Source organism: Diadema antillarum, unplaced genomic scaffold (assembly GCF_040938485.1).
Source record: "Diadema antillarum isolate AM-2024a unplaced genomic scaffold, OU_Dant_1.0 seq00000205_RagTag, whole genome shotgun sequence".
Classification (NCBI taxonomy): domain Eukaryota; kingdom Metazoa; phylum Echinodermata; class Echinoidea; order Diadematoida; family Diadematidae; genus Diadema; species Diadema antillarum.
Genome location: NW_027271264.1, coordinates 1,750,556 through 1,822,644, shown reverse-complemented (window position 1 = coordinate 1,822,644; position 72,089 = coordinate 1,750,556). Strand labels below are relative to the sequence as shown.

Sequence of the window (72,089 nt, the reverse complement as noted above, 5' to 3'; positions counted from 1 at the left end):
TAGAACCCGATTTATAGCACTGTTCTGGTTCTCAGCCAACAATATGACTATGACAACTTAAACTGATAACATTCTATGTTGTTCAATATATATCAAACTAGATCTGTAAAACTGGGTGGGCCTAAATAGCATGTTGTCATGGAAAACTGGCTGCATGTCAATGGATTGTACAGTTTTCACATTCTCTACTAAATGACAAGTTTACCTTATTATGTGAATTGAAAGAAAGCAGCAATATTAGCAGAACACATCAGTGAATGTTTGAGGAAAATCAGACAATCCATTCAGAAGTTGTACATTTTTAAAGCTTCGGTGCTGTCATCACTGGATGAGAAGAACACTGCAGCTTGTTATATCATATACATAGATCGGTACAGAGAAAACAGTCAGAAATTTCAACACATATTCACTGTTCTCACATGACTACAGAAAACTTGACTTGCTTCTTTCAAAAGGCAGGGGAACAATATCACCCTTTATAGTATGATGTCAATGACAACTCCAGGGAATGTGTATTTTCGTCAAAGAAATTAAATTTTGTGGAATTCCCTTCAAAATTATCCTGTATCATTACATACAGTTACTAGTATGTGACATAATGATACACTTTATAAACAGTCTTCTCATCCAGCAGGACTGCACAGAAACTCTAAAAAAATTCATATACATTTGTATAACTTTTAAACGGCTTGTCTGATTTTCCTCAAACTTTCGATGTGTTCTATACTCATAGTGCTACATTTACTCAATCCATATGTATTATTGAGGTGGACCTGTCCTGTCCTAAAATAAATAAATAAATAAATGTGATTAAAAGTTTTAGGCATTGCATCAAAATTATGACTAGCAGGATCCCTCAGGATCCTTCTGGTTATAATTTTGATGCAACGCCTTTATAGGAATCACATTTTTTCTTTCTTTCTTTACAAATAAATAAATAAAACCCACCACCACAAAAAAAGACAACAACTAGAACTATCACTCAATGTGATTAATACCCCCACCTAACACTGAGGGAGTTACAATGTAGTTCAACCAGCATTTACTTTGTATACCATGGCAATGTATTGTTCAACATTAAACAAATGTCTATTTTGCTCACTGATAGTCACAAGTGCCATACTCAAGTCAAGTGCTCAAAACCTGCTCATGGAGTAAGATACATTTGTAAGTAAATTGGCAATTTATATGATTTTCAATAAAAAATTGTTGTTACCATGCCAACACAATGTTTGACGTTAAAAAAAAAAGAAGTTTGCACAACTACATATCACAGCTGTCACATGTGCCAAATTTCAAGTCAAATGCTCAATAAAGCTGAGGGAGTTAGCTGAATTCATATCATTGCATAATTTCCATTCAAAATATGCAGACTTTACCATGGCAACACATTTTTCAACAACGACGAAAGATAAATTTTGCACATCTTGGTTATACCGTGATCACATGTAGCAAATTTTAAGGTAAATACTCAAAAACTGAAGAGTTAGCTAAACCACAATTTTTGTATGATTTTCATTCAAAATATACTGTTGGAACAGCTTAGGGCATTTCCTCTGATCCGGAAATTTGAATGTTGCAAAGTTTGGAGTGGTGTTCCGTCAAAGTGGGGCAACGCAGATAATAGGCATCTTTAACGTAAACCAAGAGTCAATCAAGTTGTGATCGCCAAACACCAACTGGTTAATTATACCAGGTACATCATCCGGCGGGCGGGCCGGCCAGGGCGGGCTAGCGCTGCTACGATGCTGTCTAGTTCGGTACATGTCACAGGGGAGGATCCAGGGAGGACCACAACCGGCGCACGCCCCCCCCTTTATTTTTTGTTGAAACAAAAGAAATAAAAAGAAAAAATGGGGGGAGGGGTGCGTGCGCCCCCCCCCCCCTTTAATTTTGTAAACGCGCCCCCTCTTTACGGAATTCCTGGATCCGCCCCTGATGTCATGCTATATGGGCATTTAAAGGCACATTCGATAGACAGTATTCAATATACTGTGTGCAGACGGAGGCAAATGAAGGAAACGTGCACACACAAACGGTCGACGCGCGGCTACTATTTTCAGATTTGGTTACTAATGCAGCGCGCACTAGTGCATGCTGATATATTAAAATTAATGTTTCATAATTTTTTGGCATTTTTTGTGATGGGATATAATGTTATCTAGAGTCCTTAAGACATGCTCTCACACCTGTCAAAAAAAAAAAATTCTGGGTGCAGATACACTGTAAGATATTTCAGAGTATGGGAAATAGTATCTGTGCTCAAGGACCACAATAAATTCCACAAATCTATACATGGAGCTGTTGCTTTATGTGCTACATGATATGAAATTATGAAAATCATCTGGAATGCCCCTTTTACGTTATACTAATTTTTCCCCCCATGCCTTGCACATGTCAATACTGTGGCTGTGTCAAAGTGACAATGACAGTCAAATGTGGGGTATCAAAGTTGCCAGCAGTGCCACCAGTCAGTCCTACTACAAGGCAAAAACAGTTTTTGTATGGTTTTTTACTTGCATCATGACAATAACAGTTTAGTGACTATGGTGACTAAATTTTGTGATTGTGAGGGCCCTAAGCCGTTTATCAATAAAGGATGAAGATCAAACTAAGGCTCATCATAACTCAATCAATAAGAGCACCCAGTCAAGCAACCCAGAGGTATTGGGTTAGAATCCCAATTTGATGGAATCCCACTTTCTTCCTTGTTATCATTCATTGTATGTATACTATTCAGTTCCCTTATCTATTTGAATTTACATTTACATCATAGGCCTATATACACAAATCTGCATCACATTGGGATATATCTCTGACATTCACCCCCATATGATCTGACTCTTCACGACTTATGTCAGGTTTATGATAGCTTCTAACCACACAAGCAAATGAAAATTAAGTGGATTCAGGGACAATCGCCACACTAGGGCTTTCCATGTGCAGTAGTTCAGTTCTAGCAGAAAGCAAGAGGACCAATCTGGCAATCCACAGGTCTCAGATTCAAATTCTGATGGAATCCCACTTTCTGAGCCCATTTTCAGGGAAAATATTTTGTTCACAACAAAACATCAGTATCATCTAAATCAGCAAAGACAAACAAGGTCAAGTACTACCATTTAGTGAGAGATATGCCACACAAATTATTTACTATACAATTATGCATCATTTACTTCAAACTTTTGAAGTACTTTTGCAGTAAATGGTGGCATCAGACATGTTTTTTGTGATGTTCCTCTGACGGACAGTCATACATCAACAGTTATCAATGACTTGGTTTTTTTTTTAAAGTTATTTTCATGATGTGTTTTTGCCACAGCTCTTTTTGCCTAATTTTTCAACAACAACAACAATGAAACCTTGAAAGAAGCATACTATATTTGTCTATCATTTGATTTGCTCCCAAAGGTACTCTGTAGATGAGGTTGCCAATGACATCATCAGGCCAGGATTCAACTTGCTGAGGGGCAAAAACTGCATATATGTGCAGTGAGCGCCTAAGTGTTACATCCCACATCCCACCATCGCGTGTGATTTTATCAGGCCAGCCAGGAAGAGTAGTATGCAGTACGCGTACCACACGCGAGAGCTATGCGCTTTATACACTGTCGTGTGAATTTTTTTTTTTTTTTTGCCCCTCAGGCAACAGATTTGCTCTTTACATTTTTTATTTTTTATTTCTTTCTTTTTTTAACATCACGGAACCTTGTCTGTACTGTATACATGATGCCATACATTTTATAACAGCCTTCCATTTGTGAATTTGTGAGTCAATAAATCCTTGTGAACGGAAAACAAGTTAAAAGCCTGTTCTTTGTAAGAAAAATGCAATGTGTGTCATCTCCAAGGGTGGGAAATTGCTACAAAATTGTGAAAAGGAATAATACGAATTCTTTACTCTGTCACTGTGAACCTATAATTGCTGGAAAAAAGACTTTACAATGTGAAATATATATTGTTTTAACAAATATTTCAAATTCTATGCAAATATCCATTAAATAATCCACAATGTGTTTATGTATATATACCATGCATGACAACATATTGCATTTTCATGGCATAAGTGATTATTATGCATTCATATCTACAATCTTGGTTCAATAAATTTCACCGAATCATGTTCCATTATACAAATAATGAATGTCTATGAGTGCGATTGACAGAACATTTCATGAGGTGAAAAATGAAGCGATCCATTCAACTTGGCTGCGCCTTGTTGAATGGATCAATAATTTCATCTTTCACCGAATGAAATATTCTGTCCATTGCACAAATGAAAAACATTTATTATTTGTTTTATACAACGCCTAAAATAGATCCTTGTCATTTGATGTTTCATGAATTTAGAAACAAGAGAGAATGTGTGGGATATGAGATCGAGAGAGTGCTCACTGAGCGCTTTACGCCAGCGCACCGTCGCATACACACTGCAAACTCTAGTGTTTTACATGCGTAGTGTGCCAGGTTCTCGGAGTGCGTGCAATGGAGCAAATCGTATGGATCCAAAATTGAACGGTAAATGGAGCCACAATTGCACGGATGATGATGTCATAGCGAAATGGGTCGAATGATCAATGTCAAACAACTACTCAAATGACAAGGATCTATTTAGCCCTTATATAATATAGAACATACAATGCATTTCTAAGAATTCTCCTAATCTTTTTCCAGTTTCCAATTTGCACTTACTTACTACTTGTATAAGCTCTTATTTTTGCAAGGGTATAATTTTACAAACGTCCTGAATCACTGTTGGACCGAGACTTTAACAACATGCGAAAATGTCACCAAGCGCTGAGGTAATATTACACTTTCAACAGCATCGGTGCCCATTTGCAAAAAACTGCATCTTGCAAAAAGGTGTGGGATCCATGTTATAATTCAAAAGAATATTTGTATACAAAAATTACACGGTATCACTTCAGTTTTCCAATGCATTACATCATGTTTGATACTTCTGGTTTTTTTTTTCATTCCTTTACAAACAAAGATTACGCCACACAACAAACAGTTATGACAGAATAAATTATCATTAGAAATTTATGGGATTGATTTTTGGGGGGAAATCAATGCTTTTGTCAACAGGCAACACATTGATCAAATGTGTAATGTGCCCATTGATCAAATGTGTAATGTGCCCATTTTGACAGACATTCAATCAGTAATTGTGACTGGTGACAACGGTTTCAGGCATAAGTCAGGAATTTTGAAAAATCATTCTTTTGTTGAATCACATCACTCATTTCCTAAGCTTTGCATTGATATAAAACACTTGTATTCTCCAGCACCATAAGGGGACGTATAAAGCAAAATATAACTCACTTTTTCATTTGTTAGCCTGACAAAATTGTGAGAAAACGGGCTTTGAAGATTCACCTCTTGCTTGAAGGCAATGTCCGAGCGGTGATGCGAGGTGAGAATCAACCATCCGTACGATGGTGCTAATCGAGATTAAGCTCTGCCTCTTGTAACCACAGCGCCTTCTGATTGGCTCACCGAGACAGTCAAATTTCCAGGCACCTTTCTTGGAACTCGGCATATGGAGCCGAAATACAAAATGCGTTTCGCTCCGGTTTGTTTACCAGTACGTCTTTCAAGATGGCAGATACGATGATTGCAAGCTTGCTGGTTACGCGTGTATGGGCACATATTACCCAATGGCATCCACATGCCATGCCTTTGTGTACATGTAACAGGAGCAGGTGGCGCTTTCGTATCCACATCTTTACAAATCACGTTTTCATTGTGGATGATATGTCTTTTCATCATTTGGGACTCTTTCGAAAGTAGAAAGAATGGTAGGGCTGGCAAGGGTCATGCTTCCTGTTGTTTTGTTTTGTTGCTTAAGCCGTGCATGTGTTGCACTGAGTAGTGGTATTTTTTGTATCAATAAAACAAACAAACAAACACATTCACTACTTAGTTTGGTGCAATTTGATGTGCAGTATTTGAATATTGGTCATTTATGACTGCTCCTTTCCTCTCCTCTCCTGTCTTTTGAGTCAACCTGCTGTGATATTTACTATTATAAAATGGGTTCAAGAATGTAGCCAATAGGAAGCGCTGAAATGAGTCACATGTGCTTTGGTTACTCAGTCCCATTGCACTGCGTGTTAAATCCTATTGCCGATCGTCTGTGCACGCGGCGGCTCCTTTGAATTGCATGCATACGCGCTGTCAATCCTGTAAACAACTTCTAGTTCGGACTGCCGGCCGGCCGGCCGGCCTTTCTTTCTTCCCTTGTGCATAACATGTGTACGTGGCGTACGTATCATACGTACAGTGTACAGTAGACCAAGCGTTGTGGGACCGGACGCGTACATGGAGTCACTATGAAGGGCAAATCCAACTATTTAGCAGGTTAATTCTCACGCCGTTTTCAGAGTATGTTGTCTAGTAGGCCTATATGAGGAGTCTATATCAAGTCTTTAAGGTAAAGGGTGCATATTCTAAGTAAAATAAGTAAGTTTTCCTGCGGGAACTTAGTGTCCGGAAACCCAACCCCCCATCATACTTATATGTGCGGGATTTCCGAGTGCGACGTGCGTAAATGTTTGGGACGAACATCTTCGGATGTCTTGACCCACAAAGGTACGTGAAAAATGCTGAAAAATGCTGTTAGTTTTCGAATTTTCGACCCATTTTATAAAACAAATGATGCACAGGATTATTTCGTGGCGTAAATGGAGGCGTATAGCTCACTCTCGGGTATTTACAATGTAGTGCAACATGCACTCGGCTTCGCCTCGTGCATGTTTCACGATTGTAAATACCCTCGAGTGCACTATACGCCTCCACTAACGCACTCTATCCTGTGCATCATTTGTATACAAGCACAGTTTTGAGAATATTGTAAGTTTTCTTTTAACACAATTATGTCATTTTGCAACAATTTGCAAGTGAGTTTACGATCGCATGTTGCATGATTTGTGTGGCGATTTGCTATTCTGATCCATTCAAACCATGTTCCCGATTGTATCTGTTTTCACGTTTGAAGTTATTGCTGCCTCATGCTGCCATTCACTTTTTGTTTCACTTCCGTTGTCGAACACTGCGATAGAAAATCTCGGATAGAAAGCCAAACAAGGAGCACACCCTAAACTACAGAGCGAGCATATCCATTGTAGCAACGACAATGGATCATGCAAGCTTGGACAAAACATTCCCGAAACGATGTGAGACATGTCTCCGAAAGCCAAAATATGTAAATGTGTGTGTGACGCACTAGCCCATCGCATGTGAAATGCCGTGCTGTAGCAACACCAGGCATTTTGGCGTGGCGTTTGAAAGAAGATCAAAAGTGACAAGTGCGATCCAACATAGGGTGTTTCAAATTCCATTTTCGATAGGAAAAACTAAGTCTTGTGCACTGAAATATGTAGAACACGCATCAAAGATGGCATTTCTGCAAAAAACCCAAATCGACATATATAATGGTCAAAATCGGTGTACCCATCTAGGAGGAAATTTGCTTTTGCGACTTTTGCCTGAAACCATTGTCGCGGGTCCCAATTGTAATCTGATAACAAGAAAGTGTTCCTAAGGTAGATTTGGTGACCAAACACATGGAAAACGGATAGCAACATCATGAAGGATGAATGTGAATATCTCTACCAGTTGCAAGGCAGATCAACAAGTTTGTGAGGGGACCACCTGCCCCTCCCCCCGCGTAAGAATAGAACTTGTTAACATAGCTCATATTCTACAGAGCAGCTACCTTGCAGCTGTATGTGAATATGAGAGGGTGTCAAAACTCTCCGCGGAGGAACAGTAGGCGCATAGTTATTGTGTTTATACTACTGTCTGCTGCTGAAGTCGTTAGCGGCTCCTTGTATCATCTCATATTTCCATTACGTAATCATCCTTTCGGTCATCCTTTTTGCGGTCTCTTTGTTTCCGATTTCCGACACTCCTTTCTTTCCATCCACACTCTGGAAAAGTCATTACTGGTCATATGGTCATCCCATTTCCTCTACCACCTATACCACACTCATCTCATACCAATCATGTAATGATTGTATATAAAGCATACTGAGACTTGGAAATAAACACTTGCATTTTGCACTGACTATCCGTTCACAACACTTGACTCCTCGAGTCATTTATCACCGTGTGTAGAACACAACTAGAAATGTCGCTACGGCGACTGGTGTATGCCTCCGCCATAATGCAAGGTTCTCCTAATAGGTCCATAGTACAATGTCTTGACAATGTGAGATGAAAGTTTCACACAATTGGCAAAATATTAAAATGACAGGTTTGCCACAAATGTGTTGAATGTTCACTTTCCTAGAACTAGGTTCAAGTGGATGAATGATTAAAACGTCAGAGTGCAGGTATTTGGGGGAACTGATGATTTTTACTTGAATTTTGACCCTTTTATAAGTTTATGCATTGAGTAATTTTCAAGGTATTGAGAAAAAGTATAATTTCAGTATCAAATGGTAAAATAGTATTATCTAAACCTGGCCTTTGACCTCACAGTTACAAAGAGAATCACTGTTAGGTAGAACATGCATAAATATGTAAGTTTCATGATATTACCTTGAGTTACTTTTGAAATATGGAGGAAGAAGTGCAATTTAGCACTTTCACTTGACCTTTGACCTTTTGACCTTTGACCTTTTGGCAAGAAACTTCCCACAGAATATATATTGGGTTATACATGCATACATCAAGTTAAAAAAAAATCCTTCAGGCATTGCATAAATATAAGGAAAGCAGTGATATTTTGAGGAGTTGACCTTGACCTTTGACCCTGACCTTTGACCCATGACCCCAACTTCCCTAGATAATCACTGCCCATCGGTACATGCATATAGACTAAGTTCCATGAAGATACCTTGAACCATTTGCGAGATATGGAGAAAAACATGAAATTTCAACCTTTTTTTCATAAAATAACCTGTGACCTTTGACCTTTGACCCCGTGACCCAAAATCCAAACAAAGTATTATCCCCCCAGGATATGCCCTCATACCAAGTTTGATGCAAAACCACCTCACTGTTCTTGAGATATCGACAAACACAAAACGGGACGGACGTATGGACGTACAAACGTACGTACGGACGGACGGACGACCTGAAAACATAATGCCTCCGGCCACTTCGTTGACGGAGGCATAAAAATAGTAAATGCAAAAACTACTCTGTGTTATTTTCAGCTTTTGAAGTTGATAGCTCCATGACTTCGAGTGACGCACAATAAAACTAGAAATGTCGCGACGGCGACTGATGCCTCCGCCATAATGCATGATTCTCCCAATAGGTGTATAGTACAATGTCTTCACAATGTGTGATGACAGTTTCACATAACTGGCAAAATATCGAAATAACAGGCTTGTCAGAAATATCTTGAATATTCACTTTCCACGAACTGGGTTTGCTATAATTGTCTATTAAAGAGTGCAGGTACACATATTAGGGGAATTGAAAATTTTTACTTGACTTCTGACCGACCTTATTATAAGTTTATGCATTGAGTATAATTTTCAAGGTATGAAGAAAGAGTGTAATTACAGTACAAAATATATCTTTTTTTTTTCATATAAACCTGACCTTTGACCCTTAACCTTTGACCTTTGACCTTCTGGCTGGAAATTTCCAGAGAATCTCTATTAAGTAATACATGTACATACAAATTTTAAAACTAATAATGCTATCATTGCATATACTAGTATATGAGGGAAATAGTAACATTTTAAGGAGTTGACCTTGACCTTTGACCCCCCTGACTATTGACCCATGACCCCTAAATTCCCTAGATAATCCCTGCCAATCAGTACATGCATATCCACCAAGTTCCATGAAGATACATTGAACCATTTGCGAGAAAAGTGATATTGCAACATTTTTACCTTAACCTTTGACCTTTTGACCTTTTGACCTTTGACCTTGTGACATGAAACTCTCTCTGGAGAATCTTTACGCAGTAGTTCATGTCTACATTAAGTTTCAAGAAAATAACTGCGGGAATTGCATAGATATGGGGAAATAGCAACATTTTTAGCATTTGACCTTGACCTTTTGACCTTTGACCTCTTGTCAATGTCACTAAATTCTACTCAACTAATTGTCCCATCATACATCATCCTTGGACCAAGTTTGGTGAAAGCTGCTTCATCCAGTTTTGAGTTATCACGTAAACGGATAAATTTTAGGATTTGACCTTGATCTTTGACCTTTGACCTCTGTCCGATTTCACTGAAAAACTAATCAAGTAATTTTCTTATCATACATCATCCTCCAACAAAGTTTGGTGAAATTTGCTCCATCCAGTCTTGAGTTATCGCGTAAACGGATACAATTTCATGATTTGACCTTGACCTTTGACCTTTGACCTTCAGCCGATTTAACCCAAAATCTAATCAAATCATTGCCCCATCATACTTCATACTTGGACCAAGTTTGGTAAAATTCCAGTAAATATTACTCAAGTTATCGCGTAAACGAAAGCGGACGGACGTACGTACGGACATACGTACGTACGGACGTACGGACGTACGGACGGACGGACGGACAACCCGAAAACATAATGCCTCCGGCACCACTTCGTGGCGGAGGTATAAAAAAGATTAAAGTAACTTGTAAGATTTCAGTCATACTGGATGGCGTCAACAAGTCGTACTTACCACATCAATCCAGCAGTTGATGCTGATGGACGTGTCTAAACTCTCTACGTAGTGCCACCAGTGGTTTGGGACGAAGAGGACGTCCCCGGGGCACAGGTCGACGACAAATGGCGTGGCTCGGGAGAACTTCGGATGCCGCAAGAGGTCGGGGGTTGTGACATTGATCGCACTGAAGATGCTGGACTCTTCATACGGAAGTCTCGTCGGGTACATCAGCTCCGTCTGAGAAGGCGGAAAGAGGCGCCATCTCTTCCTGCATAGAAAGGGAAAGGTGGGACTGTGTATGAACAACCGAGCGCATTACTCATTGTCAAAGCAAAACAAAATCAAATCAAAGAGCAATGAAATCTGTACCACACAATTCATATAGTGAGCATTGAATCTGTGCGATATTTGTACATGTAAACTCTCAAAAGGCTAAATGCGGTGCATCAAAACAAAGCTTGGCATTTTCTTAAGTTTACAACTTTGCTCACTACCTGTCCAGCTAAACAGAAATTTATAAAAGTTACATGGATTTGAAAAACAGAATATTTTCCCAAAGCATGACAACGTTGGTGTCTCAGAATAATGTGGCACACAGGGGGTTTTCACTATGGCACATAAAGAGTTAAGAATCTGCACTTACTTCAGGGTTTATTAATCAGTAAGCCCGATTTTGCATGGTACATCCACTAGACTGTAAAATGTACACCAGACCATTTTTCCTATGTTTTTAGAGTTTAGAGATGGTCTTCTGTCATTACACATTCTGTTACCCTCACTCATTCCCATTTTCTCACTCCAACATTATTTTCCCCCTGATGTTTTGATGGAGCATACTGACATAACTTCATTTTTTGATTTTCATAAATCTGAAGTATTTATAAATATGTCTAAACTTTTTTTTTACGTTACCGTATCAATTTCATTACCACTTTGCTTTTCATTTGATGATTATTCCCCATGTTATAATTCTTTAAATTTTTATTTGATGCTGCAGTACATAGCAATTTTTGCATCTTTGTTTTTATTTGTATGAATATTACTCTTTTCTTTTACTATATATATTTCCACATGACATGCCTGTAAACTCACTCTGTTAGTCTTCAGGTTTCTGGTACAGATTAAATAAACCCACAGTGACTTTGAATCTGAATTTGGATGAGTCATCTTGCATTTTTTCTTCATGGCAATCATAAAATCAACAAAGCACACAGCTATATGAAACCAAGTCACAAACCTGCACCCTGCCCACTTTCACTAGTTAATCATTATGAATCACTCTGCCCTCGTGAAGATAAGTTGGCTAAGATTCCTTAACCCGTTGAGGACGGACTGATTTTGCTACAACACGCATTTCCCATAGACACCTGCCCGAGTATACTCGGGACTCGTCCTCAACGGGTTAATATTAACCTGTGGTTTGCTGGGCAATGGTTGTTGGCCAGACATAAAGCACCATGAAGGCTCCAAATCCTCTGCCGTTTCTACATTCTAATGAGAAAGAACAGCTATACAAACTAGAAATATCACTGAAGGTGATTAATACCCCCGCCCCGTGACGACAGTCTTACCCAAGGAATGATCTTTCCTTGATCTTCTGCCATTTAAATGCCGTTACCATGGCAACGCAGCTTCCGACACGTCCGAAAAATATGTCTTGCACATCTTCCCACCAAGACTATTGTGTGTGCCACATTTCATAAGCTTTTGTCAAAAACTGAGGAAGTAGTTCAATCCACAAGATCTTTCCTTGATCTTCCGCCATTAATATGCCGTTACCATGGCAACGCAGCTTCCGACACGTCCAAAAAATATGTCTTGCACATCTTCCCACCAAGACTAATGTGTGTGCCACATTTCATGAGCTTCAGTCGAATACAGAGGAAGTAGTTCAATCCGCAAGATCTTTCCTTGATCTTCTGCCATTTATATGCCGTTACCATGGCAACACAGCTTCCGACACGTCCGAAAAATATGTCTTCCACATCTTCCCACCAAGATCAAGGTGTGTGCCACATTTCATAAGCTTTGGTCAAAAAACTGAGGAAGTAGTTAAATCCGCAAGATCTTTCCTTGATCTTCTGCCATTAATATGCCGTTACCATGGCAACGTACTTTCGGGTACTGTCAAAAAATGCGTCTTGCACATCTACAACCAAAGGCACACATCTGTACCAAGTTTCATGGAAATTGGGCAAAAACTGAGGAAGTAGTTTGCAACACAAAATTTTCCATCATTTTGGCTCATAATATGTGAGCTGTTACCATGGCAACATACTTTTTGTCACTGTCAAGAAATGTGTCATGCTGACCTATATCCTAATACAAACATTCAATATGAATTCCATGAGAATTGGAAGAACACTGATGAAGCAGTTTTGCCATGAAGCATTTTGCCCTATATTTTACCAATAACATGCCGTTACCATGGCAACGTACTTTTTGCCACTGCGGAAATATGTGTCGTGCACATTAACATATTCAGATGAACATCTGTACCTAATTTCATAAAAATTGATCAAAAACTGTGGGAGGAGTTCGCGACGCAAGATTTGTACCCATTTTTGCCCATAATATGCCGTTACCATGGCAACGTACTTTTGGGTACTGTCAAAAAATACGTCTTGCACATCTACAACCCAAGGCACACATCTGTGCCAAGTTTTATGGGAATCGGTTGAAAACTGAGGAAGTAGTTCGCGACGCAAGATTTGCAACGGACCGACCGCCCGACCGCCCGACCGCCCGACCGCCCGCCCGACCGCCCGCCCGACCGCCCGACCGCCCGACCGACCGCCCGCTGATTCCTATATACCCCCTTCAAACATCGTTTGGCGGGGGTATAAATATAGGGCGTCATAAAACTGTAGACATGCCCACTGAATATGCATTGTGACCCAAAAATCAGCACTTTTGGGGAATAATAATAATAATAATCAGTTCTCAGAATGCATAATACCTTAAGATAGTCTATACACATGGAAACAAAATCTTTCAAATATTTCTCTATTCACATATAATTAACAATTATCAAAAAAGGGGTTGTTAACACAGATTTTAATTTATCAAAATCTGTAATGCATAAAATACTGAGAGGGAGATCATTCCATAATGATGGTGCCGTTTTTCAAAGAGCCCTATCACCAAATGTCTTACATTTGACATTCATTTCAGAGTGACAGAACGGACTTGAGGTCAAATTTTTTGGCTGCTGTGTAGACGCTGCCCATCATACCAAAGCAAACATCTTGAACATGTTCATCTGCCTTTTACCTTCCAGCAATCTGGGCAACCAGGTTGAAGCCATAAGTGTCCTGATGACAAGGTGTGCTGGCGCCCTCACTCCCGATCCAAATCGTGCTCTGTCGGCCATTGTAGTCTGGGTAGCCCAGGTCTTTCCACCTCACATCCTGAGAAATTAAAGTTGGAAGATCACATAGAGCGAGCTCCAGCACAGTTGCTACAACCATGAACTATAAAATAATTCATCTCATATTCAAGGGACAGATATCATCTTCAAAGAGAGTTGGCCTACCAAAACAAAATTATCTCTTGCACAAAACAGGTTTAACATGGAGTGGTGATTAAAGTTCTACCCATATCAATTAGGTATGTCACATTTATGACTACTTTACTGCCAGCCAATTGTGGTATCTTTTGGGAATATATGCAGTTATCTTGGTAGTATGATAATACTAAATTTGAGTGCATACTACTTGTCACTGGTTTCATGCATCAAAGTCACTGTCTTCCCTTGTTCTCAAAAAGCTTTGGTGCAATTCTGCATTTGATGAAATAAAGACAGCTTATTCTACTATTTCCTCTTGCACAGTTCTTTTTTTTTTTCACATCAATTACATCACCTGTCCAAACAGCACTAACTCTTGCTTATACATTCTCGGCACTTGGTGATAAGAACTTGTGTGGTATTCAAATGCACTAGATTACTGTGTAACAACACATGTGATTCTCTTGGGCAACAACTCTAGCTGAGTTTAACTTGAATGCAACTAAGAGTTTCACGCACAGTATCATTATCCCTACAATTTTGAAGGGCAATTCTCTCACAATACTACTACTACTACTACCATACTACTATTTCTACTACTACTACCACGACTACTACTACTACTACCACTACTACCACTACTACTACTACTACTACTACTACAGTGCACTCTCGTTATAACGAAATGCTCGGGACCGGCAGTTTTCTTTCGTTATAACGAAATGTCATTATAATCGAACAAATACATTATATAACGAAGACAAGGAAACCACGCCTATATATCATATTCTGTTTGTTGAATACTCATCATACACTGGAAAACTATGTGAAATGGGATGGGATTATTGTATTACAATATTAAACGCAAGTTCCCCTCAGAAACTGTGCGTGACACAAGGAGCGAGCACAAAGTGATGTGGAGCATTCGCCCGTGCAGAGACGCTATAATTGCTTGTTCCACTATGTATTTTCGAAAGCAATTCTCATTTCGTTATAACGGAGCACATTTCTTTTGTTTTTCTTTGTCAGTGGCGCTCGGAAAAGACTTCGTTATAACGAAAATTTCGCTATAACCGTGTTCGCTATAAGCGCATTTTGTACCAGAGACTTTAATGGTGTTAATTTTGGGACCAGAAGTTTTACTTCGTTATAACGAAATTTCATTATAACTGTGTTCGTTGTAACAGGAGTGCACTGTACTAATAATAATAACAATGATAATATTGTCTATTTATCCATGGTAGCCTCTTCAGCATTAGAACTGCTCTTCCAAACAGACCTGCCATTGTCATTACCCCAGCACTGTGAGGTATCCAACCTTATACCAGGGTCGAGAGGGACGTCAGGCCCATGGGTAAAAACTTCTTTTCTAAAAGGCATAAGTACTTGGCAGGGCTCCTACCCAGGACCTCTGTTTGAAAGCGAAGAGTCCTGCCCACTAAACCACAGTGCCCCTCCCCCGCCTCCCCCACCCCCCCCCCCAAAAAAAAAAAAGAAAGAAAAAATCTTTTAAACATCTTCAATGCAGTTCAATGGTATACTGTATCTAGCCTGAAACAAAATAACAGAGATAGATGATGGGGAAACAATGAGGTTGGGATGTAGGGGCTGGAAGTACTCTGCCTACAAGAACCCCCTCCCCCCCCCCCCCACAAAAAAAAAAAAAAAAAAATCCCATGTACCTCTAATAGGTGGAGGTGGTCTTGAAACAGTTCAAGCATGTACTTGTAGTCGGCATAGCACCAGCACCTGCTGGGACTGTATGACATCAGTGGATTGGAGGATGTCGGAGAGAGCCGAGTTCCATCTGTCCTGCTCGGTGAAACTTCGGGGACGGATGCAAGATCAGGAGAGATGTTCCCTGCTCTTAGGTCGGTTGACCTGTCATGGCTACCCTGGGTGTTGGCTGGAGCAAGTGGCGGACCCTCTCTCATTGGTTCGTCTGAGGCAGCATTGTTTTGATGACACCAATCATGGAAATCTCGCATGGTAGCCCTCTCGTAAACACAGTCTCCCTCAAACTTCACATCTGGTAGGTTAACAATAAGAAAAAGAGAGGGAAACATAGTATGCTGACTGAATCAAAGATATTTAATCTAGAAATTCTGTCAGTCAGATACGTTCAAGTGAGAGGGATAGGATTTGAAGTGGCATACACAAATAATGATTATAGAAATATATACCTTCTCTACTAAATATAGCATTAGGCCTATTAATAATATTGTTGAAAATGTCATTACGAGTCATAATAGTATTACATGATCATAATTTGCTATTCTTGTGTGGTACACATTATTTCTCATGGTGGACTACCCTTATGTGGACATGGGGACAACCCCCATGTGATTTCTACATGATTTTGATCTGGGGGCCAGTCAGTATCATTATTGTTCATATGTGACACCGCACCCCAAAACAAACAAAAAGTCGCCAGACATTAATTTTTAGTTAAGACCATATTCTGAAAGAGCAGACTTTAAGCTTTAAAATGATGTATAACTCAAATCAAATGGACTCTCCTAACCTATCTAAATATTGGAAAGAAAGCACAAACTCAGGAAAAGTGTGAACTGAGAAAAGAGGCTCTGAAGTACAGTGTCTATTCAAGCGCTTAATCTTTACCAAACCGTGCTGGCTGTGCGATGAATGGGACAAAAGACAGGAAGTAAACCACCAGAGTGACAACAATGAAGAGATTATCAGATTAAACTGAAATTAAGCATGCCTCATTAACACATTCTGTCCATAATCAATGCCAACTTTCAAAGCAGTAGCACTATCCTTTCAAAAGTTATTAGAGTTGGTATCATAAAACGGGCAGGAAAGTGTGTTTTTTTAGCAGTTTATCTCAAACATTTTTGGTAGAACAGTGTGATTAGGTGTGTCTTTAGAATCCCTTTTTCATTTCTGAAAAACCTTGTCCACACTCTTCACTTTCAACTCTAATAACTTTTGAAAGGATAGTGCTACTGCTTTGAAAGTTGGCATTAATTATGGACAGAAAGTGTTTATGAGGCATGCTTAATTTCAGTTTAATCTGATAATCCCTTCCTTGTTGTTACTCTGGTGGTTTACTTCCTGTTTTTTGTCCCATTCATCGCACAGCCAGCACAGTTTGGTAAAGATTAAGCGCTTGAATAGACACTGTACTTCAGAGCCTCTTTTCTCAGTTCACACATTTCCTGAGTTTGTGCTTTCTTTCCAATATTTAGATAGGTTAGGAGAGTCCATTTGATTTGAGTTATACATCATTTTAAAGCTTAAAGTCTGCTCTTTCAGAATATGGTCTTAACTAAAAATTCATGTCTGGCGACTTTTTGTTTGTTTTGAGGTACAGGGTCACATATTGTTACACAAGCATTTCATATAGTCTGAGAGTTTCACTTTCAGCCAGCATCTTGACTTTAAGGAATGTTTTCTTCACAATTCTGGCTCATTCAAGCCCTTCATGGGTAGGCCTATGCATGAGGAAGTTCATGTAGCTGGACTTGTCAGGAAGCACCACATTATTGGGAAAGGTTGCCTTATGAATGCATGCCCCCTCCCCCCACCCCCCCCCCCAACTAATTTTGATTATATGCTATTATATCCCTCATGTAAAGTCTCTTGCCATAGGATTACACAGAGCACGAATGCGGGATCGCTGGATGCGGTGCAATTGGTTACTAGCCAGCGTGATATAGTACTTTTGGGAATCCACGATCTGCACCCAATCGTGATCGTGTGATCAATATCTACATTTCTCACTTAAGAATGTACACAGTGCGTGTAGTAGCGATACTTTTGAGCGACAGTCCTGTGGCTTGTAGCTAGCTAGCGCTAGCAGCGCGGTGCGCGACAGCATTACACAAATCTGTGGTGCGATGGCGTACTAGTGTGTGTGTGTGTGTAACGTTAGTGTGATCAATGCATTCAGCTCAATTGACAAAGTGACTGCTTCAACAGGTAACGGAGGAATGATCGCAGGAGGACACCATATCAGGTACGAATTAGGAATAAACTAAAATCGATTTTGAAGATGATCTGGGTAACGAAGCCACTTTAGGCCTACGTCTAACATAGTCCTGGACCTCCTCGATCTTTCGGAGTTTTCATGCACGCTGTAGTGTAGCTCGTGTGTAGGAATCAACAACGTTGTAATACTCGGTGGCCTATAGACCGATTCAATTTCGATGACCTATTCACCTACCGCCGCTAGCGGCGCTATAACGGTCGCCATAACTGGGGGCCAACGGGGGCTTCCAGCGAGCTAGCTACCCAGCGAGTTGCACCTGCAGCTCAGCAGCCTAGCGTACCCATCGCGCATAGTTAGCCGGGCGCGGCCGCTGCGCCGCGGCCGGAGACCGCCGACGCCGCGCTAATATTGTGATTGTTTACTCACTGTGGAAAAGTCATTCAGCGGCTTTTAATGCCCTTCTTTTGGACAAATTGAGTGATTCAGACATATTGATCTACTTTGAAAGCTTCAAAGGAATGATCACGAAAACACATTGTGCAGTTGTTTGAGCATAAATAAAAGAAAAAAAAAATGGAAATGGAAGCTGCACGGCAGTGTGTGAAATTCAGACACCGCTGACGCATGATAAATTAAGGCAAAATTAAAGACAAGTGAAATACAACGGTATGAAAATGCACAGATTTCGAAACAAACTATGTCTACTAGATTCTCTATTTAAATTAGGTTATCACTGCATATTCGTAAAATATGTTGTTCATCTTAGAAGACAAGTTTAGATCAAAGAATTTGATAATTCACTTATTTTTTTTTTTTTTATCCTTGGTGTCCTACTTGCCAAAGTTAGAATACACTTCCTGGCTAGACTTTATTATTATGACAAACATTTTACAGCCTACACTACAGCTAGATAAATGTTTCAAGATGCGTTAAATTCTTATATTGTTTTCACTCCTTCAATGTTCAGCACTGAATTGACCATAGGCCTATTCAATTTTGGCCTGGAACTCTGAATTTGACTTTTGATAAAGTGATACTTACAAATATTAAACCATTGATGGTGGCAAACATCCGTTTCATAATCATACTAAGAAAGTATGATTTAAAAATCACTTTTGTAGATTATAATATTAGGCATTTGCTTGATGTTATGTAAGGTTACTTAGACCTAAAACAGTAGAAGTTTTGGTTGTAGACATCAGGCGACGTAGTCGTAACTAAAGTTAGGCATAGATATACGGCCTAAAAACGCCTAGATTTATATTCCGTTTGGTTTGCTTAGTTAGGCTTGCCTGAATTTATCGACAACCGAAAATTATATAGGATATAGGATTCTAGAAGTCAATAGATCTAAATCTAGTCTGGACTCTTGCCTAGATTTCTAGACAAGATCTAACGTTAGACAGATTCTACCCTGCTGGCCCGACACTCCCGAGTAAAGGCAAAAGCCTGCCCTAAAAAGGTTAAGTTAACTGATAGCTTGCAATTTATTGCACCATATCTAGCTCAAGAATCTTATTCATTATTTGTATTTGATTACATCAGTTAACTTGTCAACAGCCTTGGCTTATTAGCAAGACGTCTGCCTGCGCCTAGCAATAATTCTCCCCAGCGGTTTTTATTCTCTTACACAAATGTGAATATACGGGGCTTACACGCGAGTACCCAAGTCATCGCCAAAGAAATAGAGTCTACAAACATTCACGGATCGTACCGATATTTACCTTGAAATTCAAGTTTTGGCTACAGCCGTATGTCATCTACCCATTCGCTCATGGTCGGTATAAGTTTTTGATTTCATTTATTTTTAATTAGCTAGCGAAAAAAAAAAGTAGACTCTAGTTGTCACTAGCCAGATGCGTCGATCGCTGCTAGCGCGAGAGATAGCTAGCTGGCCTGGCCGGCTGGCGCCGGGTGGTAAAAGCACTGGCTGCCGCTGGCACCCTTGCCACGCACGCGCGCAGGGCGCTTGCTGACCCGGCCGCGTTTGGCCCCCAGCTATGGCGTCGCCTTAAGAGGGCGCACTTCCATGAACAGTCGCTTGAATCGGTCTATACAGTACAGCGCAGAGCGGTGTCGTTCGCTACGCGCTGCACGCACTGCTGCTGCACTGCTACGGCCTACCGTTAGATTTATCGTTCAGGAAACCTGCATATTTTTTCCAAAAGGGAACCGTCATCACTCTAGTAAAATGCTCGAGAGGGATATAAAACAAATATTGACTGCTTTCTTTCGGGCCATGGTAAAACTATTTGACCTCGGTGATTTCTCAAATTAAATTCCTTAAATTACTAGTAATAGTATGGTAGCCCTACTAGTACTACATATCGACCATCGTCTTTTAAACCGACCGCGTATTCATTGGCACACTAACGCTTAGTACGCACTTCTCTGCGCGCAAAGCACATAAAAATGGATTGGCTTTGAATGTAGATGAGGATGGTGTGGGAAAACGTGATAATTCACTGTTCATTAATGGTTTTAATCAAGGACAAAATTTCGAATGAATATTTTCACCGAATCATAATGACAGCACAATGTAATGTCTATGCCCTATGGAAGTTTCTAAAAAGCTTCGTATTTTTGCACTGAAACTTCGAATCGAAAAGGGAACGGCATTTGATAGAGCTGGATTTTCTCAATCACGTAGGTCAAGTTTTTAACGTGAATTTCAGTGTTAAATATTCTTATCAAGCAAATAAACATTAGGCGGTCGATGAGTAGTAGGTCCAACCCTACACAGTTCGCGTCCGGGCTGGTCGTGTGGATCGCAGCGCGCAGCGCAGCGCAGTTTACATTCCCATACTTTTTTTTTTTTTTTCCAAGTAGATCTACAGACAGAAAAACCCGTCTGTTCGGAAGACTTTTACTTTTTTAACTTTGACGGTTCTCTTACAGTGATTCTGTGAAACCAGGCTATGTCTCCGCGGAACACATCCCAACGAAATACAGACTGATATTTTCGGTCTAGTTTTCGGCAGCTGCAGGGGGAGCGGAGCGGAGACCTACGCCTAATCCCCGCCGCTCGTTCGGCTTGGGACCCGCTCGCAATCCGTACGAAGCTGTCCAAACATTACGGGCAACTACAGTTCACGCACTTACCAGAGTTACCAGTGTTTTTCAGGCCTAAACGAAAGGATATCACCTGATGACCAAGAATATCACAAATATCCTCCACTGTCCATTGAGCACATGGCCAGTCGTCGATGAACCTTTTCAGAACAGTGGGTTTATTCAAGACATCCATGCTTGATGTTTTTGTGCCGCAGCCACTGGGGGCCGCCATGTTGTTCGTGATTGGCATGGGGCGGGGAGCGTTTTTTTTAAAGACGGCACAGATTGGGGCATGGCGCGTGTTAAACCTATGGGAAAAACGTTGGGTTAGGGTTTTTGGTTATGGTTATGGTTAGGGTTAGGGTTAGGGTTGGGGTTAGGGTTAGGGTTAGGGTTAGGGTTAGGGTTAGGGTTTGATGGTTAGGGTTAGGATTAGGATTAGGGTTAGGTTTAGGGATAGGGTCCCCGATAGATTTTTAGTTTCCCCAATCTGTGCCGTCTAAAAAAAACACGCCGGGGATATGTGTACGTATCTGGTGAGGAGGGGGTGGGGCCACTGACAAAATATATTGGCCACTTTTTATGTTGTCATTGAACTATTGCAGCATAGTTTAAGGGGCTAAGCATGGGTAAGTGGTAATGATAGGCCCTCTCCTAGTATAGGACATTGTTTTTTACTTGAGATGCTTCTCTAGAAAAATCCAACCACTAACTCTTGAGTGGGAGTTTGGGCCAAAACATCTAACTTTTTAATAGCGCTGGCAGAAGAGTTTGAACAGAAGCCTGCCCTCTTGAGACTGACTGCCGGGTAAACACGATGCTCCAACCTGACAGACTGCTGTCATGACACGGTGACTACTGTATTTAGTACAGTATCTATCACGGACTCTTTTCAAAACTCTCAATATGACAACGTTGTCACCTGCAGCTGTTCAAAGAGTCAGCATTTGATGTAAATCAAATGAATACACATATCTACTTATCCATAGACTTTATTCCGACGTACAGCGATCTCTCATCCCCGTGAATGCATGAGCTGACGTTGGAGACTCATTCTGAAAGGAAAGACCTATGCATTAAAGGAAACCAAAACCCAAAGAGAAAATGTGGATTGAGTGAAAGCGACAACATTAGTAGAACACATCAATGGAAGTTTGAGGAAAATCGGACAATCGATGAAAAAGTTATGTATTTTTAAAGTTTTAGTGTTGGAACTGCTGGATGAGGAGACTACTAGAGGTTATGACGTAATGTGGGACAACAATATTAAAAATATATATAAAGGGAATATCATTTTGTCGTCCCACATCAACAAAAATTCATTTTTCATGAAATTATTAATTATTATTATTTTTCATGTAATCATTCCCCCTGCTTCCTGAAAGCGGCTAGTCAAGTGCTCTTTCATTATGCTAGAAAATTGAAAGCATGTTGAATTTCCTTTATATTTTCTTTGTATTATTGTCCACACATGATTCATAAACTCAAGTAGTCTCCTATCCAGTGGTTCCAACACCAAAATTTTGTTTCATAACCTTTGCATCGATTGTCTGATTTTCCTCAAACTTTCACAAATGTATTCTACTGATGTTGCTGCTTTCACTCAGTCCACATTTCTCTGGGGTTTTGGTTTCCTTTTATACGTTTGTGAAATGAAGCCCCTTGCTTGTTGCTAATATATATATATTACATATATATATATTTTTTTTGCTTAAATGTGAAATTCCACTCTTTGCTTTCTTAACTTTAGATAGTGATTCCTTTTAGGGTATAACATAATTTATGCCCGTTAGTTAACAAAAAAGAAAGAAAAGAAAACTGCACACTCCGACAGGCTTATTATTATATCATTGATTGGATTTTGTGTGTGCGCGCGTGCATGCGTGCGTGCGTGAGAGCGCGATTTTGTTTGCTTTTTCTGTTTGTTTGCTTGTTTGTCCGTTTGTTTGTTTGTAACGGTTTGTTTGTTTGATTGATTGATTGATTGTTTGGTTTTTTTGTGTGTGTGTGTGTTAAGAGGTATTTGACTCTGATAGAGGTTTGTTTCATGTCGTTTCCTTAAAGGACAAGTTCACCTTCATAAACATAAGGATTGAGAGAATGCAACAATGTTAGTAGAACACATCAGTGAAAGTTTGAGGAAAATTGGACAATCGATGCAAAAGTTATGAATTTTTAAAATTTTTCTGTTGGAACCGCTGGATGAGGAGACTACTACAGCTTGTGAGTCATATGCGTACAACAGTATAAAGAAAATATAAAGAAAATTCAACATATTTTCACTTTTTTCACATAATAAAAGAGCACTTGACTTGGCTCTTTCTAAAGGCAGGGGGAATAATATTACCCATAACATTTGTCGGTAACGAGTCGGGGGAATGTGAACTTTTTTCATAAGATGAAATTTTGTGAAATTCTCTTTATATTTTCCTTATATTGTTGTACGCATGTGACATCTAAATTATTCACACACTGCAGTAGTCTTCTCATCCAGCGGTTACTGCACAAAAACTTCAAAAATTCATAACTTTTGAACGGATTGTCCGATTTTCCTCAAACTTTCAATGATGTGTTCTACTAATATTGCTACATTCTCTCAATCCTTATGTTTATGAAGGTGAACTTGTCCTTTAAAAGCAATGATGACCAAAATGTGCTTGCCTTTGCCTGTGTGGATCACTGGCAGCGGATTTAGTAGAAGCGCGTAAAGCACTGAGAACAAATTTGAGTCAAGATCGCATTTGTGGCTTGTGCAAAAATGTTATCTGCTAGCCGCACATAATTATGAAATCAAAATGAAATCAATAGTCAATTCGGGGTCGTTTCACTCAAGGATTTTAATTGTGAGGAAAACGAAACAAAACAAAACAATGCGACGATTTATACGGGCTCTTTCCTGTCCTCCCTCAAAGAAAGATAACAAGAAAATAATAGATGTCGCTTGCCTTTCATCTGACCTCTCCAGTACAGACAGTGTTCAGTGGATGCTGGATTGTTGGGCAAACATCGGAAATAGCAATGACGGAATAATGCCTATATTTTAGGAAAGCCTGAACGTTTTTGAAGAATGAGTCCACTTTTTTATCATCTCGATCACTCGGGCCAATATTAAAGGACAAGTTCACCTTCATAAACATAAGGATTGAGAAAATGCAACAATATTAGTAGAACACATCAGTGAAAGTTTGAGGAAAATTGGACGATCGATGCAAAAGTTATGAATTTTTTAAATTTTTGTGTTGGAACCGCTGGATGAGGAGACTACTACAGCTTGTGAGTCATATGCGTACAACAGTATAAAGAAAATATAAAAGAAAATTCAACATATTTTCACTTTTTTCGCATAATAAAAGAGCAATTGACTTGCCTCTTTCTAAAGGCAGGGGGAATAATATTACCCATAACATTTATCGGTAACGAGTCAGGGGAATGTGTACTTTTTTCAAAAGATGGAATTTTGTGAAATTCTCTTTATATTTTCCTTATATTGTTGTACGCATGTGACATCTAAGTTATTCATACACTGCAGTAGTCTTCTCATCCAGCGGGTACTGCACAAAAACTTCAAAAATTCATAACTTTTGAACGGATTGTCTGATTTTCCTCAAACTTTCAATGATGTGTTCTACTAATATTGCTACATTCTCTCAATCCTTATGTTTATGAAGGTGAACTTGTCCTTTAAGATACTGGTTTTACATTTCCATGCTAACGTGCGTAAAACCGAAAAGCAATCAGTGTCCTGCACTATACAGACGGAGTGATAATATAAAAAATCTGCATATACGAAATACAAAGATGCGAATATTCTGAAGGAGTTTGATGAAGCTAAAATACTTTAGAACAGTTCTATCTAATCTGTAAACGTTAGGAAATGTTGGCATAGTTTTATATGCAATGACAGAGAGCATATAATGATATCAAATTTTGTGACGTCTGCATCAAAATAATAATATTTGATAATCACTTTGAGACACGAAAAGAGCTAGTTTGTCTCTTTCCCAAATAAGTGCATGGAAACTTTCATCAGAGTACATGTATTGGCTGTTACGAAGAAGGAATTATACTTGTGCACTGTCCACTTTAAAACATAACTGATACTAGCATTGTTGTGAGATGATTACGAAAAGTAAGATTTAACACTTCGACGTACGTCAAACATGTCATAGCGCCATCTGTCGATATTACTCTCTGATGACATATTATATCTCATGATCGTATCCGGAGACTGAGGCCACTACGCTGAGATGAGTGGGGCCATGGCATACGATTTTTTTTTTTTGGTCTTTTTTTTTCTGCTGATGTCGTTGTTGTAGTTGCTGTTGCTGTTGTCTGTTGTTGTTGTTGTTGTTGTTGTTGTTGTTGTTGTTGTTGTTGTTGTTGTTGTTGTTGTTTTTTTTCTCTTTTTTTTGGGGGGGGGGGGGGGGAGGGAGGGGGCACCCCTGTGCGAGGCCACCATGACCAATTAAAGGGATCGTATAGTTTGGGTTGAGACCTAACTTCAGGTTTCTAACATTTTCTCTTTTTTGTGAGATAATGAGAAACCTCTCATGAAATGTGAAAGAGCATGTAATTCAATGAGGAATTCATCATTTATTTGATGAAAATTGGTTTTGAAAAGGCTGAGATATCCAAAAAAAAGAGAGATCCTAAAAAATTGTGGGACCCACCTTTTATTACGATCACTTTCTTTTGCCTTGTTTTTGGATGTCTCAGCCATTCCAAAACAAAGTTTCATTAAATAAACTTTGAATTCCTCTTAGAATGGTATGCTCTGTACTATTTCATAAGTGGTTTCTTGGTATCTTGCAAAAACTATAAAAGCCCAGTCCTCATCTCCACCAATACTATACCATCCCTTTAAGCTGTGGGTTTGAAGTTTGAGTACGTCAAAGCAAACCAAGACATGATCCGAGTGGTGTGACGTGAATTGTGAAGTATTGGAAGTAAACGGACGTGGCAGGGGCAACATCACAAGAAAGAAAGACAAATCTACCTGCCTAAAATCTAACATCATAACGTCACAATTCTGTATATACGGCTAATCAGCACAAAGCCCTCTCACTCAATAGGTAAGATCTGTACGTGTGTTCACAGAAATTTCAAAAGGAGTGAAGGGAGAATCTGGAACAGAGTACCATTAAAAATCATTGTTTTTCAACGATCAGAGGAATGAACTTCTATAATCACAAGCATTTCCTTCCCTGCGTTGACCTCGGCGTTCTAAAAGTTCGTCCAACCCCGACCCGGTGTGGTCATGAGGCGCACTGCGTTTCATTTTTGTGGTGAATTATTTCCGTGCAAGTGAATTTATCTCTCGCACGGAGTGCAGTTGATTAGCGAGAACAACTACAAAACAGTAGGGGAGTGATGATACAGTATCACATGTACCTCCTCTTAATTGACAATCTTATATGGTTGGCTCCAATCATGTGAAGCATAAAAACTGCAAGCTACACTGTCAAAAGAACTATGTAATGCAGATGCATGTTTTGACAAACTGACTTGTATTGATAATATCCCGACGATCACTTAAGTGACTAAGAGAATATCATAATAATTATGTGCCATATACTTTATATTTCTCCTAATACAATTTTTTCTTGAACCTAGATATGTCCACTGAAAATAAAACAAAACAAAACAAAAACAAATGTAAAAACCAAGATTATATCAATGACTGGTTGTAGTACTATGTATCATGATTGACAAAAAATATTGTAATGTATTTAACTTCCCCTAGACTGAGAAAAATGTCCACATTTCCCTGCATGCAGTGTCTTTTGTTTAGAAAAATCATATCTACTACCTCAGCAATGATTGACAGATGATATCACTGACAGCATCTAGGTTTGAGTGGTCTCTGTGGGCATATTCATGTATTCAGACAAAAAAGAAAAGTGTAGGCGAATGTACGGCATGCACTTTACATCTAGCCTGCCTTTGGATTGCACAGGAAACCCAAACCCAGAGAAATGTGGATTGAATGAAAGCAGCAACATTAGCAGAACACATTAGTGAAAGAGGAAAATCGAACAATCGATGCAAAAGTTATGAAATCTTAAAGTTTTGATGTTGGAACCGCAGGATGAAGAGACTACTAAGTTTATGACATAGATGTGTGGACAACACTCTATAAAGGAAATATAAAGAAAATTCAACACGCCTTCACTTTTTTAGCATAATGAAAGAGCACTTGACTAACCACTTTCAGAAAGCACAGGGAATAATTATTACCCTTAATATATGTCCCTATCAAATTGGGGGAATATGTAATTTTCATGAAAAACGAATTTTCGTGGAATTCCCTTTATAATTTCTAGGTGATTGTTGTCCACAATGATGTCATAACCTCTAGTAGTCTCCTCATCCAGCGGTTTCAACACCAAAACTTAAAAAATTCATAACTTTTGCATCGACTGTCCGATTTTCCTCAAACTTTCACTAATGTGTTCTACTAATGTTGCCGCTTTCACTCAATCCACATTTTTCTTTGGGTCTGGGTTTCCTTGAAGTACGTAGTGCCCAGTTTTGTTTTGTTTTATAGGAATCTGCAATTCTCCCTGTTGGCATGATCCAACTCCAGTAATTAAACTACACTTAAAGACATGGAGTGAAAGGTTGGTTTGCTACTTCTTCCCAAATAACCTTTCACTTAGTATTTGTCTGTTTAAATGTGTTCTGATTGTTTATGTTGTGTTTTGCTTTGGCAGGTTGGGGGGGGGGGGGAAGATTAGCAATCTCAACTCTCACAGACCTTCACAGCTCACTTATCAATACATATGAAATTCACTCAAATCATAACATCCTGGAGAAATAGGTTTGATGTAGATAACTTTCATGATTTGATTTTAATATTTCTAGTTTACCATACAGGGTTACACACATATCATAATCATCTTAAATATCAGACACGACATATCAATGAATTACCATGCTCGGGTATCACAATCTTCATTTTACACATAGTCCCATGCACTGAGCTTTGTGTATATACCTTCATCAGGGATCCTAGTTCAACCTTCATCCACCATTACATATCCTATCAGAGTTATTCATGATGGATTGTTATCAGTAAAGGGAGCTTGAGACTATTGCAGTTTCACATTATAGGTCTTCTGGTAATGTGTCACTGGGAGGTGTTTTTTTTTTTTCTTTTTCTCATGACAGGTAATTATCATTATTACCCACAGCAAGTTTCTAAATGCAAATCAATCCAAAATAATGCTAAAAACACCCCAAACAATAACTAAAATGGTAATCATTGAAAGGTACATACGTTATAATAATTTCATTTAGGTATTCTCACTATACTTGTAAACATATATGGCAGAATTCTATGCATTGGCATCCACAATATAAAACAAAAAAGCATGGAGATTAACAAGCAATAAAAAAAAATAGTAAAGCATGTATTATGTCTGGATATTATGAATCTGAGTCTCTTGCATCTATAATGTATAGGCTAAGTTGGCTTCACAGCAGTCACTGGCAATTGCTCTCGCAATCTCTTCTGACTATCATGCACCCTCTTAAAAAAAAAGAATAAAAGAAAAAGAAATAGATGCTTCATTGACCCAGAATACCGTAAGCATCGTACAAGATGTGACGTTGTTCAAGCGTCATGAAGTGCTCGTGACATTACTGGCAACATTCTTACCGACAAGCCAAAGGGTAACAATTCAGTGGCAGATCCAGGGAGGACCGCACTGGGCGCACGCCTCCCCCCCCCCTTTATTTTTTGATGAAACAAAAGAAATAAAAAGGAAAAATGGGAGAGGGGTAAGTGCACCCCCCTTTAATCTTGTATAAACACGCTCCCTCTTTACAGAATACCTGGATCTGCCCCTGCAATGCCACTCTCTGCCACAAACACTGGATCACGTCGAACGTCGATGCTTAGGCTTCCTGTTCCACCTGCCGTATGAGTTGCTGCCAAGCCGGAAATACAATCTTTTATGTCCCTAAAATTCGGGCAAAATCCCGCTTGAGCATCGTGTCCACACGAGCGGAGAATGGGTGACTAAAACATCATCACGCCACACTTTCTAAATAAGAGAGAGCTGCGTGATGTAGAGCATAGAACATGTACATTGGAATGGGCTAGTACAAACCACTCCTAAATGACTTACAATGCATGCAGCGCACACGCATATCATCTATGAAAACTCTTGCCTTCTATCGGGCTGCTTATGAAATCCACACATTTATAACAATTGCAATTAAAAAGACTACAGTAGCTAATTCTATCCCCAGTAATTACTCTACGAGTGAACAGTCATTAATCTCATACCCAACGGGGTATATTTCCAGCAGGTTGAACATAGTATCTACGACTGAAAAAAAAAGAGAAAAGAGTGCATGCTTCATAAGGGATTAAACTGAAGCAAAGCTGTACAGTGAAAGGATACAGGATTTTGGCTGACACACACAGCAGAAAATATATATGACATGGGTATGTTTGGTCAGCTTCCACTGATTCAACAAAAATGAATAGAAAACATATACTTCATAGAATGTCTCAACTTCAGAGTATCTTCCCACTCCCTGTGCCCACACATTACAAAGAATGTTTAAAGGCAAATTAAAAAAAAAAAATCTTCAAGTTTTGCGACTTCAGAGCTCCCTACGCTACAAGAGCATCATCACACTGCCACACAAGACTTTAAACACACTCACAACTTGAATTGATACGGGTGGAAAGACACAAACTGGACAAGACTTCCTCTTGCAATCAAAACACAACAACAACTCTCCTGAAATGATATCAAATGATACAAATATCCAGTGTCTGCCCCCACGACAAAGGTTGGAGAGCAATCGCTTCTAAGGAGATCAAACAAATTTTGTAATATCACAAAACTGATTCAACGAGTGCCTCGATCTCAATACACAGTGCGCGTGTACTGTGTTGTAAATAAGCATTTGGCATAAAGGAAATGCATGATGTACATATGCAGAATATCTGTCAAAATGAAATAAAAACAGACACAGCAAGTAGTATATATGATGCAATAGGTAGACATATCATGACATGAATCACACTTCACTTTCATCATTCTGCCTAATGTCACACAAAAACATGCATTCAAAACAAAGGGATATTTTCCAATGATGATAGCATGGAGGGTTCTTCTATCCTCATACAGAAGAGTCTTTGAGCATGAAATGCTTAAGAATGTTTATGTATTTTCTCTGCACTTCCCTGGGTGGTGATGCTGTTACTATATATGATTCAAAACGTCATTCATGCGCAAACAAACCCCAGTCTACTATTCATTGTGAATACCATATACAAAGTTACATCAGTTTAAAGACACTATCACAATTAAAGATAATGAATTTACAAGTGCTCTAAAAAATGAAATATATAATTTTAATATAATTTGAAGGTTCTGAGTTGTCCTGTAATAATGAGTCTCACATCCAACGTCTTCAGATTTTCCAATAGTACAAACCTCAAATGCAATGTCATACATGTTGACTTAACTGAAGTTTTGCAAAGATCAAAACGGCGAAGAAGTGGGCTGCAATATACAACACCAGTAAATTGATTGTGACGAAATTGCTGTGAGTAAATTAACTTTCTACAATAATTATATCATGCAATTTTAGAATTCGGCTGGCCACTTGCTCTGAAACTTTTACTTAGAACCATATTCTGTGAAACAAACATGGCATATTTTGAATTTTCTACATAAGCATGAAAGTCTTAGAACCTAACTCTGACTTATGACTCTGATCTTTGTTAAATATTTCCCTAATTCAATCGTATCATTGCCCTCTTGGGCTTAATTATATGAATGAAAAAAGCAAAACAAAACCTAAAATCCACAACCATCTCGGCTTATAAACACAGATAGACGAACCATTCAATCACATACTGCCTTCATCAGCACCCTCAGTACAGAGGCAAAAACATGGATTTTAGCATGTAAGGAGATGGCCAGAATACATAAACACACAACAAACAATGAATAAATGTCTTTTGAAAAAGTAGACAAAATAGAATATAACAACATGCTATCAACCAATAATTGAACTTTTGCAAGATAAAAGTTGTCGCATTTTGGCATCTCTGGTATCTAAGATATAAAAATCACTCTATAAAATTTTTTAGCTGTGAGGTATTTACTGGGAGTAAACTATCTAGAGCGGTCACAAGTTGTATCTCAACCACACCATTTGCTAGGGCTTGAGAGAATAGGTGCGAGTGCAAAGGTGAATATGACTGATGACAACACACAGGTTGTGAACCTGACAGCTGTTTTTACAGACACAGCATACACTTGAAACAATCAAAAGAACTATCCATCACATAGTTGATCAAATCGTCCTCGAGTACAAAAGAGACGTCTCGATGGTCTTCCGTGATTTTAATGCAGCATTATAGATAGAGGGAGCTTTTCAAATTCTTCATGGAAAAAAAATCAAAACTGCCAAGCAGTGAAAAATGGAATGCAGTTTCCATCGTAGGTAACCTAAAAAAGTCTAAAGACACATCGACTAGTGCAGAGACAGCAGCCTCACTATAAGATGGAGCGACCCCTGGAGGGGGGAAAAAAACCTGACTACTATTCCGTACATTATGTCTTTTGCTATCAACTTACTGGGAAATGTTTTATGAGGGTCCTACTAGGGTGGCTATATCATGCTCTCTTTCCATGACCACCACCACTGTAATTTGAACAACTTTGCAATTCGTATTAGTTTAGATATTCAATCTACTGGGTGATGACGAACTACGGATAAATGTTTTACTGTTGCTACTCGTAAAGGGGAAATTCCAATTACCAAATTAAAAACTAATCTAATTTGCACATCATCATACATCTTTGCCCAATGATATTCATCGGCACAACCATCAGATGGTTAAATGGAATTACGATATGGTCAAGAAAACACAGAGAGCACAAATTACTGAGACGCCACATTCCTGACTAGCGATGTCACTCTGACTAAGAAATAAACTCGCCAAAATCATGCACTACACTCTTCCCAATTCCATGACTGGAATTTTATTCTTGTACAGTCATCTAGTTCTCCCCATCACAGCATGCAAGAAGAATAAGGACGTCGCAGTTTCGGAGGATACTTGTCTCTTTCCAGCGTTATTCCACGAAAAGGGTTACACTGATAGCACTCCATGATTCTTGCAGAAGTCATGCTGAAAATGCTGCATACAGGGGGTTGAATATCCCAAGCAGGCACAAATGAAGAGGCTTTCTCATAAACCCAACTCGGGTATGCAGACTTCTTACAGAAATCACTTGTTTTCTTTGTTTCTTGCATAGGTTGGACTTTCTCCATTCCTCAACGTAATTTCACAGAAAATGTCAAGTTAGTGACCAAGGGCACGCTCAGCAAAGAGTTTCATCGCTTCCGATCTACCAGCTCCATTCAAGCAAATCAGAGTTACTTTAATAGAGTGCACAACTCCTGATCAAAAACCAGTCACACATCAGTCACATACTGAACAAGATCCATAACTCATCCATGTCCTCAAAAGTGAATGGGCCATCAATAAAGACAAAACATAGTACTTTTAATCACAGCATCAACTGCAGCTTCATGTAGATATGGAATCAGCAACATAGAGAAGTTTCTAAGTCAACCAAACAAACACAGTTTCTGGAGATGCACAAGATCTCTCTCCCCCTCCCCCACTTAACACCGACAAATACACAGTTCATGTCAGTAATACAGAACATTTTCACCCAGCATAGTACTATGAAGGCAACCTCTTGCAAGTTGAAATACCCAGTCTACACAAAAACTTAATGAGAGCACTGTATAGAGTGTAACAGCCCTGTCTCAAGAATGCACACAGTTGACATGGATAATCACATGTGCACACAGTCAGAGCCGTTCTCCTGCCCCCCAAACATAAACGCTCCATGCTAGGCTTATGGTACATGCATGGCCATTGCACAAGACACACTCACCAAATTCTGCATGACATGATTTCGGGGGTGGGGAGGGAAACCTTCCTGTACCAGGCAGTCCGCAGCATGTTGGACCATAACACACAGACTGCCCGAATGCACAGTCAACCAGGGAATGTCATGTAGGAAGTGCACACAGTGAACAGGACATGGTCTGTGCATGGGTCTCTCTTGTAGCAACATTTTGCTCATGGTGAACTTGAGCGCGATGCGACACATTGCCAAGGCCACGTAAAAGTCGGGTCATATCCTTCTACTACTGCAGAGAATCATATGCATCATTATAGCTGTGATGTGGGTAGCAACATTCTTTTCCACACAGACACACAGACTAACAGACAATTTCCAGGGACCAAACCCACAAAGGTAGTGTGAAAATGAAACAGAGGATGAAGTTCCAGTCTGTGACTATTAAGAACAACCACAAACAACCATCGACTAGATCAACCGCTTAATCTCGCATGTGCCCATGTCAGCGTGCATTCATAGTTGGAGGTCTGTTGGCACAGGCCTACGCAATGTGTCACCCATGAAGTTGCATGATCCCTGGCTCCCCCGTTTAAACGACCGTCCTGAATTTCAGCCTATGGGGCACTGTCGTGGCTTCCTTAATCTCTCTTCAGATGAGACAAGAAAGAGGTGTGACGAATGGAAGCGGTTTATGTATGGACTGGTGCCACCAGCATCCTCAGCTTTGGGTCAGGATCTGTAGTTACTCTGGGATAGCATGAGAGAAGTTAACATTCACTCACACACAGGAGAGTGCAAACTTTAAGAAACATGTCTATTCCAAACAGCTTTGCAGATCACTAGCTTCATCCGTCTGTAATAATCAAAGCTAAAATACAGACATGAGGTATTTTGACATACACTTATGATAATAAAGAAAAAAAGAATCATCCCCATTTACTTGAGAAACTTATAAATGTGTGTGTGCTTTTTTTTTCCTGTTATCCCTTTGTAGGAAGTATTTAATGTATCTTGATATGCAACAGCATGAGACACACATTCTCTTCACATGGAAGAATTGAAGGCAGAATTGAGTACTACACTGTTTATAGTATATGAATTCAAATATTTGTCTAATTTCCAATGAGGAAGAGTAACAGAATATCTGAGTTGCTACAGTGTCTGCGAGCTTCACATTAATGACTTGTGGAATGGTTTAACACAAGCTTAGACAAACTATGGTATCAGTGAAAGCTTTCCAGGGTGAAAACTTTGAAGGATAAGTACAAATCACATTGAAAATCTTTCTTTAAAGAAGAAAACAAATATGAGGATATGTGCAAAACTTTTTCTGATGTTGAATAAGTGGACTTTGAAAAAGAGTTATCACAAAAAATAATCTCATGAATTCAATCACAAATTGTTTCTGCACTCTTCATCTACTGCAACCTCCATACCCTTGTATTGAGATCCAAATGGTCTTTGAATTTAGTGTATTACTGCACTACAAAGTCAAGCTATTTGAAGATTATCAGTGATCTTGAAATGAGTATTCTGATGTTTGGTTTTTATCTCATCACAAGATACATAAGCTTGAGCGTATCCATCAGCTGCAACATCGCAAATGACCCCAAACCCGACATGACCTTTTTGGCTGCATCTTTGAACATAACGGAAAGGAGTACGGACGGCTGGTAGTAATATTATCCCTTGAAACATCTCCCGACTACAACACTACTCTAACAACATGTACACACATATATATGAAATACCCATCGCCCCACTATGCAAATTGTATAAGCACCTGCCATTCTGAAAATCTCAAAAAAAGTGTTACATGACTGCTCAAATATACATTTACGAACCATTCCTTTACTAATACAAAAAGACAAACACTAGATCTCATGTACACACATACATTTATACATTTCTCACAATGACCCTCGGTACAGCAGATCAATCTCAAGACCTCGACATCTTGAGTACAGCAAATCCCCACCATTAAGTCCCAGCCTATCTGGAACTGTCCTCAACTCTCCTACAATAATGGCATCCTCTGCACTTTACAAACTTGGAAAGTTAAAGGTCACCAAACAGCAGGATTCAAGTTGTCCCGTTGAAGACTAGTCCAAGTATACTCGGGCAGGTGTCTATGGGGAATGCATGTTTAAGAATTCAACACTCTTTTTTTTCCCCCCATCCATTGAAGACGGGATGAAAAATCATCCCGTCCTCAATGGGTTAAAGGAGTAAAAGTGGAGGAGAGAGAGAGAGAAGAGGGTCCATCGGGCAAATTGTACTAAGTGACTCGAGTCCTCCATCGCATCTAGTCATTGACAACACCAAGTCAAAGAATGTGAGGAGGTATACTACGAGTTATATTCCCCATACTAATAGATGGGCTTAATGAGATGTTGTTGTACAATACATAGTCATAATGATAATCACAACGGTTACAAGTACACATATTATATAACAGGTTTGCTCCTTTATCTGCAATCTGCCAAACTGTATAATTGACAGTATGTCAAATTCTCTCATGATTCCAGGAGTCATTTCAGTGATCACGGCACGATGCCAGCAAAAAATGCATTGCTGCCTGCCAAATTGTTATCATTTACTTCTCCTAGTTTAGTTTCTACAACTCCCCTTTTTGTAATGCAGGGGAAAAAACAACATTAAAATGATGTACAGAACAAAAACTTTGGCAGAACTGGCATCCTAACTTTATAATGCATTAAAATCTCATGCATACCTTTTGTATATCCTACAAAAGGGATTCGCATACAATGTGTGGTATCACCTCGTCAGAGGTTTTCCCCACACTTATTATGACACTCTCCTGATTGAATTATGCAATCTGCTGGATTGCTTGTCACCATACGAGTACATGACAAGCATATGCATCTTTGAATGTTTAAACTGACCAGGTTACCATCTGCCTCTAACTGCTGCCTCTAACTGCTGCCTACAAAACAAAACAAGACAAAAAAAAATATCCAAAGGCTTGGAAGAAGACTAGGAACACTCAGCAGGGTGTCTCTTCTTGAGGCCGTTGCCATTCATGGCTGCCGTCTCTTTCACAACACTGTCATGGCGTAAGAGAAAAAGAGAAGGGATACACATTTTAGTATAAACTCAAGGGCATGAAGGACCCACTATACGAAAGCATGTTAACTTCAGCAAATGTAGAAAAATCCCTTCAAAATGTAATAAAGCCTTCCAAAAATGATATACAAATGATCCTAAAACTGTTCCAAACCACATCAGTGATTGTATACAGTAAATTGAGTCTCTAATGAGTTGGAAAGCGCCTATAAAGTGCCAAACGACAAAACGAGCTGCACTCAGAGAGTCCTATTAATATCTGAATTACCATTCCTAGAGGGGAAACCTGATTCAACTTGGGAGCACTTGAAATAGAATCAGTGAGAACACGGGGAAATCATCATTTGGTTACACTTGAAAGATAACATGAACATAATTAGAAAAACAAAAATATAAAAATGAATTCAGTCCTTGGGGAGTTCTGTTGTATTATATGTGACACACTTGACTTCAAAAAGCTTCTCGAAGCAAAGGTTTAAACATTAAATATTCTCTCAAAATTTCATTTCTGTTGGATATCAGTGACACGTGATACATCACCAACAGCATGTAATGCATACTTATATAAATGTACATGTCCCAAGAGTCCATCTCCGACTGGTAATAACCTTTCAGCGTGTATCATTACAACAATAAAAAGGAAGTTTTGCTCATGTTTGGGTCAGTTTAATACATGGGCAACTTTGTTAACTACAAGTACACATTTAAAAAAAAAATCAAACACAGCCCAAGGTATTCTAAAGAGTGAGTCAATTTTGTGATACCCAAAGAATATTATAGGGATCGAATAGATTTGGTTTAGACCTAACTTCATGTTTCTAAAATTTTTAGGGAGATAACCAGAAACCTCTAATGAAATATGAAAGAGAATGTAATTCCAAGAGGAATTCATCATTTATTTGATGAAAATTGATAATAATTCAAATTCATGAAATCCTTCAGTCGAGGTGTTTTTTATGCAACTGATTGACGAATTGCCCTTCATTGACGTTAATAAGAACTGAATTGATCAGTGTTTTAGTAGTAGCCATGATAAAAGAAATCATGGGCGTACATACTCGAGCAGGATTCGAACCTATGACCTTTTGATCTCCAGACAGGCATCATCTCCACCAGACCACCACTGGTGGTCTAGTGGAGATGACGCCTGTCTGGAGATCAGGAGGTCGTAGGTTCGATCCTGTTCGAGTACGTACGCCCATGATTTCTTTTATCATGGCTACTACTAAAACACTGATCAATTCAGTTCTTATTTATGTCGATGTAGGGCAATTTGTTAATCAGTTGCATAAAAAACACCTCGACGGAAGAATTTCATGTGTTTGAATAACCCTACGACTGCAACAAAAAACGCACCCATTTGTGACAGGCTCTGGGGCTTCGTGTGTGGGGCCGTTCGGGACGCTCTTCGCCTTGATCTCTGTGGCCTCGTCATCCTTGTTGTCCTCACGAATGTCCTCCATCTCTTCCAGCTGCTTTGTGAAGATCTTGTACAAGAAGATGGCGATGTACTGCAAAGCAAAGCACAAGAAGGAATCGTTAAGGTAGGGACGTACACCAGTGTACATCAGATGCACGCCCCTGCTGCTTCAGGGAAAATAGTGCAACTCTGACAAAACTTACGTTTCAGAATGAAGGACCTCTTCTACCGATTTTTCTTACTGCTTCTACTTGTTTTGCTGTATTAAAGGGACTGTACAGTACTGGTTGAGGTGAGGCTTCAGGTCTATAACATTTTTTTTGTGAGATAATGAGAAACCTGTTATGCAATATGGAAGAGTGTGTAATTTCAAGAATGATTAAATGTTTATTAGATGAAAATTGGCCTTGAAATGGCTGAGATATCCAAAAAGGCGATCCGAATAACATTGACAGCCCACAACTTTTATTAGGATCTCTTTGTTTTTCCTTGTTTTATTAGATATCTCAGTCATTTCAAAATCGATTTTCATCAAATAAACTTTGGATTCCCCTTAGAATTGTATGCTGTTTAACATTTCATAGAGTGGTTTCTAAATATTTCACAAAACATTACAAGCTGAATCCTCACCTCAACCAGTAATGCACAGTCCCTTTAACAGACAAGCTAATTATCAGATGCATTCTTGGGGACTCAGGAATTGACAAAGATTTTATGCACCAGGTAAACTCAGATGGTACAGGCATGTGGAATGCGCCAAATATCATTGTATCATAAAGTGGGTTCAAGAATACAGCCTATCAGAAGTGCAAAATTGAGTCACATGTGTGCTCATTATTTTACTAACATGCACGGGTGTGCAAAATGTGTGCAGCTAAAACGGATAACTGCACGGCATGTTATCCTTTGGCATTTTACCAATTACTTTGTGCATACGTTACATGTGCAGCTAGCTGTGCGAGCAGCTTAAACCCAAAACAATGTCTTTGATTCACATGGTCATTTGCATGGCCAATTGTATCGAAATTCAAAGTTTTACCACAGTCATGTGTATGCCAATTCCCAGCTCTGGAAGACATGGGAGACCAAGGAAGATTTTGTCTGAATGCATCAGGGCCAACATGAAAATGTGGATACCTAACTTGCACTAACCCATGAAAGGGAGTTGCACAGAGAGTGGGTAATACACACTCGAGCCACCTGCTGCCAACCCAAGAATGTGGGACACCCGCAGCAGATGTAAACTAAAATCCAGATATTGCGGTATGAGCCACACATATCAAAATATTTGATACAATCAGTCTTTAGACCAAAACTGATCACACAGCCAGAAGTACTACAGTAATTGGTTGGTTTGCATTTTTTCCAGTGGTTGCTTATCTTGTCAAAGGGGGAATAATTTTATTCTACTTCTGAAGACTGATGACCTGACAACAAACCAGTCTTGGTGATGGCAAGAATTAATATTCTCTCAATATTACTTAATATGCATATCTATGTGTATCTTCACTATGATTCATAACACTTTGTACCACCGTGTACACTGTTTATGGACCATAAAGTTACATTGCAGTTTTGTAAGAGAATGATGCCATAAACTTTTGGGTTCTTTCAGAGAGCCTACTGTGCAATTATTTTAATATCTGTCTGTTTCATCATTTTTCCCCCACTGTTTTCAAAGCACACATGGATAACACCCATTCCCAGCACCTCCAGCTGATTCTAAAACTCACCACAAACCAGTAGATGTCGAGGCACATGAGCAGCCACATCATGGAGTTGCACTCGATGCCAAAGGGCAGGTGATCGTGGTAGTACACTTTGGCCGTTGCCGGTAGAACATTGTACAACACTTTCATAGGGAATAGGTACATCCTCATCAAAATCCTGTGATATTGGGGGGTGGGGGGGGGGGGGGGGGGGGACATGGGGAGAAGGGAGTAAGGGATTTCAAGGAATAGAGAGGCAGAAATGGTACTGAAGTAATATTTGGTATTGCACCAACAGTGGACTGTAACATCTGTATTGTACTTTATGGTTAATGTACAAGATGTCACACATGAAACTAGGATTTTCAGCATACCAACAACAACTAATCTACTATGTCATAATCATTATGTCTTTATTCTCTTTTAATCTGGTTTCATACAGCACATAATTGTATGACTATAAAACCTATGAGAATGGCACTCTTTTTCCTGATATACTATAAATGACGTGCAGTAGCAGAATTTCATCAAAATGCAAAGGGATCTGACACTTTGGGACATTAGGGAAAAGGGTTCTAAGAGTACAGCTGGTCTACTTATCCAACCTTAGAATATTTTGACAAAAGGTATCTTTAATTCCAACAAGACAGGACAGTATCTTAAAACATTTCCAAGATTGTTGAAATTCAGCACAGTAGGTGACAAGATGGGGAATGAATTAATTCATTGGCTCCTGCAGATTCCATGACAAATGATCAATCCCATTTACAACACTCATGCAAAAGGATTGTAGTTCTCTTATACAGACCACAGAGAATGGCCAAAGGAAAAGGTAAGGGTAACTGATTCAAAATATCATGGACAAAGGCTCTCCTGTGACCAAACAAGATTTCCTCAACTTTATTTTACAAGACCAGGGGCCCGTTGCACAAAAGTTACTATTATGGTAACTTTGCTATCCAATGAATTCTTGATTTTGATTGGCTGTTGAGTATTGTTGCCATGGTAGTTACCATTGGATGGCAAAGTTACCACAATAGTAAGTTTTATGCAACAGGCCCCTGAAATGTCGCTATGGCAACTGGTATGGCTCTGTCATCTCGCATCATTCCCGAATTAGGTCTTCAGTACATACTGCCAATGTGAGATAACAAGATCACATGATTGACCCCATGGCCCAGAAATTCCACAGATACATGCAGATACAGTCAGGCATTACAGAGATATAGAAGGAAATAGTGGAGTTTTACCACTTGACCTGATCTTTGACCTTGGGCATGTGCACCAAAAAGTGGACAGACACAACTTTGTCCACTCATACATGCATATGCCATGTTTCATTTGGATAACTCAAGTGGTTCATATGTTGTGTCACCCACTAAATCAGTTACAGACAGACAGACAGACAGACAGACAGACAGACAGACAGACAGACAACCAGAAAACATAATGCTTCCAGCTACACATCGTGGCAGAGCCTTTTTCACAATTACTATTATTCTTTTAAAGCCTTGCAAATAAGAAAGGAATTGATGTGGCATAGTGTCAGGGTCAGATGGCTTTTTGGACCAAAGACAGTATTACCATGATGATTAACCTCAAACATGTATAAACACACAGCGGCTCGGCATCCTACTTACCATGACAAAGTGAAGACTGCGAAGCTTGCATTGGCGATGTATTCATGGATCATGTACTTCTTGCCACCGCGATCCTTGAAGTATACATTGCACTTAGAAAACTCTAAGAAGATGTCGTTGAAGTCATGGTATAAGACTACCATTAGTCCTATATAGTGGTATCTGGGAAATAGATGGACAATACACAGGTATTAGTTGGTTTCATGAAGCATATGTTCATTCATTTGGAAGGGGACATACAGAATGATCAATCAGAAAAGCTTGAATTATTGCTCCTTGAGGGAGGTTCAAGAGTCAAGAAATGAAGCTGAGGGACTTTAGAACCTCCCCAAAAATAGCATTTCAAATCCTAAAGTATGACTTTTGCTTTGATGCATCTTTCTGGTCAATTAATAGCAGCTTTTGTTTGGCGAGATGGTTTGTACATCTGGAACCTCTTGATGTCAAGCATCAGGCTCTTGAAGAAGGCTGGGCCTCATTGCATGAAACTTTGCATTGCAAATTATTGCAACATAGATCACATGCATAAATCAAACAAAATTTACAATCGATTGCAAATTGTGTTGCATTTAATGCAGGACATTGAGATTTACGGCAACATGCATTTGATATTTCATCAGTACATTGTATCATTTAACAGAAAGTACTGTAACAGTGCTTGAAAATTTGACATCAATAACAAGAGTGAATAATTTTTGACAATGCAAGAAATGGCCACACTCAGAATCTACAATTCAGTTGGCACTCTCCATAAATTGCCTCCCTTTTGCCAGTCTCGGTTGCTGAAAATTCACAACACACAAATCAGTTGGTGGCAGTGCTGAGGCTGGCTTGATGCAATGCTTTTTTGGGGCAGGAATATTTCACTGCCACATTCATCACAGCTCATCATGTACATCACAGTAATTTTTCATCCACAGTGGCTGTGCTATTAGAATTGCCAACTTAAAGTAGACAAATGTACCACAAAGATAACCCCCCCCCCAACCTGATGGTTCACTTGTGGAGAGAATGAGATGCCTGTCAATGAGAATATGAAGTTGTACCTGCATGCATAGGAGAGCGTGATTAGTACGAGGGTGAGGACGTGGTGCATGCATAACACCATGGAGTCACTCCGCCACACATCGAGGACGAGAACCGTGGCCAGGCCGTGAAGGTAGTAGCTGCCCTGGATGAGGTAGGCCAACCTGATGTCCCACGGAATCTCCATGTCAGCCGACCAACCTGTGTGTCGCATCAAAGGCAAAGAGAAGAGAAGTTCATTGGGCAACACATAGGGGCAACTGCCAAAATCTTTGTACTCTGAAGAATTTCTGATACATGACAATTAGTAAGTACAGTATCAACAACAAAAGTTTCATTCCAACAATAAGCATTACACATAAAGCATCTCAAGTATAATTACATTTTGTTACATATCAATTTGCATACAGAATGGCCGCCAAGAGCAAACAATAAGCATGACTATTTGGTAACTGATACTTTACACAATGAATACTATAAAACGGGGGGGGGGGGGGGGGGGGGGATCCAACATGACGCTAATGGAACAGAGATAATTCATTATCTACACCAATATCTACCATAATCAAAGCATGGCTTGTGCTGCACAATGTTTGATATGACTTTAACAAACATTGACATCGTTGTAATAGCAAAAATATTGATAAGTAATGCAGTCTTGATAAAAAAAAAAGGGATTATTTCATTATTTTCACTATTAAAATATATCCCCTTACTGTATAGAAGAAATGTCTTAACATGGCTTTAAATGTAATATATTATGCTGGAATGAATTCCATCATTATCTTAGTACATTGTAGTTTGTTTTTGGTTGCTGTTTTATGTCCTGATAATGAATAAATCGTTGCATTTTGATTGTCACCCTTCACACCTCAGACCATCCATACCTGTCACTACATAAATGTATCTACACTGACAATGGTACAGTGTACTAACTGTATGTACAGCGGTATGCTGTAAAGCAAATATATCTTATTGGCTATCTCAAGATCGTTAAACATTCACCTATGAAACTCTTTGGAGGGTCCCGCACGATGACAGAATGGTTGTAGAGCAAGGCCCATGCGACAAACGACCACGACGTCAGGTAGAAGAAGAACCGCCAAGCACTCTCTGGCATCTTGGTCTGGTTGGTCTTGGTCAGTTGCAGAACTCTGCCCACAGGCTGTTGAGATCAAAGAGAGACAAAAGAAATACTAGTATCAGGCAAAGCGGACAGCATTCCGAAAATATCAAGATGACATACTGATACAAATAAGAGCGTCCTGTGGATGACAAATGTAAACATGTAGAATATTATGATTTGTCTAACTATAGAGTTAATCCAGTGATAAATAACCACTTGCAAGAAATTAAACTACCCAGGGTACTTTGCAGCTAGTCACTTCCAGGAAAGTCTGCTAATAAGGTGAACACATTCTTTACCTTTCTTTTACCCTTCTGCAATTATCATGTACATTTGTAAACCCACATCAAAAGTGAGTATATTGGATAACAGGGGCCATGAGGAGCAGAAAATTTCTTTGCAACTGAATGACAAGTATTTCTTACGCACACCATTATTAACAAACACACACACAAAAAAAAATGTAGGGTAGCAATTCATGTTCATTTTGCTACAAGTGAGCATTTTCATCTCTATTCATCTCTTCTAGCAAGTTCTCAGAGTGTTTATATCCAGGACTGTACTGAAAAACACATCGTACACAATACACACAGTGTACCATGTCATATCCCTACATAACTACATTACTTCAGAACTTCAAGACCCTAGTCAGGAATCTCTAAATGTCACTCTATGGCTGCCCATTTTGTTCTACTCTGGCTCTACACCTGTGCCATCATCACACGAGCGTATGAAGAGGTGTGACGATATCAGCAAATCACACGTTCCTGGTGTCATCACGCACTGCCCATAACTGGTGGCAGTAAGCACCAAGAAAGCATTTTCAGAATTAAAGTAGATTATAATAGCTCTCTATTATCAATAACGACTTTTCCTGTACATGTATATTGCTCTCTACAAACATACACTTGTCTGTATATATATCTGAGTATATTTCAAGGTTTCATGGAAAAGTGTTATCCCATGGGAGTAGTATCTATTGGTCATTTCAAGATTTAAAGGGGAGAAAAGATATCATACCGTATTTTTCTTCTTCTTCTTTCTTTTTTTTTCTTTTTAAAGACAGAGCTACCTGTAGACTCTCCATAGATATTGCAATTATCAGTACTGTTCAGTTTCTTGACAAAAAAAACAATGTCAGGAAATTATGTGGCACCTCAGAGCATGGTGGGAACCACAGTCATGTACTAAATTATGAATGGCACATGAATAAGTTATGAAGATCAGCTGTGCTTTTAGCACAACTTGGGACATAATCACCCAGAGATGCCTTGAGCATGCTATCAACTCAACTTTGCACACAATTTTCTCTCCAGCTACAATGTACATACTAGGCACGTTTCGACAGTAGTAGGGGTGAGATTTAGATGGTGATCCAAATTGTGACTGAAATCTCACTTCAAGATCACAAGGCAAAAATTCTTCTAAATAATTGTGATTGAAACTTCAATTCTTTTTGGGCACAATTCTTTTTGGGCACGGGTTCGTACGACAACCTAAAATTTCACTAACCCACTCGAGCAGAATGCCTGTGACCTCAGCCTGACCTCCAGCAGCTGGAGACTAGCCAGCAATGTAGCAAGACTGTGCATGTCGCGCGCATTCCTGCTTTAGATTTGCAGCACACTCAATGCAGGCTCGCGGACCTGGACATGCAAAAATTATTGCGATTCAAATCCCATTCCCAAACTGCCATGTGAATCCACCTATTTCGACTTCAAATAGATTTGTTGTCGTCGTTGTTGGAAGGGAGAAGAGATGCATTCTGATTGGCAGACAGAAGTAGATTAAAAATGACACCTAAGTATCTAAATTCAGTGGTTCGTAAAATTTAATATCATCTATACTTTCAAATGATTGGCAACCCATCAAGCAACTGAGATGACGCAGAAGAAATTCAAAAGTGATACAAGTGGAACATTCTCAGTGACAGATAGTGAGGAGCAGATTACAAAGTGGCACTTAAGCTCCTTCTCATTTAATAGTGGTCATCAAATTTGAACTGATATCTACTTCCGAATAATCGGCAGCCCACATTAAAAGTGACTGAGTCGAGGTACAAGATAATTAAAAGCCATGGAAAGTGATGAACCGCTGCTTAATAACACGCCCACCTGCCTTCTTCTTATGGTTCTAGTCATTGACAACTCAAAGAAAAGAAAAAAATTAATAAGAAATGATTCAAAATAATAAATATGTCTGTCACTTAGTGGTAATGGCAAATCTGTAGATCATGCATTACTTACATGTAAATGCACTCACATCCGGGCTTCAATATGCCCACTCTCTTGTGCAAATACACCATTTGACAGGCTAAATTATTCCAGAATAATACCCTTCTCAAATCCATCAACTGCCTGGACAACATGTCCAGGTCATTACAGGCCCCTCACTGGCCATGGACAGCATTTTACAACATGACAGCATGTGTACCCTGCCAAAAGTGGTGTGCCTCAAAGGCCTAAAATGTAGGGATGGTGCTGTTATAGCCTGTTGTACAAGTGCATTTAAAAATACTCCAACACATCAGGTAATATTAATTGACAAACAGTATGTCTGTCAGTCTCAACTGCTGTAAGGCGTGAGCAGTGAAAGTCAACTCTGAGATAGCGTGCACTTCAGATTCATGTGTAAAATTTCACTGATTACCTTTAAAGGACAAGTTCACCTTCATAAACATAAGGATTGAGAAAATGCAACAATGTTAGTAGAACACATCGGTGAAAGTTTGAGGAAAATTGGACAATTGGACAATTTTTGTCTTGGAACCGCTGGATGAGGAGACTACTACAGCTTGTGAGTCATATGCGTACAACAGTATAAAGAAAATGTAAAAGAAAATTCAACATATTTTCACTTTTTTCGCATAATAAAAGAGCACTTGACTTGCCTCTTCCTAAAGGCAGGGGGAATAATATTACCCATAACATTTGTCGGTAACGAGTCAGGGGAATGTATACTTTTTTCAACAGATGGAATTTTGTGAAATTCTCTTTATATTTTCCTTATATTGTTGTACGCATGTGACATCTAAGTTATTCATACACTGCAGTAGTCTTCTCATCCAGCGGGTACTGCACAAAAACTTCAAAAATTCATAACTTTTGAACGGATTGTCTGATTTTCCTCAAACTTTCAATGATGTGTTCTACTAATATTGCTACATTCTCTCAATCCTTATGTTTATGAAGGTGAACTTGTCCTTTAAAAGCTCAATCAGGGATTTTAGTCATTTTTTCTTTCCACTCACACACCCTCATCCTGATCACTTTTATAGCTCTGAGTTCCAACTCCATTCATTAGTGATGGTTTTCCTGTTTGTTCAGATTAAATTTATCTCAGGATTCCCCCCCCCCCCCCCCCCCCCCCCCCCCCGAGTCATCACATGGCAATGGACTGAGATACAGAACTGGCCTACTAAACAGTAATCGGGTATCTATCTACAATGTACATGTACAGTGTATGAAGAGTGGGCATGGGGATATGCAGATGTGGAGCTTTGTTGCTCATGAAATCATGCTATATGCCCAGCAAGAAAGATAGAAGGGTCCTTCCCTTCCATCTTTGTATCAAAGTTAGCTTGTTTAGTACTGCATGTACTGCTTGTGCCTACTTGTGTAGTAGATGCTGCTTTGCTTTTGCCTGCATCCTGCTGCGCAGGACCTTTGGCTGGAAAGAGCTGGGCAACAGACGGAGAAATCAAAGAAGCTGGATGGTTCTCCGTCATTTCATTCAACTTTTTGTTTGACATACCAGAAACTGGAATAATCCTTGAGTGTACACTCCTGAATTTGCGGTAGAACTGTGAAATTTTGATACAAAGCATACTGTAAAACATGATATATTCGCGGCATGAATTTTTCGCGAATGGGAGCCGACGGCCTTTTCTGCGGCATGAAATTTTCGCGAACTGCCACTGGCATTCAATGCATAATAGTGTAGACAAGAACTTTCGCGTGCATTTTGATTTCGCGAATCTCGGCGCTCGCGAAATTCGCGAAATTAAAATGCACGCAAACATTCCTCGTTTTACAGTAGTCAAATCACAGGAGCAAAGCACCTTTGCTCCTTTCTAGAACAAGGCTACGAATGAATTGAACACATGCGAACGGGTGCGATCTCATATTCTCATACGCAGTAATGCGTAGTCTCGATATCGAGACTTACGAAACGAAATTATTTTATAGCCTTGACAATTGCCAATGTATCATTATGAACACTGTAATATTGTTTCACACAATGCCTAGTCTGAATGACACTGCAAATGGTATTCACTATAAAATAAAATGAAATGCCATTCAATATTAACCTTGAATTAATCAATGAGAGGGTAAAATCAGGACAGTAACAGTTTCATTAACTTCAGCTTTAAAAACATGTGATGCAGAACTTCAAATCTCTACATGTTAACAAACGAGGGACATCAGTAATGTGTTACATATAAATGCAAACCTTAAGTTTCATGTTTGACATGAATTCAAGCAGAAAAGAAAATATTAATTTCACTGATTGATCTCCTGAGTTTTAATATCAGTAATGACTTTCTATAAAAGTCAAGAGGGTTGCAGTTGCTGATTGACTAAAAAGAAAAAATGTTGTGATATTTACTGTAAAAGTGGATATTTTCGTGTGACTAATTTTTCGCGCTCGGCCCAGTAAGAAGAGTTTCGCGTGTTCTTAATTCCGCGGAATCAGGACAGTGAATACGGGAACATACATGTATGGCAAGCAAAAATATTTGCATGCTTTTATTTTCACAGTATTTTCTGGTTGCGCGAAATACGTGAAAATTTCAACACCGCGAAAATTTCCACCTTTACAGTATTATACTGCTAAAAATCAGTGAGAAAGGGTGTTCAATTCACCTTTCTTATCAACATCAACTTACAAAAGAAGTGGAGTTTCCTTTTAACAATGCTACAATGTGTAACAATCATGCATTATCCAAAAAAAAAAAATGATAGCCAAAACTGTCAGTGTGTCTACTGGTATCTTCCACACTACTGTGCACGATATTCTGAGAAGGAGTCAAGATATCGATATTGGGGTTACAAACAACACAATGTCACAGCGGTCAATCATTAACAGTTGGCAAGGTTTGTCGTGATCATTGCACTCTAAAGATTCAGACGCTTGGTCAATCCAAATCCTGCACAAGCTGGTAGGTCACATTCAAACCACAGTGACTCGTTTAATGGCTCAGTCTTGATATTTGCTGGTACCCCTAGTGTACTGAGCCTTAATTGGCATTGGTACATCATGGTAATGTATGTACAGCGCGGTGGTAATGTAAGCACCAGCAAAATTTGCTTTATAATTCATGAACACGACTGGATGAAAGCCCAGTGGCCTGTTTGGCAAATCTCCGGCTGACTGGTAACAATTTTCTGTTACTTTCAATGAAATGTCGCTAATACCGTGATAATTCTGTCTTCAGTGATAAATTTATAGCAAAAATCGGTGGCTGACCTCTAACCTCTAAAAAGTACAAGGTCACTGCTACCTTTATCAAAAACAATCTATTCTTTTATTTTGCCCTGTCCCATCTACATGTGTCTACGTGCATTTTGATTGTGTCTTTTTGGATTTGTTTAATTTTATTTTGGTACGTAATACGTGGGACCACAAATCAGTGAGGGAAACTGACTACACCTATCTTATCAAGTACACAAGCCCCATGCTTTACTGTGCCCAATAGAAAAGTTGCAAGACCACAGGAAAACATTTTCACTGGTGAGAGGTGCACAAGTGCTAACTATGACAGGAAGAAAAGAAGGAAAAATGAAAACACAATAGCAATTCTAAGACAAGCGAACTTTTTAGGCAGGTGTCTTGCGACCTCTGGCTAAAGTCCAGACTGTGAGAAAACCCACATAATGTGCAGCTAATGTACACATCCAACAGTGTCAAGGAAACAAAACAAAGCAAAGCAATTAGACAAAACAAAACACAACCCGAGGACGCCTCCAAGCAAGGACCCCTACAAAGCTTTCTACAATATCAAGTTTTCCTTTCCTTCAATGTAGGAAAAATATTTTACACACGTGACGCTGGATGTCACATGCATGTTTGGTAAACCCCGCCTCTCAGTTGACTGCCTGTAAAGAATGCTCAGTTCTAATCTAGAACAATACAATGTACTGTAGCTATCATTTGACAGTGATCGGTACAGATTCAGGATCAGCACACTGTTCGGGACTTTGATTTGAGTCGGGTGAAAGTGAAAGTTGAACTTGCATTTCTGTGCATTTCCTTTGCAATACAAAAACCGAAGGTCATACAGTCCATGATGCTGTGCATGTTCCACATTCATCCACCAAACTGTGCTAGTATGCCAGTATAAAACCACAACGGAATCATCGCCATCACCATATAAACCACCATTGTCATATTCTAAGCTGAAAACCAGTAGGGCTTTATCGCAATGGGGGGTATTACTTATTGGTACAGTACATTGTATCATGTTGTAGGGCTCAATCTCCTAGAGCTACATTATGGTGTCAAAATTGAATCCTTCATTTTCAGTAAAATGTTATTATTTTACCCCATATTTGGAACAATGCTTAACCAGTACAAATCTAGCCACTTATGATTGAAGTGGATGTCACATGCATGTTTGTTGAATAAAAAACTAAATAAACTTTTTATTTCATGAAAATTGTTTGCTTTGTTTTTATTCACGCTCAAATCTTAGAAAACAATAGCGCTTTTCAGTTGACGATATAATTCTCACTAAAGCGAAATTACCTGCCATGTTCAAGTTACCTATTTCTATCATCCAGATCACCTAAAACAAGTAGAGTTGTATTAAGTACATGATTCAATCAAATGATCAAGTACAAACTACCAGTATCAAATCCCTTCCTCCCTGAAAGACATCAACACAGCAGAGGTTAAAATGTGACGATGCAAATTTTCCTTGATTTTGTATTGGAATACACATTGTAAAAAATGTGGATATAAGGTTTCATACTTAATGTGCAATCCATGGGGCACTTTGGAGGTCATGACATCACCACTGGATAGAATTTGTATAAATATGAAAATGGTCACCATTTATCCATCATCATTGCATTAAAAGGTGAATATTAAAAATTGTATACTTTTCTTAGTGAAATGTCAACCCCTGTGATTTCATGAATCCTGTAAAATTTGATTTGTATGGTTTTACCTTACATGAAATCATTTCAAGTTAATTTGAATACATGTGGCATACAAAACTGCAGTGGTGTGTGTAACAGAGGACATCATTGCCGAGTGGAGCTACTAACAGTATGAGGCAAGAAGACGGCATGGCATGGGTGCACCTAGTATAGCTTGACATGAAATTTTTGCGAATTGAAGCAGACATCCTTTTTCACAGTGCGATGAAATTTGTGCCTCTGGCATTTTCTGCGTCTATAATGCAGAAAAGTACTTTTCGTGTGCATTTAAATCCTGTGAATCGTTTGCTATACAAATGATGCACAGGATAGAGTGCGTTAGTGGAGATGTAGCATCTCCACTAACGCCACGAAATAATCCTGTGCATCATTTGATTTATAAAATGGGTCGAAAACTAACAGCATTTTTCACGTACCTTTGTGGGCCAATACCAGTCACCTACATGTAGCACTCGCTCAAGAGCCAAACATTTACGCACGTCGCACTCGGAAATCCCGCACATAGTACTGTACGTATAAAGAGTATACGTACGCCACACATGTTATGCACACAAGAAAGGCCGGCCGGCAGCCCGAACTAGAAGTTGTTTACAGGATTGACAGCGCGTATAGTAGCACGCGACGCACTTGTAACAACTGATTGAGTGCGCACTGCTAGTGTAAACATTGTGACGTCAGGCCGTGCATGTTAAGGCCCCGTCACACTACAGCGAATGCCCAACGAATGCCCGCCCGACGTATGCCCAACGAATGCCCGCCCGACGTATGTCCAATAAATTTGAAAATTTGAAGATATGTTAACATCCATTGGTAATACAGTTGAACCTCTCTTATCCGGCCTCCCTTTATCCGGATCTCTCTATTATACGGACGCAATGATTTTTTAAAAATAATTATGGGAGGAAAGGGAGATTCCCAACTCCTTGAGAACTCCTACACACACACACATGAATTACATATTATACTTGATACATTTCTTAATAGTTATTTAGGTAAATAATCCCAAGAATTTATAAAAGAAAATGATTTCATTCTTGCAAACACGAACCTCTATTTCGGGGTCTGTTACTGAGTGTAACAATGAAAAGGTTGCAGTATACACATTACTACATCGGTACTACAATGGGCTACTGTACATGTGTACCCGGTATGTATATTATGTAAATGTATAAAGCATTGAGTCTCCTGTATCCGGCCACATCCCTTATCCGGATGAGCCCCGGTCCCGACTTGTCCGGATACGAGAGGTTCAACTGTACTAGAATAGTTCGTAACAATAAACATGCTTGGCGTTCTTTGTATTCATTAGCTATTTGTCGGGATTCGCAGAGATACGCTGGAGCCGATTTTATTTTTTAAACATGTCCAAAATCTCTAGCGCATCTCTGCGAATCCCTATGAATAGCTAATGAATTCAAAGAACGTCAGACATGCAAACTGTCTTCACATTTTCGAATTCGTTGGGCTTTCGCTTGGCATTTGTTGGGCATTCGCTGTAGTGTGATGGGGCCTTTAGTGAGAAATTAATGCAAGCACACGTGACTCATTTCAGCGCTTCCAATTGGCTACATTCTTGAACCCATTTTATAATCTATTATAATGCATGCGAACATTTGGCTATCAAAAATCATTGACAGTGGCAAGCAAGTGCCTGGATGCATATGAAATTCAAATGCTGACCTGCTTTATAATGAGCTTTAAAAAGAGGTTGACATTGACATTGTACATTGTAGTTGCATTGAATGGTGTGCTTTTTCACCAAGTCTGATGTGAATTTTTGAGCAACGGTCATGCTCATATAGATTTACTCATGTACAAGACCGTCTTCCTTAGTACACATGACACAAGAGGCAGAATGCAGCTTAAAGGGTGTGTACAGTTCTGGTCGAGGTGAGGATTTAGCTTTTAACGTTTTGCGACATACTCAGAAACCACTCTATGAGATGTCAAAGAGCATGCAATTCTAGGGGTATCAAAAGTTTATTTGATGAAAATCGCTTTTGAAATGGCTGAGATATCCAAAAACAAGGTGAAACAAAGAGATCCTAATAAAAGGCGTGGCCTGTCGCCTTTTATTATTATCACTTTTTTGGATATCTCAGCCATTTGAAAAACAATTTTCATCAAATAAACGTTGAATCCTTCTTAAAATTACATGCTTTTTCATATTTCACAAGAGGTTTCTCATTGTCTCACTTAGAAATGTTCAAAACGTGAATCCCCACCTCAATCAGTACTGTACAGTCCCTTTAAGTCATGGGTAAACAAAGAAAACACCCCCCCCCTCCCCCGAAAAAAAAGAGCGTACTCTAAAACATGAATCAGCAATCAAGCACTCCCCATGAATCTTCTTCACACATCACTGAAGTCTACACGCTCTGTCGTGCAGAATAAATATCACATCGATACGAGTAGATGGCTTTTATAGTCTGCTACTTCAGAGACTGTGTCTGTCTTTTTCCAGCGACGAAGCTACTGAGAGTCAATGAAGCTTGCTGCAGCCAAAATGCAACGCTGTAGGAAAAGTGGTCGGCGAAACTGGAGGCACTCATCATGTTTAAGCATCATGAGGTGCAAACACCGTAGCAAAGCCACTGCAAGTAATCTTGTCGACACCAAACCCGGTCTCGCTGATTGGAAGAAGCAGTCACAATTATTGCTCCAATCATTGCAGATTGAAGGGTACACAGCACTTTTACCACCATGCATGATTACCAGCAAACACAAGTCATCCGACATTAATCTACATCGGATGATATATTGTCAATTACACCAGCTATTCGCACAAGGATGGGGAGGTATCAAATTTGTCAAGCTTAAACCCAAATAATGAGAAATTTCATATATTTGTGCTGCACGAAGACTGTCAATGTCTTGTGCAATAATTGTCTCTTTCAAATGTAAAAGGAGCATATATTTTAATAAAGAGTATCATTTTTAACATAACACCCCAAGAGGAGATTAGTTATTTCGCTTTGTTCATTGTATTTTCTTCACATAATGAACATACAGGTTTGGTGGTTCCATCACTTCTGCACCCTTTATAGTTACCTCTAACTGACAGCATGTAATATACTACATATTGATGGGACTATTAAAAAAAAAATCAATGCTATTGGGTATATCTCCAATATTAAAGAAACAGTCTCAATTTGCTACACAAAGCTGATTTTATTTTTCTGATCATTGATACATTTATTTGGATTTTATCTCTTTTTAATACTACCATGATAGACACTTGATGATTTACCTATAATCAACTCTATAGGGCATGCATTTAATCACATCCCTACACTGTACATAACATGTACGTATATGTACACGTACAATACGGCAAGCCAGTTTGTAGTACATGTATTAATTTCTATAGGTTTTATGGAATGCTATCAATGGCATGAAAAAAAAAAATCTAGCTCTTTGAAAGTTGAATACAAAAACCTAAAACTACAATAGTGTGCTCTCACCTTAAAACTTGGTCATGTGGAAATTGTTTGTAAATTATTAGTCTGTTTAGGGTAGCATCCTGACCAAACAAGCTGGGAAAAACTCTGCGCTATTCTTTGTGATCACTGGATGAAATTAACATGCACAATGCATATCATTTGGGGTTTTTAAAGATATGAGACTGTTCCGATGCAGCACAAATGGATACCACATGACTTTAAACATGAGATTATTAGTTGTGTAATCAATTGAGGGTGGTGAAAATACCTGGTGCCTTTCATACTTGAAGTGAATGATCAAGGTATTGCATGTACCCGAAGCTGAGCGCCAAAACTGAACAACAGAAACAAAGCAACTCCACAGCAATATCCAGGCAATTCTGACTTTTGTAACAAAGGGACAACATCTATGTGCATTTTGGACAGATTGGAGGGGGTCTACAAGCTGGGCAGAACTAATTAATGATTTGTGTCCAAAGCTGATCGATCTGCCCAACAAAGGGACAGTGGTGGTCAGAGTGCAAGGGCTGGAATGACACCATCTGCCATCCCTTTGGCTCTTAAATCTCTGCTCAGAAGACAAAGGATCACAAAAGGATGGAAGGGGAATGAGCATGAATGAGCCTTGTGGAATTGTTGAATGGCTTCTGGCCAAGCATGAGGCCAGGCACTCCCCCTTTTCAAAAGAAAGTGTAATCCCTACTGATGAGGGATTAATGCAAATTACCCCCCCCCCCCACCCTCCAAGAACACACACACAGGAAAAGATTTCCAACAGCTGAGCATGCAGGCTACATAAACATGTAACAAAGTATGAAAAATATTGGTAGGGATGCTTTTTTACCCACGCCGATGAAAATCGGTAGGGGGTTATGTAAAGGGTTCCGTATGTTTGTTTGTTTGTTTGTTTGTTTGTTTGTTTGTTTGTTTGTTTGTTTGTTTTTTGTTTGTTTGTTTGTTTGTTTGTGTGTTTGTTTGTTTGTTTGTTTGTTTGTTTGTTTGTTTGTTTGTGTACAAGATAACAAGAGAACGGGTAAACGGATTTGCACGAAATGTTCAGGGGATGTCTGGATAATGACAGGAAAGAATCGATTAGATTTTGGTGATAATCGGTTGACCCTCGCAAATTCTGTGCGACCTTAAAGTTTTGACCCCATGGTATAGTGACCACTCCGAAAATTTCCCGTTTCTCACTTTGCGATTTTCCGCTACCATACGAAAACATAAACTCCCAAACGATCGGACTTCGCTGCTCAAATGTTCGTAAGAATTCCGAAATTTACGTTTAGGCCTATTTGAAGGACTATGTCCTTCTGGATTTATGAAAGTTCGTTCTCCGTCGTCACAAACTGGCCCGTATTTTGATGATTTTTCAAATTAAAATTGATTGTTTTTTTTCGTTGGAGGAGCATTTGCTCGGTCGCAGTCACACTGCACGATATGCGCGCTCAATGTCAATGCGTGTGCAAGGCCGCTGAAAATGCATCGCGCTCTACCCTGTTGGTGCAAAATAGCATCGGGGACGTTGCGGCGCTCGTTGGTGACCGAATACTGGTGCAGTAGACATTTGCATTTAACCCTTGCATTGAATAATTCCCGTAGACACTAATCATAGGCTGGGTAATTGCCTAGGGGGTACGTAAATTTTGTTTTTCTTTTGCGCTTTTGTGGATACCATCAAAGATCGTACACTCATACGACCTTTGATATCAACACACTCTCGGCTTGCTATAAGCAAAATATCCCGCAAGAAAACGGCGTATTTCTCGATTTTTAGCGCTTTTTCGGCGACCCATCGCGTAGACAATACTCTTAAAACTGGACTTAAATCGCGCGCGCTTGGAAAAGTTCCGAATCTGCACTTTTGACGGTGGAATTTGGGATTTTCGATGGATTTTTGGAGGAGACTAAAGGACTTTCCTGTGGTGAATGAGTGTTACCGTATGTGAAATGATGTGATTTGCGTGTGATGTGACTGTAGAACCAAAGATCGTACACTTCAGTGTACGATCTTTGGTAGAACGCACTGGCTGGTGATAAAGGACACTGGCAATTAAGTGACCGAATTCTGGTAGATGACCGAATGCACAGTATGTTTACCCCGACTTTGTACAAGGCGTGGGTCTGCCGCCTTTGACGGCCCCTCTCTAGTTGTTTGATTTGATTTTAAAGACAGCCCTAATACCCATTAAGGTGATAGTTGCAAAGGGGGTTCCAATGTAAACAATTGTCTACAATACTTACATTGTATAAGATCTTCGTAATCCATGTCCCTTCGTCAGCTACAAAGAATACCGAGCTGAGTCACTTTCTTCATTTCATTTTCTTTGATATTGGGGGTTGTCTGACACGCTTATTTCATGAAAATACTAGTTTGCATTTGGGCAATTCCGTGAAAAATGTTACCTGAGGATGGAAAAATGAAAATCAAGCAACAACTTTGTTTTACCCTGGAAAGTATTTAGGAAGGGTCATATCAAACTGATATGATGTAAAAAAATTGAACAATTTGGAAAAAAATTATTTTTTTAGCTATTGAAATCGTGTGTTGTTTTCTAAGACATTGCAGAAAAATTCAGTATAATTTGCATGTAATTCTTCTGAAGTAGAAATTTTCCCTATAAAATGACTTTCAGGCAACCATTTTTACGCTATCATAAAGCTGATGACTCATTTTTACATCATCCTTCTTGGTATCGAAAGAAAATAATTCTTTTTTGAAAGATGAGCATTTCAATTTTCTGAATTTCCACCTCTGTCAAAGTGTAATGTCCGTAACGTTTTAGATGTAAAAGTTTTTGTAATACACTGTGTTTTGGTCTAATTTTGTTCTAAATTCAAACGCAAAGCTAAAATGTGATATCACACAACATATCCATGCAGTTTTTCGGGAACCTGCATAATTCCTTTTAAAAAGCGTTACGGACATTACATAACCAATGTGTTACGGACATTACACATTTGTGGTAAAAGTGTTAGCTACGTATGATTTTGAGGAATAGTTTATATTCTACCCTACAATATTGATATCTGTCACAATGAATGCCCCAGCCCTTGTATGAAAATCGATTTGGGACTTTACTCAGCAACAAGTGCAGTGTTTCAACAAGGTTTTGACTAATCTTCTGCATTCCTCTATTACAATCTTATTACTTGTATATTCTACTTATTTCTGCCGTGAAATACATGGATGCACGCTATCTTACAGCAACAGCATATCAAGTTGAGTAATTATACTAGTATGATGGCAAGAATGTATGTTAATACATTGTTAAAGAAGAGAAACAGTCAGAAACATCCCTGGACAAAGCCTTTTACACAATGTATGGTCAGTTGTGGTCTGACTTGTCTGTTAAGGAAACACAGTCCAACCTCAATATCCAACCATATCGTGAACGGTAGCCATCTGGATAAAATGATATTGCTGGATAAGGGAGATATGCTCACGCATGACACTTTATTAATTAAATTGTGTAGGATATTTTTAATTGACTATTCAATTAAATGAAAATTTCATGTTTTATTATTCAATAATGTGGAAATCAAATGGAATGTGAATGAAATACACTTCCTTATTATTCCATCTAGCAATGCAGTATTTTGGTTGGTAGAAATATAATGTTTTACCATAGCGATCAACGTTTATGTACTGAATTACAATTACTTTGTAAAGAATAAAGTTTTATGTACTTTACGTCATATTTTGCACCAAATTATGCAAAGAAAATCATGTACCAGCCCGTGTCTGGATAATAGAGCAATCCAGAAAAGTGATTGCTGGATAACTGAGGTTGGACTTTATGTAATGAGGATAGTCCATTGATTATGAAAATTTCTGAAAAGACAAGGATCCATGAATATTTCTTTAAGTGTAGTGAAGGAGAGCTATTTTTAGAACAGGATGGTATCATAGTATTAGACCCTCTCCCACAATTGGTCAAGAACACCTTTCTAGCTTCCAAGGTGATTTGGAAGCAGAATAAACAATATTCTCCAAAACAGACTTTTATGACCCTGGAAAAGACTGTTGTACTTCAACAAACTGTAGGGAAAAAGAAAGTAAAACTAAACATTCATAGTGTAAAAATACATACTGAGCATTTGTTGAGCCATTATTATATGTGATTTTGATTATGCATTTGTTTTGATTGAAATTAAAGTTCTTTATTTGTTCAGAGTTATGCTCAGTGATGGCAAAGTAGATGTGAATAAAAAGTGTAATGTCCGTAACATTTCTTTAAAATTACATTTTTGAGTAATTACAAGTTTAAATGTAGTAGAAAGTGAAAAGGCTGATCTATATGTTATTTATAAATCACAACTGTATTGCAGGCATTAAATAAGTTGATTAAATTCCAATATGATAGAAAAGTCAACAAATTGTTAAAGTAGGAGTCTATATTGAACAAATAGTCCTCAAATTGGCAATTCCTGAAATGAAAGATCTCATGAAAGGGCTAAGGCAACATTGTCAAATGTGTACTGATTACCATCCAAGTGAAAATGATAAAAAAAATTAATACAAGCATGTGACTCCTGCCACTTAATGAAAGTGGACAAATCTGTAATGTCCGTAACGCTTAAATGTAATGTCCGTAACGCTACAGTTTTGGCTCTAGGAGGGACATGCGCCATCTATTTCACTAAATGTGATTTTATTTTCTTTAAACATTTCTTTACCTTTCAATTTATTCCTACATTGGTCTTATTATGTGCTTAAACTCACAGACTTTTCAATGATTGCATAGGCACGCAAAAAGTCATGTCCAAAAAATGTAATGTCCGTAACGGCCAACAATTTATGCAGTAAGTGCCATATGATGTGGAGAAATGGATTGAAATTTGCACTGTTTATGACTTAGCCTCATATGTGAATGATTCCATTGTATGAGCTCAGAATGAAAATATTTTGTTATCTTAATGATCTTTTGAAGTTGCAAATTTTGTCTGAAATGTAATGTCCGTAACGCTGGAACTGCCCACTTGACCAAATCCATGACTTTCAGATTGTGCTCCAAAATAGTGATGATCTGAATATTAACAAGCCAAACTGTTAAGCAACTTCAGTATATGCACACTGAAAAAAAAAAAAAAAAAATCACTTGACAAAGGGCAAGGTCTCTGAAACTTTATGCAAGTGGAAATACTGTAGGTGTAAAGCATAGTAAGTTTCCGGTGGAATTTTTCTGTTCTCCTGCTTTTGATATACTAATAATTAAATCAAGCAGTCCCTATCTGAAATGCTGCCATTGTTCAAACTTTTTCTTGTGAATGCAAACAGACAGGTACTGTATTTCTACCAAATTCTCTAAAATATCATCATATGATTCTGCTGCTTTTCTGATGAAATGTATGAACTGTAGGTCTACACAAATCAAGTCATTGACATGACAACTAATGAACGTTTTGGTATCTATACATGCTACAACTGTACACGTATGCATCATGCACATATCCTCTAACTTTGTCTTGTCAAATAACCCCAACCTTTCAGAGTACTTGCACTACGGTATAAAACTACACTTCAAGCTCTTGCTGGTACCTTTACAATCAAAGAGATATATGCTAGTTCATGTTCTCTCCTAATCATAACCCACTGATCACCCATTACTACTGTTATGGCACATGCTAAATACAAATAATTGTTTCCTAGATTGGATTTGAAGAAGAAATAATCAATAACATGCTCCATATACAACTGTATGACAACAAATTAACTGTTAGTGGTAAGCTCAGAAAAAAAGAGACAAATTGAAAGAAAAAAGTGATTCTACCTGTACAACAATTTTCTAAAATGTGATTTTGAAATATCTCAAGGTTAAAATAAACACTGAACATACAGATCTATATCAACCATAAACTGTCTCCATTCTTCAAAACTTTTCTATCATGCCTTCTACTACTCCTAGCAAAAAACAAAACAAAACACAACAAAACAAAACAAAACAACAACTTCTTACCACACTGAGGAATGTAAAATTAATATCTTTACACGAATGTACAATTGTACGTGACCGCACATACAACCATGTACAATACTGTAAAAGTGGATATTTTCGCGTGACTAATTTTTCGTGCTTGGCCGGGTCGGAAGAGTTTTGCGTGTTTTAAATTCCGCGGAATCAAGACATCATGCACAGGCACATATGGTAAGCAAAAATATTCGCGTGCTTTTATTTTCGCGCAAGTTTCTGGTTGCGCGAAATGTGCGAAAATTTCCACTTTTACAGTAGACCAACAAGTACAGTGTAGGAAGGTCTACCATGGATATGTACCAGGTCCCGTTATGACATTTGTTCCTGTGACAATTGCTGCCATGAAATATCTGCATGCTAAGCCAGACATAAAATCTACCCATAAACATATTATATCCCTAACCCTAATCCAAATCCTCACATCAAACTAAACATAAAATCCTATCACAACCCTAACCCCAAGTCCTCGGAGGGAAATCAGAACGGAGCAATCATCGTGGGAGCAAATGTTGTGTCAGTACCAGGACCACAACATTGCCACAGCAAAACTGACTGCAGTGTCTAGCAAAACAGACAAACAAACAACCCTGCCTCCCCCCCCCCCCACACACACACATACAACGTATAATACAAATCTACGAACATGTAATGCGCAGTGTACGTAAAGTTCTAAATGCTTTCCGCTCATGCTTGCTCAGATGTATAAGTTTTGAAGGTGCCTGATCTCCATTTCAAATGACTCTGATTACCACTTCCACCACAGCATGGAGCAAACAATACATTGGATCATTGTACTTTACATTTCAAGAATTTTAGTCAAATTTAGCCACATTTCACTTTTGGGTATAATAAAACATGACACCACCTTGTACCTATCCATGTATGTTGTGTTACTATTTTAAAGGGGGTGTGTTTTATATAACCCAACCATCAGTCTGGTAGTGGTAGATCCATGCATATTGTCAGTGAAGTACAGTACAAGAGTGTACATTGTACCTGGTACGTTGTAAAGTTGAAAGGAAGTCAACTGAATGCCTATTATTGATCACGTGGCTCATCTGTTGTATTACGTACTGACCCATTGACTGCATGGTGTGGAATTGACAATGCTTGCATTCTTGTTGTACAGTATAGTATTAAAGCATTTAACTGTGCATGACTCAAGGATTTGTCACACTGCTGAAAGGAGAAGTCTGAAGACCCTGTCATTCTGATGTTGATTACTACTGTTTACCACTGGTTTGTTTTATTCACTTCCATCTGACAAGATGGCTGGATAGCCCATATTCAGCTGCACTACAGTTGTAGCTGGTCTTCCATGGGGTCCAGTTGAATGTACATTGTATGAAGGCGGGACCACTTCACCGGGTTGAACACTTTGCTCTTTGCAATGACTGTACTAACATGAGGCGAGATCTTTTATGTGCACGAGTTGTGACTCTCTCACACACGAGACCTCCATTTTACTGTACAATTTGTCCTATCCGAGGGACAGAATGTTTTGCCTGTAACTAGAGGGAACAGTATGATAACACACAACATTGCTACAGGTGGGACCCTGGAATTGAACCAGGGTACTTTGGATTATGAGGCAGAGGTGATACTGACTGAGCTACTGTATACGTCATATATTTCGCGAGTCTAAATTTTCGCGAATCGGGAATCCCCAACAATTTCGCGAGTGGTTAAATTCGCGATCGTGGAGTCCTGTACTGAACGGAGAAATGTACACGTGTACGTCACATCCACATCGGGATCAGAGTCAATATTTTCGCGTGTCTTTAATTTCGCGAATAGCACCTGACTCGCAAAATTAGCAAAAATAAAAACCTCGCAAAATATTTGGCATATGGAAACAGTAACTCACTGCCCACAGTGAATGGGAACAGTGATTTAAAAAATGTTTTGAGCTATCACATCTGATGCATATATGTGCACATAGTACATGATTGTACATGATCATGATTGTATGTGATACATGATCAGTCACATCACATCCTACAAACCATATAAAAATGGGTGCTGTTCGTTATTCCGAAAGTTCGCTATTCCAAAGGTTCATTATTCCGAAGATTTGTTAATCCAAAACACACAAATTCCCTATACCTACTTAGAGGTTCGTTAATCCGAAAATGAAAAAGGGTTCGTTAATCCGAACATTTGTGGCGTTATTCCAAAGGTTTGTTATTCCGGAGATTCGTTAATCCGAAAATGACATTCGGAATAACGAACCTTCGGAATAACGAATCTTCAGACTAAAGAGCCTTCGGAATAACGAACCTTGGGAATGACGAGGTAAAAATGTTGCAATAAAGCGTAAAATATCACTATTTTCTCACTTAAACCATCTGTTGACAGTTTATTCCAGAAACCATTTTATCAATAGTTCCTATTTTGTAATTTACTTATTACAGAATGATTATACCAACTGATTAACATTTTTACATCGTTGTCTCTATCCCTAACTGACATTTTAGAACTATTTTGAAACACTAAAGCAGTGATTTTTTTTTTTCCATCTGCAAGTGGTTAATAACGCATATTAAATGGGTATGGGCATTAAATGATATCAGATGTATAACGGATTATGGGCAGTACAATCATCCAAATCATAGTCCCAACCATACATAATATGTATAGGTGGGACTATATAATATAGTACTTTATCATATTATTATAATATATTATACTGTACCTACCAGAAAGAATAGCATTTAGTTTGAAGGCACAGAGTTAGGGATTGTAAACAGTCCACTTGGAGAAATCGAAGTTCAAGGCCTACTGAACAAATAAATAAAGTGAGGGAATACAGAACGAGATGAACCCTAGTAACAACATACTATGGTACATGTAATCCATAATTTCTTGCTGTGAACTGTGAAACATAGTACAGTGTGTAAGTACAATGTACATACAGTGTACAATTGTATGTACAATGTATACTGTATTACATGTACGTGTAGCTGGGTTATTTTTGCATACAGATGTTTTGCCAAGGACAAGGTCACAGACATTCTCCCGAGATGTTGTTTTTGCAATTTGACATCAGGCTATTGAACTCACATGCTACTTTAAGTGTACATGGCGATCATATCTGCACATAATGATATTAAAGGAGCCCAACAGTGACTCGTAAAATTCACCAAAAAATTAAACCCATACGAAAATAACAGCTTTTACAGTGACATCAATAAATACTGGTAAGTCACTTATTCAACCAGGTTTGCATATAATCTATAGACAAAAATATTCACAGGACAGTCTAAACATGGAATTCCTACAAACGTGATGGTAGAGGCGGGATTGCCAATTATTTTGTTCTTCTATATTTTGCTAAATGGGTCAAATTAGGGTGCGTTTATGCTTCCATTCTGGGGGCCAAAATCAGGCTTTTGAAATGTGATTAGTGCAAAACACTGTTGCGTTCATGCTCATTTCGATAGAAATGCTGATTCAAAACGCCGATCCAAAATGCACAAAAAGGTGAATTTTCGATCACGTTTGACGGGGAAGCATGAATGCAACAGCGCTTCTAAACGTGTTTAGAGTGACGTCATCTAAACGCCTTTCCGGTTCTCGTGAAAAAGCGCGCACCCGGCCAGTTAGCTACCCTGGCCTGTGCAGTTTTCCCATGTACTGTGCATACGCATATACCGGTATGTCTTTCCCAGCTGTTCTCCCAGGCCAGGCCACCGATCGAAGCGCGCCCCCCAATTTGACCTGCCTCTACTGAGGTCAGCGAAGCAATCGCAAACGCTCTTTCCAAGGCTCGAAGAAAGTGAGCATAAACAGTGCTCCCGTGAACAGCGTTTTGAATCAGCGTTTTGAATCAGCGTTTCAAAACGCTGATTCTGCCTTCGCAAATTGAGCATAAACACACCCTTAGTTTATTCACAATCACATTGCAATGTTTGTAGTTTCCCTCCATCACATAAACTGTGAAGACTAAGTTTTACTGTAACAAGGTAATCTGTTGTAACAACAAACTCAAGCTCATAAAAGTAGGCCCAGTCACATGACCTTTGAACTATAATCTCAACAGCATATTTTAGAGGGATGTTTGGATTCTTCTTTTTCTTTTCATTTCAGAGATTGTGTAGCCAAGTTAACCACTAATCTTTACCAAAACACATCACAGATTAATAGGATAAAGAGTTTGTACAGTGTGTTCAAGGGCCTAGTATGATACCCGATATATGCAACAGCTATTGATTACTACACTATACAAAAAGAAATTAATTTGCCAATAGCAGTATAATATAAGGAACTAAGTCTGTCCAATTACATTGTGAGGTTCCCTATACAATGAATTAACCCAAATAAGACTAGTCCTTGGTGTACTCGTGTAAGTGTCTATGGAAAATGTGTGTTATAGCAAAATCAGCCTGTCCTCAGCGGGTTAAATGGGAAGCAGTGGCTCTTGTGCTCAGTCTGTGCAAGGAGAGACTGTACATATGTACTAGGCGAGGTCTGTGATTCTGCAGACAGATACTACAGTGTATGTACCAGCATGAGATGGTTCAGCCATACTGTACCATTCAGACTTTGTACAGTATGAAACAGGTAAAACAACCTGTTAAGCCTGCCTATTTACACTGTGCACACAGCAAGCACAACACTGTACATTCATATGATACCAGTTTGGTATCAGCACCTGAAGCAGTCTATGAAAACAATGTGCTCAACTAGCCAATGCTTTTGGTTTTGTGGTGATTTTCTTCTTCTTTTTTTGGACAATTTTAGCAGAATAATTGTGTGGAATTTGGAACATGTACATATTGCCAACTAAATGATGTTTCTCAAGTATTTTTTTTTTTTTTGGTTTGTTTTTGAGTATCAAATCTGAAAAAAAAAAGAAGCTTATCATGAACAGACAATACACTTTCTTTCGTTTTGTTTAGTTTTTTTCTTTAAAGAGAAGAGGGGGGCACTACATGGCATACCCGTGTACTGGACAAGAGTGATGTCCCTTCCATAAATAGTAATTTTGAGCATTCTTCTACTCGTGTCAACTTAATTTTAGGAGACAGATATCCTTGAACGATGCTTCTAATTTTCATATTTTGTCTCCATACAGTAGTATCTGTGTGTACACATTGTAGTCATACCTGGATAACTTTCAGCCCAAATCCCTACGAATGTTAGTACTGACCAATGAATGAATGATCATACGCATAGATTCATACAATGTAGTTATACACCCACACAACTAGTACAGGAGTGCAGCCCCACAGAGGAACAAAAGTACAATGCAATGCTATAAATGCCAGTGCAGGGAAATTAGCATAATTTGGAAAGGTGGGACTCCAGGTAGCACCGATATGAATGTCCTATTCTAGAGTAGAAAGTCACCCATAATTTGACCCACCCCACTTGAATAGCCCAACCAGACGTTGTGCTCGATGTGTGAAGCACATCGACTTCCGTATGTACCGGTACAGCAACTCATACTGTACATGTATGGAAGTCCGCGACTTCAGTAGGTACAGCAACAGGATTGTGTAAATTATTGTTGAATTGACCATACAGTACATGTAAATGCCGTTCCAAACAAAGTTCAACCACCAAGTACAAAAACCATTTCAGACGCTTGTGCATGCATGCAGTTGTATTTTGGCACAGAAGGTCAAACTTTTGCCTTTGGTGCATTTTTTTTTTTTTAATACTAGAAGTAGAAAATATGTAAACTTGTGCTATCCCTGACTTTGCTACAACACACATTTCCCATTGACACCTGCCCGAGTAAACTTGGGACTCGTCCTCAATGGGTTAAATAGGTCTGTAGGAAGAATGGGCCATGGCCATCATCGGGTGCCCCTAAATCTGAAATATGGAAACTTACGTACTGTAACTTGACTAGATTCTTAGGTTTATAGTACATGTACCATAACAACATGGATTAAACTTAAAAGTCTAAGAATTTACACTAGAGTCTTCAACTTTAAGTCTTTTACAGCCCTTGGCTGTGGCAGTGGTGGGCCCTGTCGTTGTACAGAAGTGGCGACATTCTAAGCTATTACGTCAGTATACAAATGACGCACAGGTCTGAGTGCGTCAGGCAAAATTGTGTGCATAAGGTAACTATGGAGTAACCCACGAGGCGAAGCCGAGTGGGTTTTGGCTAAATTCCATAGTTACCGCATGTACACTATATTCCGACTGACGCATGAAAAGACATGTGCGTCATCTGATTTAATATAAAATGGGTAATGTTCTTGCCAAAAACCCATTTTTCTATCATATTACCGGATGACAAAATTACTGGATGCATTTTCTTTTGGCTTGGCATAGACGAGAGTTCGAAAACCATGCATCAATTTTTACTGGATGAATGGTTTCTCTTCAGAACCATGCATCAGTACCATATAATATACAAATAATGACTGCTATGAGGGGCACAGTTAAAATTATGGGCCCAAGGTGATGTGAAAACCATAACTATACCTGAAGCGAAGCTGAGGGCATAGTTATGGTTTTCACATCACCGAAGGCCTACAGTTGTACATAATTCAAACTGTGCCCCGAATATCAAGCTGTCATTATTTGTTTTATATACCGAAAATATAGATTCCGAAATATAGATACCAAAAATATAGATTCTAGTCTCTTTTACAGCACTCGTAATCAACGCTGATCGACAGCGCAGCGGTCATATCATTGGTGCATACATATGAGTGATCTATGTGTACAAGGTTGCGACACTGACCTACACTGTATGTACACTATAGTGTACATAGGTCAGTGGGTTGCGACTGTCTCCAAACCTATTTACAGGGCACAGTTGATTCTATGCCCCGGGCACAGTAAATCATGACGTCATTTTGATCAAAAATGGGGCACAGCTATTTTCGTGACTCCACTTTTAACCAATCAAATGAGAGGAATCTATATATGGGCAAGTCCAAGATAACGCGCGCATTATGTACATTTGTATGGGACATTCAGAGACTTTTATGACCTGAAAAATACTGTTAACGGCCTTTGATCACATTGAACTTTATCATGGTGATTGATATTTAAGAGAAGTATAATCAGGGGTCGCACTTAACGTTTTTTTTAACTAGCCAGGCGGACTACTTAGAATCAATTTTGACACTGAAGCAATATTTTGGCTAGCCAGACGGACTAGTTACTTCAAAATTTTATGATTTTTAGCTAGTCTGACATGATTTTGGGTGGCCAATGGCCAGCGGACCATCGCCAATTTCGAACCCTGATAATCATGTAAAAAATGGCGAAAAATGACCTTGACAATTATATTCTACAAGAGAAAATATGTGCCGTTACGTATGGGACCAGAAAAATGTTGTTTTTTTGAACATTTTTTTCAACCTCAAAACTCTCTAAAAGTATTTCATTCTACAACTTGAAACTCACTGTGATGAAAGTCACAACACTCTAGATTATCAGAGGTTAGTTTCAAGTCATGAGACAAAAAGCACTAATTACAGGTTCTAATTAAAGACAGACGTGACGTGTTACGTACTGTATGGGACAGTTACACTACGTATGGGACACTTTGTCCCCCATTCATTTAGTGTGCGGAGAGTCATGTTTATGGGTATTTTGCATAACTATTTAAGCAGAATCAGTTGAAACTACTCAAATACTGAACCAGATTGTCAAGGGAACAATATTCCCCAAATATTTACCATCATAATCATATTTAATCATATTTCATAGTTTTTATGACCAACCTGAGTATGCATGCCCTTTGTCCCGCATTCGTTTAGTGTGTGGAGAACCATGTTCATGAGTCTTTTGCATAATTATTGAAGTGGAATCAGTTGAAATTACTCAAATACTGAACCAGATTGTCAAGGGAATCATTCGTTTAGTGTGTGGAGAACCATGTTTATGGGTATTTTGCATAATTATTGAAGTGGAATCAGTTGAAATTACTCAAATACTGAACCAGATTGTCAAGGGAATCAATATTCCTAAGATATTTACCATCATAATCATATTTAATCATTCATATTTTATATTTTTATGACCAACCTGAGTATGCATGCCCTGTATTTAATATCTGGATAGTTACTACTAAAAAACTGAATAGTAAAGTGTTTACTTCGATTGATGAAGGGCAGTTGTGTCCCATACGTAATGCTGTATTTCACATGTATGCAAATGAAGCCCTTGAAATTTACACAATATCATATTTTCCTCCGTGGAAATCAAAACTTCAGCTCATAAGCCTCAAAATGATAGCAAACATGTCAATATTCAGCAAAGATTAAATTTTGCCTTCTTTGGGGACCTTATCTTGGACTTGCCCATATGAGGTATATAATAAAAACTAATCACTGGTTGTTTAACCAATAGGAGTCTCGTACTGAGTGCGCGAACCTTTGTTACAAGTACGCGTACTCTTGCCCAGAGTCTTGGTCTTGCTACAAGTGCGCGATAACATGTTTACCACTGTGACTCAGTGTGCGGCCAGTAAAAATCAACACATAGCTCTCGACCAATGAGATCGCAGGATTCTCGCTACCCATTCTATAATGAAGGTTAATTACTTCAAATAACTTAGAGGCACGTGCAGTTAGTGGTCACTGTACTAGTGTAGACAGAAAAATCGGTCTGTCCGGAGGAGTCTTTTGTCATTTTTAATTTAGACTTTATCTGCTCTCCTCCAGTGTCCACATGAGGGGATTCCATGAAGCCAGACGCAATCTCCGCGGAACATCTGTCCTAGATATCCCAGACGACCAGATACAGACTGATCTTTCGGTCAAGACAGGGTCAGCGCAGGGGTTTAATATGCCAAGGCCAAGGGCAAGGCCAAGGACGAACTAAACGTCTAAGCCTAATTTATAAGGATAGCGATAGGGCATGGACAGTACAGTAGGCTTGCACATGTAGGCCTAGACAGAAAGATCCGTCTGTCCGGAGGAGTCTTTTATATTTTGACGTTATCGCTCTCCTCCGTGGACATGTATAGGATCCGTGAAGCCAGACGCAGTCTCCGCGGAACATTCCCCGACGACCAGATACAGACTGATCTTTCGGTCAAATGTAGGCCGGCATACTCGTGAAATAGGCGTGTCCGTACTAATACATGTACTACGGCAGCTCGCCTGTTTATACTCATTAATTCAGCCCAACCGTGTGGCGCACATCGGTAGGTAAGCAAGGCGGTAGGGCTTCCTTCCACAGTATGATACTCGTGAATGCGGCCCCACCAAACGGCGTCTACGCGAGATTGATACAGCGGTGGGGCCCGATTTCCACAGCATAGCATCTTTTGTTCAACTTTTTATTCTCAGAAGGACTCCCTAATGTCCCTTGACTAATTTAACAGCCAATTCAACCATAAATACAACCCTACCTAACCCTAAACCCTAACCCTAGGCCTAACGTTAGGCCTAACGTTAGGAGATAAATTACCCTTGCTTGCTAATGCACCGGTGCGTGCACGCGCACTTCGGTGGGGCCTATTTCACTTTTTTGCCTGTAAACTTAGGCCTAATGTTAGTCAGTTAGAGTCAGGAGTAGAGATGCAAATGGTGGTTTAGCGGTTTACCCAGCCAGGCCAGGCACTGGTCAGTGATTGTCATTGACATTGTGAATAGTATTACTATTAGTAAAATGTACAGAGGTCAGAGGTTAAGCAAAGACAAAGTACTTGCGGACGATTGCCGCCGGTACTACAAAGTACAACTCAAGATTAGCTAGATTCTCATCTCACCTTGAATATTAACACTGTAAGAAGAGTTCTTACAAGAGTCCATACCACAGCCAAGATCACGGCTGTCTTTACTTCATCCATTGTTATGTAGCTATACTTTCGGAGTTCGTTAAATGTGCCTTCTGATGGTTCGGTCCGATAGTATTCTGGCAAGTCGGTGACGACCATCCGTATCAGTCCCACATAATCAGGATAGGGAAAATATTCCGACCACGACCACGACATTGTTGTTGCTGTCATTGTGGACGATTGTGTATGTTGGCAAAGTAGAAAACCTATCACAACGACTTTTCTTCAGTCGTTATCTTCCTCTTTCAGCACTCAAGGACCCGAATCATGGGCAGCATTACCGTCAATCCGAGAGTAATTTTACAAAATTCAATAACACAGTTCTTCGGTACGTTGAAGCATCCGCATGACACGATCTCCTAGAGATCCTATTCCTATCCCTATCGTACAACAGGCGAGTGTATTTCTCAGCTCGTCACCACACCACTCGCGATGCACTGTGTGTTCACGAGCTATCACATGAGTCATCGCCACACGCACGCACACTACTAGAGCAGCAGTACAGGTACAATACTATACACGGCCATTCAACGCGATCGCATCGCGATTGCCGACCGGTCCGTCCGTCCCGTCAAGATGTACAAAGAGACGTGGTGCGATAGGTCCAGATTGATCATGTACTAGTATGTTGTGATGGTGTGTGTTGTACACAGCGAACAAATAAGAAAATAAAAGGGGGTGGGGCTACAAATCACCCCACACCGCATTGACGAATTACCATTTAGATAGATAATGTTTTAGAATATAGTAGCAAACCCCGTTCTAAAATTTTAAATTTAAAGATGAAGTCATGAAATATATTAATCGCCCACCTAATTTTCTGTGAAAAAAAATGCAGAATTATTGATACATTTCTTTGAAAGTATTTAACAAAATACGATTCGACACCATTTTTTTTTTTGGCATCTACGAACGGTAAGCACTATCTGGGCACCCGTCCCGCTTCATCATGAATATTCATCATCTACATGTATCCGTAATACCGTGAAAATACATACTTTTTTCATTTCCCGGCAGCGTTTTTACATTTCTCGGCAAAACTGAACATTTTACCATCTCCCGGCGAGACGTTTTAACACTCCCCGTTGATGCAATTTTTCGACATTTTTACATTTACCGGCCATACGTTTTGCACGTATCCAGCGTTCTGCCATTTACTAGTACAGTATCTTACTGCCTGATGAATATTCATGATGAAGCGGGACGGGTGCCCAAATAGTGCTTACCAAACAAACACCCCTAACGCGAGATGGCGCTGCAAGAGTTTAAGCTGATGGGCGTGTCCATGTCCTTTTCAGAATCTCCGCACGATCATACACCTGTCTAGTGAAAATCGCTCTCGTTCTTCCAATTGACCCAACTCCCAAAACAAATAATCAGGGGAAAGTTGTCTAAATCTTTCACTGTATTCCTGCTTTTTTGTCATAATCTCATCAATTCACTATTCCTTCATCAATCTATTTGTTTTGCTTATCCCAGTCTCCTTTTTATGGCCTAGTTCATTCAATCACTTTATCTATTTCTGTGTCAAGTTAGTGAAACCACCGCTCCAACATAAACACACACACGTCTTTACGATGGTGATCTACTACGGTGGTTTATCCATCTACCATCCGACATATTCGGGCATGAAAACATGCTGGAAGTCAATTTTTTGTTTTGATTTGTTTTGTTTTTGTTTTATTTTGTTTTGTTTTGTTTTGTTTTGTTTTGTTTTGTTTTGTTTTGTTTTGTTTTGTTTTGTTTTGTTTTGTTTTGTTTTGTTTTGATTGGATTGGATTGGATTGGATTGGATTGGATTGGATTGGATTGGATTGGATTGGATTGGATTGGATTGGATTGGATTTGATTTGATTTGATGTAATCTCTAAATGGCATTGCTTCACGGTGACATAAATTTTCAGCTTGTTCAGTAAGTTCATTTCAGTTTTTGTTACATATAGCATACATTTGCCATAGGGGATTGTAATCACATGCGCTACAAATAACGATTACAATAATACATCTGGGGATGTTTCATCAATTAGTCATTGCCGACAAGTTGTCATTCTCTGACAATTTCAGCAAAATCCTTGCTTTTGATTGGCTGTGATGCTCTGGTCACTGACTGCTACTATGGTTATTGTCAGACTAGACTGACAACTTGTCAGCGCTGAAAACTTTCACGAAACGGTACCCAGAACAATATTGCTAACAGTAAGCAGAAAACGTATGACTGTATGACTGATATTGAATAACATTAGAATAATGATGTAGTGGGGTCCCGGTCAATATAAGCCCGTGGAAGAGAGTTAAGGACAGAGAGAATTCTCTTCCTACAGTCAGTATCGCATGTCCATTTTTGATAAGTGTATAAAGTACAAAATAATACCTTTTAAAAGACAATTGGACACTACATATAAAGGTACATTTTTGATTATGGTCAAAAGAAGCAACAATTTTCTTATTAGTCTCTTTATTTTTCTTGACCTTTAATCGCAAATATCTCCATTTGGCAAATATGGACCTATCGGTTTTTGCGAACAAACTCTTCATATTTCTTGATATATAACTGAAGTAACTGATCGACTGTCACCACTAAACACACTAAACAGAGATAAAGAATGAAAATTTTGTTACAAGCTATATATGACCAATGACTTTATAATACATGTATTTTGTAATTAGCAAACCCGTGCAGCCAAGTCACAAC

The 72,089-nt window shown here is 39.1% G+C and overlaps 1 protein-coding gene across 1 annotated transcript; it reads right to left on the bottom strand.

The window, feature by feature from the left end:
• Positions 1-34,173: 34,173 nt before the first annotated feature.
• LOC139728927 (ceramide synthase 1-like) lies at positions 34,174-69,775 on the bottom strand. Its single transcript, XM_071639856.1, has 7 exons — positions 69,329-69,775; positions 42,936-43,095; positions 41,951-42,131; positions 40,905-41,066; positions 39,289-39,442; positions 37,492-37,646; positions 34,174-36,115 (listed from the first exon to the last, which is right to left on the bottom strand). Exons 1-7 carry the CDS (start codon positions 69,566-69,568, stop codon positions 36,046-36,048), a joined length of 1,122 nt encoding a protein of 373 aa, XP_071495957.1. The 5' UTR covers positions 69,569-69,775; the 3' UTR covers positions 34,174-36,045.
• Positions 69,776-72,089: the final 2,314 nt, after the last annotated feature.

What these genes read in the sequence shown, in the direction of transcription:
- LOC139728927 (XM_071639856.1), bottom strand. Translation starts at nt 69,568, where the DNA reads ATGACAGCAACAACAATGTCGTGGTCGTGGTCGGAATATTTTCCCTAT. An exon ending in TTACAGTGTTAATATTCAAG is followed by an intron (nt 43,096 to 69,328) that starts GTGAGATGAGAA and finishes TGATCTCAACAG; the next exon opens with CCTGTGGGCAGAGTTCTGCA. An exon ending in ACGCTCTCCTATGCATGCAG is followed by an intron (nt 41,067 to 41,950) that starts GTACAACTTCAT and finishes TCTATTTCCCAG; the next exon opens with ATACCACTATATAGGACTAA.